General features: G+C 35.8%; 1 long non-coding RNA gene across 1 annotated transcript; it reads right to left on the bottom strand.

Annotated features, from left to right (window-relative positions):
- Positions 1-20,869: 20,869 nt before the first annotated feature.
- On the bottom strand, positions 20,870-61,337 carry LOC118239395. Its single transcript, XR_004771360.1, has 3 exons — positions 61,297-61,337; positions 43,494-43,621; positions 20,870-20,960 (listed from the first exon to the last, which is right to left on the bottom strand). It is a non-coding gene; the product is annotated as an uncharacterized LOC118239395 (long non-coding RNA).
- Between the last annotated feature and the right edge of the window lie 10,752 nt (positions 61,338-72,089).

Below are 72,089 nucleotides of genomic sequence, written 5' to 3'. Positions count from 1 at the left end.
AAATCTGACTTTTCCATGGAAACTCTGAATGCCATAAGGTCCTGGATAGATATTCTACCTACACTAATAGACAGTTCACAGATGCCAGTCCAGACTAATACACTCAGCAAAGCTTCCAGTCAGTATAGATGGAGAAAACAACATATTCCATGACAAAACCAGATCCAAACAATACCTATCCACCAATCCATCCCTACAGAAAGTTCTGGAAGGAAAACTGCAACCCAAGGAAGTTAACTACAACCAGAAAAATATAGGCAATAGATAATCCCAATTTACCAACACCCAAAGAAAAAATATGTGGAAACCCCCACACAATTTCATCACCACAAACAAATCCAAAACAAACAAGAATGAACAATCAATGATCATTAATATCCCTCAATATTAATGGTCTTAACTCACCTATAAAAAGACAAAGTTTAGCAGAAAGGATAAGAAGACAGAATCCATCCTTCTATTGCATACAAGAAACACACCTCAACATCAAAGACAGATGGTACCTAAGAATTAAGGGTTGGGAAAAGATTTTCCAATCAAATGGACCCAAGAAACAAACAGGGGCAGCAATCCTAATATCCAACAAATTGGACTTTAAAATCAATCAAAAGAGATGAAGGAGGTCACTTCCTACTCACCACAGAAGAAATCCATCAGGATGAAGTCTCAATTCTGAACATTTATGCCCCAAATACAAAGGTATCCACATTCGTAAAAGAAACAATACTAAAACTCAAATCACACATTAAACCTCACACATTAATAGTGGGAGACTTCAACACCCCACTCTTACCACTAGACATGAACACTAGACAGAAAATTAACAAAAAACAAAGGAACTAACAGAAGTTATGGCCCAATTGTTTTTAACAGTCATCTATAGAACATTCCATTCAAACACAAAAGAATATAGCTTCTTCTCAGCACCACATGGAACATTCTCTAAAATTTATCACATACTTGGCAACTTAGCAAACTTCAACAGGTAGAAAAGAATTAAAATAACCCCTTGTATCTTATCAGACCACCATGCTTTAAAGTTATAATTCAGCAAAAACACAAATTGCAGAAAACCTACAAACTCATGGAAATTAAATAATGCCTAATTGCACAATTCCTAGGCCAAGGAAGAAACAAAAAAAAAGAAATTTAAGATTTCCTAGAATTCAATGAGAATGTGGACACAACATACCCAAAATAATGGCGCACTTTGAAAGCACTGCTAATAGGAAAGTTCATAGCGCTAGGTGCCCACATGAAGAAACAGAATAGTCACACTAGAGAATAAACAGCACAACTGAAAGCTCTAGAACACAAAGAAGCAAACTCACCCTGGAGGAGTAGATGCCAGGAAATAATCAAAGTGAGGGCTAAAATCAATATACTGGAAACTAGGAGAAAAATACAAAGAATAATCAATATAACAAAGAGTTGGTTCTTTGAGAAAATGAGCAAGATAGACAAACCTTTATCCAAACTTACCAAAAGGGAGAGAGAGAACATGCAAATTAATAAAATCAGGAATGAAAAGGTTGATATAACAACAGAAACAAAGGAAATTCAGAGAGTCATCAGGTCATACTTTGAAAACCTGTATTCCTCAAAATTTGAAAACCTAAAGGAAATGGACAATTTTCTGGATAGATTTCACTTACAAAAATTAAATCAAGAACAGATAAGCAGTTTAATTCAGCCTATAACCCCTAATGAAATAGACGCAGTCTTCAAAAGTCTCCTGACCAAAAAAAGCCCAGGGCCAGATGCTTTCAGTACAGAATTCTACCAGTAATTCAAGGAAATGCTAATACCAATTCTCCTCAAGGTATTCCACACAATAGAAGCATAAGGGTCATTGCAAAACTCTTTTTATGAGGCTTCAATAACCTTGTTTCCCAAGCCACACAAAGACACAACTAAGAAAGAGAACTATAGACCAATATCCCTCATGAACATTGATTCTAAAATATTCAATAAATATTCAATAATTCATAATTCAATAATTTATAATTCAATAATTCATAATTCAATAAATATTCAATAAAACACTGGCAAATCAAATCCAAGAAAACATCAGAAAAATCATCCACTATAATCAAGTAGGCTTCATCCCAGGGATGCAATGATGATTCAACATACAAAATCCATCAATTTAATCCTCCATATAAACAGACTGAGAAAAAAAAAACATGATCATCTCACTAGATGATGAAAAATCCTTTGACAAAATCCAACACCCCTTCATGATAAAGGTCTTAGAGAAATCAGGGATAACAGAAACATACCTCAATATGATAAAAACAATATACAGCAAGCTGACAGCCATCATCAAATTAAATGGAGAGAAACTCAATGCAGTCCCTCTAAAATCAGGGACAAGACAAGGCTGTCCACTATCTCCATAATTCTTCAATATTGTCTGTGAAGTTCTAAGTAGAGCAATAAGACAACAAAAGGAGATCAAGGGAATAGAAATCAGAAAGGAAGAAGTCAAACTCTCACTATTTGCAGATGACATGATAGTCTACATAAGTGACCCAAAAAACCCTAACAGGGAACTCCTACAGCTGATAAACACCTTCATCAAAGTGGCAGAATACAAGATTAACTTAAAAAATCAGTAGCCTTACTACATACAGATGATATATTCGCAGAGAAAGAAATCAGAGAAACATCACCCTCTAAAATTGCCACAAACAACATAAAATACCTTGGGATAACACTAACCAAAAGAGTGAAAGACCTGTATCATCAGTATTTTGTATCTTTAAAGAACGAAATTAAAGAAGATATCAGAAAATGGAAGGATCTCCAGTGTTCTTGGATAGGTAGGATCAACATAGTAAATATGGCAATCTTGCCAAAAGAAATCTACAGATTCAATGCACTCCCAATCAAATTCCCAGAACAATTCTTCACACACCTCAAAGGAACAATTCTCAACTTTATAAGGAAAACCAATGACCCAGGATAGCAAAAACAACCCTGTACAATAAAGGAACTTCCGAAGGCATCACCAGAAGTTCAAGCTCTATTACAGTGTCCTGTAAACAGCTGGGTATTGGCACAAAAAAAGAACAGTAGACCAATGGAATCAAGTTGAATATCCTGATATTAACCCACACACCAGGAACTCCTTATTTTTGACAAAGAAGCTAAATTTATACAATGGAATAAAGAAATCATCTTCAAAAAATGGTACTGGCATAACTGGACACTGGCATGTAGAAGACTGCAGATAGATCCATGTCTTTCGACATGCACAAAATTTATACCAAATGGATCAAAGACATCAACAGTAACCCAGCCACACTGAACTTATTAGAAGAGAAAGTAGGAAATACCCTTGAATGAAATAGTACAGGAGACCGCTTCCTGAACATAACACCAGAAGCACAGACACTGATATCCACAAATAATGAATGGGATCTCCGGAAACTGAGAAGATTCTGTAAGGCAAAGGACACAGTCAACAAGACGAAATGACAGCCCATGGATTGGGAAAAGATATTCACCAACCCCATATCTGACAGAGGGCTGATCTCCAAAATATACAAAGAACTCAAGAGCTAGTCTCCAAAACACTAAACCAATTAAAAAGTGGTGCACAGAACTAAATAGACAATTCTCAATAGAGAAATCTAAAGTGGCAGAAAGACACATAAGAAAGTGCTCAACATCCTTAGCCATCACAGATATACAATCAAAACAACTCTGAGATACCATCTTACAACTGGCAGAATGGCTAAAATCAAAAACACCAATGAGAGTTTATGCTGGAGAGGATGTGGAGAAAAATGGAACACTCCTCCACTGCTGGTGGGTGTGCCAAGGGGTACAGCCACTTTGGAAATTAGTATGGCGACTCCTCAAGAAAATGGGAATCACTCTACCACAAGATCCAGCAATTCCACTCTTAGGCATATACCCCAAAAAAGCACATTCATACAAGGACATCTGTTCAACGATGTTCATAGCAGCATTATTTGTAATAGCCAGAACCTGGAAGCATCCCAGATGCCCCTCAACTGAGGAATGGATAGAGAAAATGTGGTACATTTATAAAATAGAGTACTCAACAGAAAATAAAATGGAATCTTGAAAATTGCAGGGAAATGGATGGAACTAGAAGAAACCATTCTGAGCGAGGTAACCCAATCTCAAAAAGTGGCACATAGAACAAAAGATTAGCAGCCCACAATCCACATCGCCAGAGAAGCTAGGTAATAAGGAGGACTCTAAGAGAGTTATACAAAGTCGGCTGGAGAAGAGGAAAGGGAAAACATCTTCTGAGCAAATTGGGAGCATGTGGGGAGGATAGAGGGCACTAGGAGAATGAGAAGCGGAGAAGGGGAGGGTGAGGAGGACATGAGGGAGCAGAAAGAGTCAGGGGAAGAATAGAAGATAACAAGAATTGAGATACCATAATAGAGGGAGACATTTTAGGCTTAAAGAAAAATCAGGCACTAGGGAAATGTCTGGAGATCTGTAAAGATGACACCAAGTAACAATCTAAGCAACAGAGGAGAGGCTTCCTTAAATGCCCTCCCCTGATAATGAGAGTTATGACTGACTTATATGCCATCCTATAGCCTTCATCCAGCAGCTTGTGGATTTAGAAGCAGACACCCACAGCTAATCACTGAACTGAGCTGGAATCCAGTTACAGAGGAGGAGGAGTGATGAGCAAAGGGGTCCAGACCAGGCTGGTGAAACCCACAGGAACAGCTGACCTGAAGAATGGGGAGCTCTTGTTCCACAAACTGATATCTGGGAAACCAACACAGGTCTGATCCAGACCCCAGGATTGTGGGTTTCAGTGAGGAGACCTCGGAAATCCATGGGGCCTCCTGCAGTATATCAGTACTAGCATAGCTGTGGACTTTGGGAGCCCAATCCACATACAGGGATACTCCCTGAGCCAAGACACATGGGGGTGGGCCTAGGCCCTATCCCAAATAATATGACAGATTCTATAGACCCCTTATGGAAGGCCTCACCTCCTTGGGGTGATAGGTAGGGTTTTAGTTTGGTGGGTGGTAGGGGAGGAGGGGAGAGAGAAGGGCCTGGGAGTGACATGTAAAACAATCTTGTTTCTAATTCAAATAAAAGATGGAAAAAAAGAGTATGAAATTATGCCAACATCACATCAATACAGAATGTAGCTTCCAAACATTACTGAACTAATTTGGCAGAATCGTTTAAAATGTCTACAGTTCTAAAACATAACCCAGAGAGCCTTATTAGAAAACCTCAAGCATCTGCAACATAAAGTCAAATTCTTTCTTCAAAAGATATGAAAGACTGGAACTTAGAACCATTCAATCACTATGGAATACCAAGCCAGTTATAAACTTTAAGGAAAGTGGGAAGAACTGCTGTTGAGAAGACTGACTGGACTTGAATTTTGAAGACACATGACCTGATTCCAAATCCTTTGTTCACACTGGTGCAGAAAGCCAAATCTATTACTTCATAAAAGTATTTTAGAAGAGTTTTATGAGAATGAAAGGAAATAAAATATTTAAAACTTCACAGTGCCCAAGATAGACACAAGGAATGTATCTTTGCTATCATCCATTCAGATGCTGTCTATCCAGAACTTTAGACTTATTTGACCTTACTTTTTCAAAACAGACATGAGTATGACACTTTGTTCAGTTAAGTATCTACCTGAAATGTTTGATGGGAGAAGACAGAGATAAAAATATGAAGCAAGATAAAAAAGTCATAACAGACTTTGAAGATCCCCCCTGGAAGGCATAGTCTCTCTGGGAAGCAGAAAGGGGTTGGCATAAGAGGTCTGTGGGGGGCAGCGGAGGAGGGAAGGGAGAGGGAACTGGGATTGACATGCAAAAGAAGCTTGTTTCTAACCGGGTGTTGGTGGTGCACGCCTTTCATCCCAGCACTTGGGAGGCAGAGGCAGGCATATCTCTGTGAGTTCGAGGCCAGCCTGATCTCCAGAGCGAGTGCCAGGATAGGCTCCAAAGCTACATAGAAAAAACCTGTCTCGAAAAAAAACAAAAAAAGAAGCTTGTTTCTACTTTAAAGAAAAAAAAAAAACAGTCATAAAGCCTGCTTTGGTGGCACACATCTCAGAAAACCAAAAAAAAAAAGTCATAAAACATAGGACAGATGGAAAAGAATAATGATATTCAATAATGATACTATCCTTTCTCAGTTTTCTCGATGAACCCCCAAGAATGTAAGCTACATATTTCTTTCCAATATTGGTATTAAGTAACATTCTCCTTCTTGATATATGTTGACATTTGGTTTTAAATGTCAGATTCTTGTAGGTGCAGATTCTTGTAGTAACAATTCCATATACCATCATAAACAAAATGATTGAGTAATTGTGGTGATATATATTCATAATTTATTAAAGCTTGCCTGAAGATTCATAAAACAAAAGCAGCCCCAAGCTATCGAGATCAGGCAGTGTGGTTACACACCTTGAATCCCAGGACTCAGGATTAAGAGTTAGACATATCTCTGTTAGTTCAAGGCCACAATGAATGCATGAAATTGATCCAGTCCTAAAAGAAACAGCTCACACAAAGGTGACCTCAGCAATTGGGATCATAAGCCCTTAATCCCAGTACTAGAGAGGTAGAGATAGGAGGATATGTCTGGGCAGAGAAAGGAACATAAGGAGAAGACAGGAATTCAGAACATTTTGCCTGCCAGGAATCATGGGGACAGGATTGCCTGCCATTTCAGCTGGGTAAAGGTAAGATCTACTGGCTTGGCTACTTTGCTTCTCTGATCTTCAGCTTGAAGCTTGAACCCCAATATCAGTCTCTGGATTTTTATTTTTCGTGCTACAGTAATAATTAAAAAAATCACCATGGGTAAGCCAAGAATCAAAAGAGCAATGAGGTCAAAACCTTTAAGAATAGCACTTGGACACTGGTGTCTTTTGGAGTAGTAACTTATAACAGGCATAAAGAAGCTAAGCTGCTAAAAATAATCAACATCCTCAGAAATGATTCTTCTTGCTTAAGGGATGAGAATAAAATTTAAATTGATTAAGCCTTAAGCACCATTTATCACTTAGTACAATCAAAACTCTGTCATGCTCTTTTCTAAGGGAAATATCTATAATCAGGATCTACCTGAATATAATGAGTTTTGCTCAACAATTGTAGAACACATAAAAAGGAACAACCTATGAAGCTTGCCAGTTCAGACGGGTAGCAAATTGATCATAGCCAGAAACATGACCCAGTCTTCACATTTGGCATTCATGAGGAAGTGTCTTCATCTTTTCATGTCCAAATAGGTGGGAGTCAACTAGATGTAGTTAAATCAGACATCTGATTAGACAAATATACCATGTCTTCTATAATTCCAAATATATAAAACTAAGATGGCTAGATCTTCAAAGATCTTTCCTTATATACCTAGTAAAATCTACCCAGATTTTCTCAGACTTCCATGGATCAGTTTCTTCTTCCACCTCTAGTGTTTTTATCACACTGAATCACATATCTAGCAATATATATATATATATTATATATATATATATATATATATATATCTTAAATACATGTACATGGATAAGGAAATAGAGGAAGTCCATACTATCAGTTGATTTGCACACTTATTTCAGTAAGAAACTTTCTTGCAGAATGGATTCACTATCCCCCTTCTGCATGGATATTGTATTAATCATATTTGTAAGAAGAATAGTTCAAAAAATACCAGAAAACATTTCCCATCGTATTTTACCTACACTTGGTTGTCAGGCCATCTACACTTTGAGCTGTCCTTGGAAAAGAAAGACTATCTTAAAGTGCTTGCATATGCAATTGAGAGTAATTCTTTTCTTCTCTCCTTACAATTCTTTCTTGAGGACAATCTACATAATCCTGGAGAGACATAACAAATAGATAATATGGGAAAAGAACATTTAAGTATGTTCATTTCAGCATTTTGAGTTTGCAAAATCAGTTAATAATTATTTAACATATAAGTGGGCCACTGGACTTGAAAACTTGAAGAGATTTGGTGCATGAGACCAAGTAAGGGAAAACTTATTTAAATTAGAAAGCAATTTTATTATGCATGATCAATATGGATCCTAATGCTTTAATCTGTGGGTTATGACCCCCTACATATTTGAAAACTGTATATATTGGTTGTAAGTTTTTTTAAAATAGAATCTAAGTGGTGGTTTAGAAAGTAAAAACAAAGTGGTGAACCCACACATATACACATGTAAGCGTACACACATACACACAACACAAATTGATAAAAAAGTAGTTCCTCAATGATTATTTATATCTTATCTAGGCCATGAACCTACTCTCAACTTTACCTGTTTGATGATGGAAAATGATTCTTATGAGTATATAGGACCAGAAGGATACGTTAAGAGTGTGCTTGGAAGAGTCATATATAGAGTATGTTGTCAAAAATTCAAGTACCTTTTGGAGATGCCAATTTCATAATTCTTAGGAAAAAAGAAATGGAGTTGATACTGGACATCTTGCTTGCTAATATTTGTAATACATACATATATAATATATGATGATATATATGATGATATATATGATATATATATAAAATTATATATATATATATATATATATATATATATATATATAAAACAGAACACCGTGTGATGAGAAAGATGGGCCATTTTGACTCTATTACATGGCTAACAGAAACGAAAAACAGATAATACATGGAAAAAAGTAATAACTAATGCATATTGAAGGAAAGCACATAAAACTATATTTAAAATACTGACAATTCCACAACAAATGCATATGCTATATGACAACTTGGAAGTTATCTCCCTGCCTGTTAAGTTCTTGTTGGCCCCCTGTTTTTCCCATTTTACTTAGAGTTGTACAGATACTGCAATTATTAGCTCATTTGCTTTTATTCTTACATTTTTTAAGAACTTCTCTATAGCATACACTATACATGATACTCAGAATTCAGAGCTGAGAACTTACTGGCTCATGTTGTTTTTCTCTTCATCCTATTATCAAACAGTATAAGAAATGTCAATTACGTTGGTCTACTCCAAAATAACTGAGTGCAATGATGCTAGACTGGTGGCATGAAAGACACTAGGGGTCATGTTTCAATATGGATACCTGATACTTCAATCACACTGATTCCATTATGATACATTATTTGTAGGATGTGTTAAATTATATTTGAACATTAAAAAATCAGATGAACAAACAAATGTCACCCAAACTACATGTACTATCTGGCATATAGCCTCATTTAGGACACATTGACCACCTGTGGGACTTACTATTAAGAAATCCACACAGCCAGAGGAGCTAGGAAAGTAGGAGGACCCCAAGAGAAGATTGCATAGTCCCTCGAAGAAGGGGAGGGGGACAAGAACCTCTGAACAAAGTGGGAAGGAAGTGGGAAGGGAAGAAGGGGAGGGGGGAGGAGAACAAGAGGACTGAGAGAGGGGAGGAATAGAGGAGGGCAAGAAAGGAGATGCCTTAATAGAGGGAGACAGTACAGGTTTCGAGAGAGGTCTGGCACAGGGGAAATGTTAGGGGATCCACAGGGATCACCCCAACTAAGAATCCAAGCAGTGGTGGAGAAAATGACACTGATGCCATTCCCCTAAAATGAGATTGGTGTCTACCTTGGTTACCATTCCTAGAGGCTTCATCCAGTAGCTTTTCAAAGCAGAAACAGGCACCCACAGCTAAGCACTGAACCATACTCCTGGAATCCAGTTGTGGAGAGGGAGGAGGGATGAGCAAAGGAGCCAAGACAGGGCTGGAAAGACCTGCAGAAACAGTGGACATGACCTAGTGAGAGCATGGAGTCCCTAGTCATAAAGCTGGGGAAACAACATTGGACCGAACCAAGTCCTCTGAATGTGGGTGCCAGCTAGGAGGCCAAGAAAGTCTATGGGACCTCTATCAGTGGAACCAGTCTTCAACCCTAGAGCACAAATGGACTTTGGGAGTCCATTCTCTATGGAGGGATACTTTTGCAGCCCAGATACAGCAAGGAGGGCCTTGGCCCTCCCCCAAGTGATATGACAGACATTGAAGGTCCCTCGTGGAGGGCCTCACTGTGCTTGGGGAGGAGTTGGGGGATGGATTGGAGGGGTTAGTGGGCAACATGGGAGGATGGGAGGGAGAGGGAATGGGGGGATGGATATGTAAATATGAGTGGTAATTAAAGAATTTAAATTAAAAAGAAAAAGAAAAACAACAGATAAAATAAAATTACATCTTAATTGTACACCACCAGAAAGATTGCAGTCCATCTATGCACACGTCAGTTCCACTAGTAGAAAGATGGGCAGAGGAAGTAGGGAATGCAGAAAATCCAACTGAAAGCGATGTCTTCAGGAAGCCAGAGCATCAGCAAGTTGGAAATTCACAAAGGGAATGTCTAATAACAAAATCTAAGAGGCATGTAAGTGTATATTTTTAAGGCACCAGAATCTGAGGTAACAATTAAGAGTTACACAATCATCTGAGAGTCACAGAACAAACAACAAAATGCAAGCAGCTAGGATAGCTAAGATGGCAGAAGGGCTGAAAATGTTTCCAAGGAAAAAAGACTTTGAATTTTGTCTATTTGGTTAATTGCCTAGGGTTAAAGAAAATATTCTATCCTGTAGCACCTTTCTTATGAGCAGAGCAAAACTGGGCTTTTCAAAGCTTCCTAAGATCTGGTCACCCAAAGAAGGTAATTTAGGTAACAACATTCACTTAAGAGCTATGCCTACATTGCAAGCTCTTGAAGAATAGTGCAAGATTTAATGCAATAGTTCATATATTCCCCCACAATAATTTAATGAAGGAAATAGTAATTATTTCTATCTTAAAGATGAAGGAAAGTTAAGTGTAAAGGGAAAACATTGTAGAGCTTAGATTTATTCCTAGAAATTTTTTACTTTACAAAGTACTCAATTATCTTCCAATTTCTAGGACATTGCTTCCTTATATTTGTAATTGTAAATTTCTAATCTAGAGATCCTGTCCTCAATGATAAAGGTAATGCTGAGAACAAGAAATAATCTTTTTGTTAGACATCATCTTCCAGTAATGGCTAGATGATTTTGACCTTAATATTGTATGATGAATCCTTCATACAAATAGAAGATTTGTTTGTTTGCTTGTTTGCTTGGATTTTATTTTCTCAAACATCACTTCAACAAGAAGTCTGATACTGGAAGTATATCCTTCCCAATATTAAGTTTCTCCCCGAATACACACACACACACACACACACACACACACTCGCACGCACGCACGCACGCACGCACGCACGCACGCACGCACATACACACGCACACGCACATACACACGTGCACACACATGCATGCATGCACATAAAAAATATACTATGTATATGTAATATATTATATATGTGTATACATAACAATTACTAATTTTCAAAGTTTTCAAACTTAGACAAAATTATTTTCCAAAACTTTTTTCATTTAGGTATCTCAGACAACATTGCAAGGTATCTCTTAGTTAATGAGGTAAATCATTACATTTTATATAAAGAAAGTCAGAAGTTCAGACAAGAGAAGTTAAATAAATTAAGCAAATGCCAAATGAAGGTCATTTCAGTTTGATACAGAAATGGATGTGATATCAGGCTTCTTTTGATATATTTTTACTGTTACTTTAGTGAAACTGCTCATTCACAAAATGTGAAGCCCAATGATACAAGAGCATGGGTGCTCTATGTTTTTAACAATTAAAGCACAGATTTACATTTTTGTGAATAATTTTTAGAGCAGTAGAAATTATATCTTTAGTGTCTTTAATTAGTATGTTTAGAACTAGAAATATGGGAATATTATCTGTGTTGTTCTCTGAAACTCTTTTTTACCATTTAAACTTCAGCAAGATGATCTGAGTGTCAAAAGTAAATTTGTCTGTTCTTGTTTAAATTTTGTCTTTGTTAAAATATGCTATGATACATTTATACAAAAGTATGAAAATATTTATTTTAATAGGAAAATCTAGTTGTATAGTAGCATTTTGTTTTATAATTTCTTGTATGTGTGGGCATCCACACATGTTATGCAGGTGCACATTCACCTGTTTGTGTGAGATCCAGATGCTAGGAAATCTCAGGTCTCATTCTGCAGGGATCATCCACATGTTTTTTGAATCAGTTTCTCTCTACCCTGGGACTTGCCAGCAAGCCTCAGAAATTTGCCTATCTCTGCCTCCCCAGAGTTGGAACTACAAATATGACCCATCACAGTGGCATTTTAAAAATAATATTTTCATTTGTTTTTTTTGAAAAATTTGTACCTGCATTCATTGTATCTTGATTATATCCAACTTACCCCATAAGACCCCCATAACACTTCTGATCACATAGGCTTTTAAACATGGCATCCTTAAGGGAACACACACGGGTCCTTTGGTTTGAAAGGCAGGCACTTCACGAACAGAGGTATGGTCTCAGCTTTACTCATAACATCTTAACTCAGAATATATTACTTTTAAAGGTGAAATCAACATTTTATATAAAAATTTCATAACAAATAAAATTTAATACATTCATTATCACACACATTTTAATCCACCAATATTCAAAATGCAGTAAATATGGCACTCCTTTACTGATGGTTAGAATTCAACACATCTTGCTAGATAGTACAACCAGGTCTGAAAATAAAAGTACGTTCCTGTTTAAAATAAGAATTATAATTTACTCTCATGAAGTGGGTATTGTAGTGACATAATTGATTATTGGTCATATTATATCCTTAAGTTCAGAAAGACAGCCATACACATTTCCTCAACTTCCCACTAAAGCACCAAGTATGGAAAACAAATTGAAGAGGATCTGGAGGGAGTTAGGGAAGAGGAGATAATATGATCAAGATCAAAATATATTGAACAAAATTCTCAAAACAATACACTCAAATCCCATAACAACAAAATGGGGGAGAAAATCATGAATTATGGTTGTCTAGACAGGTTTGGTTTTCCCAAAATCTCATATTTAAACCTTCCTCCATATGTGATGGTTGTTAGCCAGTGAGGCCTCATGAAGTATTTAACTCATGAAGTTGATGTCTTATTAATAGGATTAGCGTCCTGTTCAAAGGGGCCTTAAAGGACACCTTTACTTCTGCCACCACATAATAATAAACCATGAAGACTTTCAGATGGCACAAGGATATAATATAATTCTAGCTACACAGCAGGCTGAGGGTAGAGAATCAAAGTTCAAAGCCATTTGGAGGTAAAGAGTGTTTGAAGGACAGCCTGAGAAACTTAATGAGATCCAGTTTCAAAATAAAAGGTATAAATAAGGTTGAAGACACAGACCACTAGTAAAAGTGCTTGCCCTAGGTTCAATTAGAGACCCAAAGGCAAGGAACTGCTTTCAATTTGTAAGGAAGTAGAACTTCACCAAATGCTGAATTTATTGTTCCCTTGGTTTGGAAATATATTTCTGGTATTTGACAGTCAGCCACCTGTAGTACTTTAATATAATTGCCAGAGTGGACTAAGACAAATGGTAAGTGGTTGAAGGAATGGTAAGAAAAATCAAGGAAAGCTACAAAATAGCAAACTTTGTTGTATAACAACATTTAATGACAAAATCTGACTATGTACAATTTTCTATAAATTTTAATGTAGAAATATGAGGAAACTGATATATTCTTGTGTATGTGCCTGAAAATTAGGGTTTTAAAATATGAAGGGCAGACCTTCTTACTATATACAAAGTGAGCATTTATTTTATATGATATGTTTTTCTTTAATCTGTTATCATTTTTACTCCTTCTGCTTTATACTTTCTTCAGTTCTTTTTTCACAGTAATTTAAAGAAAGAAGAAAATTATAATATTAATTTGAATTTTTCCTTTTGAATGTGGAGTTTATAGCTAAAAATTTTCTCCTAAATGTGGATTTGCTTGCCCTTCCCATTTGTGTCAATACTTTTGTGATCAATGAAGAGAAGAAAAACCCAAATAAATATATGTAAAATCCTTTGAGATTATGTAATTACCTCTAGTGATGACCATGTTTTGTCCATATAGAATGTAATTTTTACTCTATGGGATTATGTATTTTCCTTCTAAACAACTGTGTTTAGTATTCATTATGAGACATGTCAAAAAAAGGCCAGTTTATTTTTTCATTTTCTCTCATCTGAGGCTGTCTTTACTTTGTCTTCATGCTTCATAAACAACTTTGTTTGATAAAAGATTCTTACATAAAAGTTTTCTTTGAGCACATTGAATATGCTAATATGCTAACCCACTCCTTTTTTTTCCATCTATTGTTTCTGTTAAGAAAAATCAGCTATTATTTAAATGTTGTTATGGTGTATTGGATCAGCTTTCTTCCTGATTGCTTTAATCATTTTCTTTATATTTTTCTTTTCAGAAGTTTAACTATGATATGTGTAGCTTTTGTATCTATTCTACTTGGATTTCTTTGAATTTTGTTAATATGCAAAGTATTCTCCTTTGTGACATTTATAAAGATTTGGCTGTTATTTCTTCAAGTATTGTTTTTCAAACACTTTTCTTTTTGACACAGCATTACATCTCTGCATCAATCTACATTTCCTCATGAAACAGACAGTGACAGAATGTCTTCATCTCAGGGTATAACACTAGGGTAGAAACTCTTAAGCAAGAGCTGATGCTGCACTTTTGAAGCTGAATATCTTTTTAAAGAAATAACATAGATGACACTAAAGTAATAGTGAAGTAGTCTAGAAAGAACATAACAAACATAGTGCCAGAAACATACATAAACATACCGTGTCTTTGTACAATATCAGAATTTTCTGAAAAGCAATAAATTCCCAAAATTTAGTGGTTTCAATGACAGAAATTTATCATCCAGTCCCACCCTCCTTAGACGAGGAAAAGGTAATTTCTTTGACTCCATTTTTAATTATTGGTATTGCCTCTCATATCACACAGTGCACAGAAAATATATTTATATGCATTTATATGGCTTACAGAATGAACACAAGTTACCAGGGCTTTAGCAGAGTACAGGAAGCTTAAGAAACAGACTGAGTAATATCTGTATGGGCAAGGAATTGGACAAGTGTCAGGAGAAAACTGATGCTGGAACTTCTAGAGTCCTCAATTCCAAAGCTAAATTCTGAACTAAGGTCTGAGAGTAGAAAGTAGTGGGTTCAAGTCCAAGTCTCAACAGATAATCAAACAGACAGGCAGGCATTTGAGTAAGCCATATTAACAGCAGAATACCAAACAAGCCAAAGTTCTGGGACAGGCAGGGAATTCTATGTTTTTCAGTCTTTGATACACACATAACGTATCAGGAGATAGGTTGATGTGAGATCCTGACATTAGTGTCAAGTTTCCATAATTTTATGTGGTCCAGGTAAGGCAGTTCTACCATTTTCTTGTTTTGAACTATCTGATCAGTTTTGGGGTCTGGCTTCTTTGATATTATTTTAGAAATCTTGTGTGTCCTCACAGCTTCTATTAATCCCAAAAATTAACAGCATAGCTCGATTTCTGATATATTAATCACATTTGAAAATATATGCACAGAATTACTTTGATCATGTTCACATTAATGGATTAGTGATACAGCTTTGTGGTGATGGCTTGCTTGTGCAAATAAAGCCCATATCTGAAAGTCAGAGAATGGAGCTTGACACTAGCTAACCGTAGATGTCTGGAGGTCTATACAGACAAACAGGAAGTGAGATAGTTGGGCAGAAACAGGATATAAGCAGGGAGAAACAGGAACTCAATCTCCTGTCTGCCGAAATGCTAAGGAGGTAAGGTGTGGTGGTGGCTTGCTCCTTCACTCTGTTGTCTCAGCATTTTTCTCTATATATGACTCTGCATTTTTATTATATAGACCAATTAAGAACTCCATTTACCCAGCTTAGCTGAGATCACTCACAGAACTAACAATAACAATGAATATTGGTTTGCTTAATTGTATCCTGCAAATTTTAGAGTTCATGCTTTTCATTCCTTTTGTTTTCTCTCTGTTCAGTTTGCATAATGCCTTTTAGTCTAACTTCAAATTGAATGATTTTTCAGTGAGTTGAAATCTACAACTGAACTTTTCCATACATGTATGTGTGTATATATATATATATATATATATATATATATATATATATAATCTATCTACCTATCTATCTATCTATATAGATAGATAGATATAGATATAGATATGTGCGTGTGTGTGGGGGGGGTGCAATGAACTTGTAACATGGACCACACCCCCTTAGGCATGGCCTCAGAAGATGGAAGCAGAAAGAGGGGAGCTTGAGGTGTGGCTTTCCTTTGTGCTTCCTTTCTGGTAGGTCAGTGGATTCAGTAGGAAGGGCAGAGAAATGTTCCCTCAATTCTCTGTATTTTTCTGTGTAATTGTTCTCAAATAAACACTCATTTATCATTTATTTTTGGACTAGTGAAATAATTACATTCTCACCTTCATATATATGTATGTGCATATATACATATATATGCATGTGAAAGCAATGCATACACACACATACACATTCTAATGCGATAGAGAATGTCCTTCAGTATGCTGTGAATATGTTTCTCTTATTAGTTGATGAATAAGCGGTTTATGCCAGTGGACAGGCAGGATGTAGCCAGGCAGGAAGTATAGGTAGAGCTACCAGACTAGGAGAATTCTGGGAAATGGAACATAGAGAGTGAGGCTCAAGGGAGATACCATGTAACTACCAGGAAGATAGGTCACCAGGGAATTGTCTGGTAAGCCAAGAATGGATATATACAGATTCATAGAAATGGGTTAATAATTAAGAGATATGTAGATAATAACAAGCCTGAGCCATAGGCCAAATAGTTTATAATGGATCTCTAACTAGATTAATGACTCATTCTAATGAACACTTGCAAACAAAAATATACTGACAAAACGTTTTACTGTGTGACTCACTTCCATGACACAATTATTCTTTTAAATTTTATTTATTTTTATTTGGGGAAGGTTTGCAAAGGCAGAGAGAGGATATGAATGAATTGGGAAATAAATGGGGTTGAGGTGCATGATGTGAAAGACACAGAGAATAAATACAAAGAAAGTGAAGAAAAAAAGAAAGATGAAGAAAATAAAATACCAGCATGGGACTGATCCAGACACCAGGAACATGGGTTTCTGTGAGGAAGCCTCAGAAATCTATAGGACCTCCTGGAGAAGCCCAGTATTTCTCCCTAGCATAGCTGTGGACTTTGGGAGCCCATTCCACATAGAGGAATACTCCTTGAGCTAAGACACACGGGGGGTGGGCCTAGACCCTATCCCAAAGGATATGAAAGACTCTGATGACACCCTATGGAAGGCCTCACCATCCAGGGGGAGCAGAAAAGATATGTGACAGATAAGGTTTTAGTTGTGGGGTGGTAGCAGAGGACGGGTGGGAGAAGAGAACTGGGATTGTCATGTAAAACAATCCTGTTTCTAATTCAAATAAAAAAGTTGGAAAAAAAAGAAAGACAATAGAGAAACCATGCATATTAATAGAGGAGAATTTCTCAGTGCAAAAGTACATAATATTTAAAATTAAAGGTAGGAATAAAAATAGGCATGGAAAAAATCTATGAATATAATGCTAAAAATGATAATTACAAAAGAAATATAAAGAACATGTTAAATTTCTAAGGCTGGAATGAGTATGGTTGGATGTGGTCCCAATCATATACAAAGGGTAAGAGTAAGGTTTACATTATGTTTTTATGAGCGATGCTGAGCATTAGAAATCCAAAAGAAGTGCTCCAAATAATTCAGAAAAAAATATGTATATGTGGGAAAGGTTAATAATGGGTACAGAATACACTGAATCTATTGTCAACCTTGAACAAAATTAAGATAAACATATAGTTGATTAAGATTAGAAGGAGGAAATATAAATGACAAAATAAAAAAGACTGATGTATATGGATATATACTGAGCAATAGTGGTAGTTTATTAAATAAAAGGCAAAATAATAAAGGTGGCTAAATGATAGAAAAGTGATTTTATTTATTTTTTATAAAAGTGATTTTAAATGTGGATAATTAATGTTAAATAAGCAAATAAAAATGGAGAACTGCAGACGTAAGTAGATTCATGCTGATATGGTAATATTTAAAGAGAAGTATGTAAAGATATTGACAGATAATTTATCCTAAAGAAAATTTTCAAGATACACATTATATTTTGTACTACTACATATAATTAATTTATGGAAATAAATAATAGAACAAGTCTTTGCTGATAAACTGCAATTAACATTTAAACCTAAAACTAAATCAGTATAAACAAAACCTTGAATAAAGAAAGAGCTTTGGATTTATAAATGATTATGGATACAAATGCAGCATATTTTAAAATCCATTTCAAACAGAAGAACCCAATAGGAATGAACTACCACAGCCACTGACTTGAAAATGTTCCTTGTGCTTCCAGAGTACCATTAATATGATGGCTGCTCCCGATTTTTAGCCAACAGTGATGTGGCTTGGCAACCATGGAATCTCCTTTGTCAGAAAGTATCATCACATCAAGGAAGGGGATGTAAAAGCATACTGCATGCAAACTCTGTCTCTCTCTCTCTCTGTCTCTCTCTCTCTGTGTCTCTCTCTCTCTGTGTGTCTCTCTCTCTCTCTGTCTCTCTCTCTGTCTGTCTGTCTGTCTGTCTCATATATATATATATATATATATATATATATATATATATATATATATATATATATATTCCTGACCACAGTATGCCCTTCCTAGTCTTCTCCCATTTCCTCTCTCCATGTCAGGTTGGTTGTTGGTTGGAGTGGCAAATGGAGGGGAGAGACTACTGAAAGAAATGACTAAAAAGGAGGGTTGTATTTTTGGGTCAGGTGGACACCTGATGTAAGGGAAACTCCCGTGTATCCACAAAGATGACACCAGCTAAGACTCATAGCATGCAAACTCTTAAACAGCATGGAAGGCACTCATCTAGAACTACCAAGGGAGAACTTTCACAAGATACCAAGAGGAGAAAATGTACTCTGCCAAAAATATGAAACAAGAGAGACTTGGATATACTTTATTTTAGTTTAGTTATTCTCTAACTACACACTGATAAAAAATAGTTGAAATTTAGTTCTCAATTAAGTGAATGTTGACAAATTTACAAATAGATTAGTAAATACTTTTATCATATAAGATGTTTTGTTATACCTGTCTCATCTGATTTTCCATTCACTAATTCATGAAACATCTAAAGTATATATGGTCTGAAATGTGTCTGATAAAATTTTAATCAATATTTTTTTTACTATTAAGCACATTGGGTGACTCTAGCAATTATTTGAGAATGACAAATATTTAACTAAGACAAGTTACCTCAAGTTACAGTAATATAAATAGAACTCTATCACTTTCTCAGCTTCATTTTTCTCTCAAGGATTTTATTTGAGTATGGATTTTTTTGCTATATTATCATGATCATTTCCATATTAACAAAATGGTATGGTATCATCTTTAGCCTAAAGTTCCCCTTATTTTCAGTTCTTGCATAAATTTCAAGGCATATAAGAAATGGTTAAATGATAGAATGTTTCAAGATTTTATCTTTTCCAATCTTTCCCAGGCATGTAATTATAAAGTTTTTTCTTATCAACCTGTCTCTGTCAAGTCTTTCCCAATCATTTAAGTTTCACAGAAAGAACAACTCTCATTTTTAATTTCATGTATAATTAGATTATGCAAAAATCAATAGAATAAAATTATTAAAATAAAATTGACATGGATACATTTAAAAACACACATAATGGCTAAGCATGCAACTCAAAAGGTGGAAGCAAAAGTGTACCTCAAGGGCTATTACCTGTGAGTTTTTATTGTCTCTCAGAGCATTAATTAGGATTTTTTCCAGAAAAAAACAATACCATTATTAATCTATAAAGATATCAATAGGAGAAACATGGTCTCAAACCTCAGCTCTGAGCAATTGTGAGGAACTAAAAGCATTAACATCAAATTTTAGAAAAATTTTCTTTACATAGCGAAGATGAAGTTGATTCCTTGCTCCTTGGTGGGCCCTAGGGATATCACATTAGCCTGTCATTTTCCCTTTCAGGCCTCAAAAATTCTCCATTTAGGGTGTGAAACTCTCCATTTAGGTAGTGAAGCTTTTAGTCATATTGCCCTAAATAAACTCAATGCTTCCTTTTCATTTTATGAATTGAAGTTTTGAATTTTAAAACTCAAAAGATGTTTTTACTATTACGAGTAGAATGATTATGAAAACCTTGACAGCTATTTCAATTTACTAGTGATTCTGAAATTATACTTTGAGTCTAGAAATCTGAGAAGTACCATCCCTAGGTAAGGAGCTATTAGCAATTTATAGCTTATGAGAGAGGCAGTCAGTTTTTTCTAAGTGTGTGGTCCCTGGTATGAAGGAACACACATGCACACAAAAGTATATTGATAGTACAAATTGTAATTAATGAGTCTTTTTTGTTGTTGTTGTTAAATACAGGACACAGCATAGGGTATGTAAAGAAGTGGGGTGGATCTGGGAGAAATCTGGGGGGTGAATATATTTAAAATGAATTATACAAAATTCTCAAAGAACTAATTGAAGATGAGAAACATAAAAGAAATATGTTTTTCCCGTGGCTGATAGTTTGGGGTTAGAGCAGACTGATGAAGTAAGAGTCAAATATTTAGAGTTCAATTGAACCTATAACAATTTTGTAGTTTCCAGTTCAGTGAATTTTTGGAATTACAGTTTATTCTTCATAAGACAGAATACCATATAAATACCAGAAATGTATTCATATGTAAGAAATCATGCACATATTAGAAGCTAAAAAACACATTTGTTATGTCATTTTTTCTATTAATCAGAAATCCAGGAAGGACTTACTTTACTGCATGGTTCTTGATCAGAGTCTTAGTAGGAGGTGTCAAATCAAGCTGTTGGTTTGAGCTCTGCTTATCTGAAGAATTTACTGGCCCTAAAAGATCAATTTAGGAGTCAATATAAATAACTTTGGTTTCTTACAAAGTTCTTGATTGATAGAGAGGGTAGGGAAGAATCAGTTAGACGTAAGAAATGAGAAAGAGAAGAGGAACAGGCTTTGAGAGACTGTGGGCAGAGAACTGTAAAAATATGGGGAAAAGGGAGAGAGGGCAGAGGACTGAATAGCTAGAGAAAGGAAAAGGTCTAAGTCTGTTTGCAAACACTAGAAACCACACTACTCCTCTTTCTCCAAAATTCTCTTTACTGGAACACAAACATTAAATTCAATCTTTACATAATGTGAATTCACCTTTTCCTCTCTAATTTGTACACATAATTCAAAATTATTTGATATGTTACACCAATATTAATTTCCCTCATTGTTCTAACAGGATTTTCATCTAGTATGTTTGTGAAAAACAGATGTACCGTTAATGTCACCACTATATGAATAGAAAAAATTCTATCCAAATTGAATTGTTTTATGGTATTTCCTTTCTGGGACTTCTGGATTGCTGTCAACTTCCTGACAATTCATTTATTTCTAGAGACATTGTAGAGAGGTAATTGTGAAGTAGCATGCAATTTTTGGCTCTTATTATAATTATCCCACAGTCTGTTTGGCTACATTATTATATGGATGGTTAGAGAAAGATAAAAACTCCTACTGAAGTTTACAACTCTAGATTTGAATATTGAACATGTCCATTCTGAAAACTCCCATTGAAAATGTCTCAGTTAACACATTCCTCTTATTTCTCCATATTTGCCACATTAGCCAAACTATAACTGGTTTATCACTGCTTTTCCTGATTTCATTGTTTTTAACATTTTAAAGCTTTGTTTTTATTTTATGTAAATGGGTGCTTTTATCTTCTTTATGCACAACATGCTTGCATTGCTCGTGGAAGTGAGAAGAGGTTGTTGGATACTCTGGAACTGGATTAATAAAAACAACTTGGACAGACACATCAATCAGCTGAAAAGAACTGAGGGCCCAGATGTAAGCCCATGATATCAGAGTTATAGAATTTTTTATAAAGATGACAAAAATGTGCATTAGAAATGTGGCAGCATCGTCAGGAAATGAAACTGGGAACAGTGGATTTAGCACTCAGAAAAGTGATAATAGGTCCTTTTCTCTAAGCAGGTACAAAAAATACTGCAAATGGATGAAATACAACAGCATAAAAAGTGATACTCTAAAAACATTTTAGATTTTTCATGTGTAGGTTTATTTTAATACATTACCATCTCATTATACCTACCTCACTCTCCTCTCTTTCTGAAGGACACACATCCATGAACACATTTGTACAAATCTCTCTTATAGCTTCTTCCTTGTGCATGTTTGTAGTTTCATCCCAATACTCCAAATCTCACAAAGACCCAAGTGTTTCTTGTGTTTTCATTCATTAATCATAAGACCATATCTATTTACTTTTGATTCCCTATGCAGTGAATTTTCTTAAAATTTCACAGTCTCAACATTTTCCTAGATAAATAAGTTGGAAGTGACAACTCTGGATGTGACTTCCAGCAGCATGTTTTTCTCTGGTAGCCTTTCTTTAATGGAAGACTCATAGCTCCTAACAGCACACAGAAAAAAAAAACAACACTGAACCCATAACTCTGGTATCAGAAACTCTAATATACTTCATCTGAAAACTGTTTTAGTGGCATGGCTTATTTTTTTATTTATACTTGTTTTTCTTTTGGATAATAGCCAATCAATATTGAATTAAATTTGCTATGTTTTATTTCATGATATTTTATCCATAACTACTATATGCCTAGACTGTAGGAGCCTGTAAATATATTTTTACTATGAGATGGATCATGCCTTTCTAATGGTTTCAATTACCAAATTTTAGACTGTGTTTTGTTAGTTTGGTTTCTCTGGCTTTTCTTCACATACAAATAAAAGAATGGCCATGTTTTTGAAGAATCTTTCAAAGAACTTATGTTCAATTATTTGATTTCAGTATTAGCAAGTCCATACTAGCTCAATCAGTCTTCTTCTATGGACTTGTTGATATTGAAATCTAATTTTTCTGAGCTCTCTATTAGATTATTGAGATAAAAATCACAATATGGTTAGTGCTAGTTTTAATTGATTTCTACTCTGTCCTTTTGATGTTACAAAAAGCCAGAGAGGTTTAAGTTGTTACCAACCCTATGTGTAGATAAGGAATCATATTAAATTGGCATTTTGTTCAACCTGAGAATTATCTATGATAGATTGCCATCTGGGGTTGTAGAGAATGATGTAAGTAATAAAAATTCTAGGCTAAGAGTCACACCATTTGTCTTTAACCCAAAGTCTGCATAGTCATGAAAGACTCCTCTGTGCAAGACGCAGCATGTGTCATAGATAGTACTCACAGACAGGCTACAAGTTAAATAAAAGTCGTATAGACAATAAGAAGGCAAGGGAGCTCATTACTTTTTTAATACTGCAGCTTTTCATCTCAATTATTTCTACAAGGAAGGAAACAGAAGACTTTGAAACTACATCAGGAAAGTGATAGCTCAGTATGGTGAATTTTTAATCTTCTGCAAGGTTGATTAACTGATTCTAACTCCAAAGACTGGAATAAGTTGGAATATTGCATGTCCTGAGACTAGTTAAATTTTATCTTGAGCTATCTTTATGTCCCTTATTAGCCATTACATTCCCATTTCTGTGTCTTCTCTAACTTGTTGCTGACTATGAAGTAAAAACTCTTGAAATCTGTTAACTTAGCAGACCACTAGCTTCCATCAACCCAAAAATCTATGAATGCCCTAAGATAGTATCTAAGTCCTATAACTGAAATTAGACTCCCCCACTTTGTTGTACCCAGCTCATCTTTCTTTAAACCACTATATCTAAAATGTATCTCAGTAGAGGAAGTTGTTCTTCCTTTTCTATATAAACCATGTGAAATTTCTGTATGATTGGAACATGGTATTGGGTGAAAATTAAATCTGTGTTCTTGGGACAATCACACAAATATATGACTTCAGAATGAAACACCTCTTTTATTCTTTTGAGTGAGAGCTATTTCTCTTGTTGAGAGATTAAAGGCATACACCAACATATCCAGCTTTTTAAACATATTTTTTCTCATCACCTAGCAGGCATTAGCACACAGACAGAAAACACACACACACAAACCGAGAGAGAGAGAGAGAGAGAGAGAGAGAGAGAGAGAGAGAGAGAGAGAGAGAGACTCCAGAGCAAGGTCCAGGATAGCCAGGGATACACAGAAAAACCTTGTCTCAAAATAAACAAACAAAATGTGCCACCACATCTGGTTTAATATAGTACAGGATATTAAGCCTAGGGCTTTGGCCGTTCTAAGCAAGCAAAATGCCAACTACAATATATCTCCTAGCCCCTTAAGTATTACAATGGTATAATGTTAAGAATGTAGTATGAACATTCAGAAGGTGTATTTTCAATGATGCAGGGTTGCTCTGTCTAATAACGTTCTCGTTGACATACAATTTTTTATCCATTCTTCTTTTACTATCTTATTTTCTTTGCCTGTTTATCCAATTTATTTTATCATTATAGTTTGGTAGGTCTCAAGACAGATTATTTCTCTTTTTATCTATGCATTTTTGCATTTAACTTTGTAAATATATTCTCATCCTCTTGAAAATCAAAATTGTAGTACTCAGTTCTGATGGTCAGAATTTTCTAACTTTGTCTTATTTTATAGCATCAACTAAAACTTTATCCTTATCAGCTGAAATTGTAGTAGCAAGCAGCCACCTCTAGTTAAGTACTAACAGCATATGTTCATTATGATACTTTTCCTCCATCATTGGTTTTCCTCATGACATAAACCAACTTTATTCATTTTGTATCTATAAAGTGCTTCCATGAGTCTCAGCCCACATTGCATGCTCATTAAATACTAATTAAATGACTATTCTCTCAAAGCAAATGTTATTGAATGGAAAAGAATTCTAACTAAAATTGATTAACATAATACGATATATATCATAAACATGTATAACAACTTCTAAGGATTACAGTAGGGAAAATAACATGAATTCATAGGAATCTGAAATCCAGACAACTTTTCTCTGTACATTCTAGATGTGTCTGTGCATGTGTATTATAATACTTTTCTGATATTTTTTACTGCCGTGCTTAATCCTCAGCAAAAATATGTCTGATCACAATCTCTTAGAGCAAAACTATAATCTTAAAAATCTATATGACTTGTAATCCTGATTTCTCCATAAAGACTGGCCCCATTTGGGGGCCCTAACTACAGTTCTCAATAAGAATAATTTTAATTGTGTGATGAGAAATTGCTGTTCTTGTATGAATCATTATTGCTTTTATCTGTGGTACATGTGCAATTTTGTCCTTTTAAGCTACAGAATCAAGATATTTTTCATAATGGTGTTTCAGGGACTCTGTAAGTATCATGGTTGGCTGGGAAATTATTTTCATGAGGTTAAGAATAAAACTCTAGTCAGCACCAGTTTTTCAGGCACAGGGTCAAAGCTCCCAGTGTCTTGCCTCATGGTTTTTCTTCCACGTATGAACACAGTAAAACTGTGGGGAAAATTCTCTGGATGACAAGTATCACAAATAAGCTTCAGAGATAATATGGTCACAATGGGAACCTGTAAACCAGGTTTACTACTACTACTACATTCTACACTTATAACATCATCACAAGGGCTAATATTTCAATACATAGACCCTTGTCATACAGTCAAACTTACCCAAACCAGAACATTATGTAATTTCAGGACTGTGTGTGATTGTTTCTATGAATTAAATAATTTGTTTGTCTGTAGCTAAGGATACTAGGTAGCTAAGGAAATTTTTATCTTTTATTTTATTAGTTCAATTTAGGAACAAGCTTGTTTCACATGTCAATCCCTTCTCCCTCTACCTCCCCTCCACCCCATCCCTCTCCCCACCCCCCACTTACCCCCCACCTGATCCATCCTCCATTCTCCAGGCAGGGTAGGGCCCTCGACAAGGGCTCCCCTAAGTCCACCACATCATCCTTGGCCCTCCCCGATGTGTCTAGGCCAAGAGTGCATCCCTTCACTTGGGATGGGCTCTCAATGTCCATTCTTACACAAGGGAAAAATACTAATCACTACCAGGGGCTCCCTAGAGTGCAGAAGCCTCCTCATTGACATTCATGTTCAGGGGTCTGGATCAGTCCCGATACAGTTGCTTAATTCCTGTTTGTTTGACTTTCAAAATCTTACCTTCACCACTACCGGAATAAAAATGTAATTTTCTTTATACTAATTTTTATTTAAGTATTATACATATACATACTGAAATGACACAACATATATGTTTTATTAGTTCTTTGAGTGTTTCAAGTTTCATAAAATAAAGTCTTTACCATAACCTCTCCTCCAACTCATTTAAGATCAACATCCTTCACTATTGATCTAACTTTCTGTCCTGTCTTTTTGTTTCTTTTCCTTTTTGTTTTTAAATTAATGCTTTAAGATCAGTTTGTGCCCTAGCACCAGGTTTTTTTCCTATGTCCACAGTAGCTCTCTCTACTAAGACATCTTTTTCATTGTTCTTCCACTGCATCCCTCCCTTTCTATACCATCTTGCTCACTTCTCCCCTCCTCTCACTTACCCTCCCTCCCACCCCCCAATTTGCCTTGTAGACTCCAAAGAATCCACAAGGAGGACCCCCAACTAAGACTCCTAGCAACAGAAGAGAGAATACCTGTAATCAGATTGATAAATACCCCAACTCTCATCATAGAGCCCTCCTCAAGTAATTGATGGAATCAGATGCAGAGATCTGCAACCAAGAACCAGGCTGTGCTCTGGGAATCCAGTCAAAGAGAAGGATGAGGGAACATATAAGCAAAAGAGGTCAAGACCATGCTGGAGAAATATACAGAGACAGCTGAACCAATCTTTTGGAAATTCAGGAACTCTACACCTACAACTGTGGAGACTCCAAGGGACTGAACTAAGCCCTCTGTATGTGGGAGATAGCTGTGCTGGCCCCCCTACAGTACTGTATGTTGCTGAGACAGAAATCATTTGCCACCCCCCATTGTGCTAGGCACTTACTGCCTCTATAACACCCTCCAAGAAAGGCTCAGTTTAGGGACAGAAAGAAGTTAGAGCAATGATAGTTCAATGAAAGAAAGTATTTTGTTTAATGAGTAAGAAAAGAAGAAAGCAATGGAAATTTATTAAGACTGCCATTAATCAAGTTCAATTTTATCAACAAAACCCACATAAGGAAGCACAAAGTGAAACTAAGAAGAAATCAAAGACTGCAAGATCAAAGAACTGCAAGAACTTAACAAATTCTTCAAACATGTACTACCCCCTGCCCCCCCACAACAACAACAAATTAAAATTACAAAACTAGTGTACTAAATGGCTTGGTATTAGAGAGAAAATGTGAAAATGAAATTTTTGTATTGATTCAAAACATTAAGAACTTGAAAACGATATTAGGCATAATCGGGATGAGGCCAAGTTGGAAGAAGTAGTGAACAAGGTATGCAGTCAAGTGGAAAAGGGAAAAAACTCAAATTTCTTTGATAAAGATAGAAAAGTTAGTTGAATGAACTGCTTGAGGTCAAGCTTAAAATAGATAAAGAAGTGATTTTGAAGGAGATATTGAGGTATGGGATAGGAATATGAAACCATTGATAGTGTTTCTGTTGATGAAAATCTGTAGACAGGAGAAGATCTGGATGAAGTAGAAGAATTCGTCATACTCAATTAGAGAATGACCCCAAACAAGTTGAGAGAAAAATGTTAAATCAGCTCTGATGGGGGAAGTCCTTCTGTGTATGTGTTTGTCTTATTGGTTGATAAATAAAAGTACTGTTGGCCAATAGTAAAGCAAGATAGGTGGGTCTAGGAGTCAAGGAGAATTCTGGGAAATGTAGTAAAGACACGAAGTCATCATGTGATCACTAGGAGGAGAGGACACATAAGGCCAGCATCCTGGAAAAGATAAGTCTTTATAAAATATATAGATTAATTGTTATGGTTGATAATTAAGGCTGAGCAAGCATATAAGATTGGCCAGCAGCATTGTAACTAACATTAATCTCTCTGTGTTATTTGGGGCCCTAACATGATGGTGCAACTCAGTGCTGGTGGAAAGAGTTGTTACAAAATGGCACCCCAAGTGGTTTTACGACTTCCACATAAAACTTCAGAAAAACTTAAAAGGGATTTTTGAAAAAAAAAAAAAAAAGCACGGCTTCTTTTTAGCAGCATTTTCTTGGGTGGCTTCTGTTTGGCCAGAGATAAGCAGATACTTGCTAGGCTCCCTTAAGAGAATCTTCCTGATTCACCATAAACGGAAAAACCACATGGCTCTTTTAATAGGCCTTGCTAACAATTGAATAGTGTGTACAAGCAGTTGGCAGTGGCAGTGACCACATTTCCAAGCCAGCAGCATGCTCCTTGATGGCAGCATAGACCAAGCCAGTGAGCACAGCTCTCAGTGCTGGCGATAAATGTACCCCTGCTATATTATAATGACAGTGGCTAAAACAGCCATGGCTTTAGTTTCATCAACGTTGTTTAACAGATAAATGACTGTGTGGCAAGAAAAAGGTAACGATTTATAGTAAAGATAGATTCAGGTGAAGAAAAACCTCTAAAGATTTACTGTGTGTTTGAAAATATACATAGGCTTGTGAGAGAAAAAGAAACAGGATAAAGTGTTTAAAAAATGAAATAAAAGAAGAAATAGAGTAGCTGAGTAGCACACTCCTTTAATCCCAGCACTTAGGAGGCAGAGGCAAGATCTCTATGACTTCAAGGCCAGCCTGGTGTACAGAGTGAGTTCAAGGTCAGCCAAAGTTACACAGAGAAACCCTGTCTCATAAAAGGAAAAATCAAAAGCAAAAGAAACAGAGTTGTAAAAATAAAAAATTTAAATAACTAAGCCACATATAAATGGAAAATACACAGTCTGGATACTATATACTATATTTTTGTCTTTAAATTGTTTAATTGCCAGAGAACTACAGCTGCTAAAAGACATTTGATTCTAAGTGCTGCTAAATTAACCCAACTTATATATTTTTAAAAATTCTTTGACTTCTAAATTTAAATATGAGGACAGGTTACTTGGGAAAAGAGATTTTGCTTATGTTTTGACAGAAAATGTAAAGCTATGGATTCTTTTCAAACTAATATGGTTTCGTGAAGCAGACCCCCTGAAACAGTGTCCTAAGTGATCCAACATCTAAAACAGCTGAGATGATACAGGCTTACAGACTACAAAAACAAGGACCTAGCCATGTTTCTGTGTTTTATCATGGTCCCCATGGTATGGATTTCGCCCCCAAACAGCAGGAAGCAGTATAGAATGAACGATGCCCAAATTCCCAAATATTGTTTATAAACATTTGTTTCATTTAAATGGGATTAGTTATAAATGGTAATGTTCACAGTCAATCTCTTTTTAAAGGAAAAAAGGGAATAGGATATAGAAATGAATACTTTTCATTGGTATGGATTTTCATTCATTGATACAAATTTAAGGTCAATATTGTGATATGTATATTTCTCCTCTCATTTAGATATTTTGCTTATACAGATCTTTAAAAGGTAATGCATAGTTAAATACAGATTATATAGTCACATATAATAGTCAGAACTTACAATTAGGTTAGTTATGTTTTCTAGATATACAGAGATGTATTTGAGATGGATAGATATTCTCCAAAACCCTTCAAAGACCTACAGAATAATGGCATTTAAATAGTTTAGGGTTTTTCATGGCAGTGAGACACAACTGCTCCTGGTACACCAATTGTGTCTGAGAGGAAGTTGGGCATGGAAAAAACTCATTATGGAGTTTGGTTACAACATGGCAAGATTAGCCATTTGGGCAAGAAACTGCTCTTGCTTTGACTGTTTGATTAACCGGACTGCAAGACCTACAGGAAAGTAACTGTCTTGCAAAACAAGACAGTCCTGAAGGGTTCCTGCTTCATGGAGAAGTTTGCCTGACACACTGTGGCCTATGGGCGGCACAGGGATACCCCAACATTATAGAGGAACTTCAGGTGACTGTCCAGGCAGGGAAATTTATCTATCAGTGATAGAGTTTGCACATTATCCTTCTGTGGTCTTTGATGGAGTTGAAGACAGATAGTTATGGTTACAGTTTTCCTTAGTTATTATAAAAGATAAGCTACATATAAGACATTAGACTCACAAAGATAGGATACATGATAGAATATTTACTTTAAATCTTGCTAAATGTTAATGGGCTAAATATTGTACCTATAGTTCTTACTTGGCAAATGTTTTGTTATACATTTTACTATGTTAATGTTATAACCCTTCTTTTTATTTAAAAAAGGGGAGATGATGGGAGATGCCATTGTGTGTATATGTTTGTCTTATTGGTTGATAAATAAAGCACTGTTGGCCAATAGGAAAGCAAGATAGGTGGGGCTAACAGTCCAGAAATATTCTGGGAAATGTAGTAAAGACACGACATTGCCATGTGATCAACACGAAGAGAGGACGGATAAGGCATGCATCCTCAATAATTCTTTATAAAATATATAGATTAATAGTTATGTTTGATAATTAAGACTGAGCTAGCAGATAAGAAATCCTAGTCATTGGCCAGCAGCATTATAACTAATATTAATCTCTCTGTGTTATTTGGGGTCCTAACATGATGGCGGAATTCAGGTGGCTAGAGGAAATTTTTATCATTACACAGCTCAATGAACTGAAATTTACTATATAAGTATTTTCTCCACTTAGAATCAACAGGATGTTTATTTCCCATGATTCGAGAGTAGTGCTCTCCTCCAAAAAGGAGCAGACTCCATATATTTTCTCTTTTGACTTTGACTACATATCATAATAAGTTAAGAATAGCATATAATTCTTTGTAAATTTTAATTACAGAAAATTATTGATTGTTGTAACTGCCCAATCATGTAAGGAGGATAACTGTTTTTAAAACTTATTTTTTTTGGGGGGGGGTGGATCAGACTATTACCAGGAACAACAAACTCATATTTAAAGGTTTTTTTTTTACATTTAAAGATTTTAATGTGTCATTTATTTTCTTTGTTTATATGTTTGTAAGACTGCCTAAAAGGTGAAATGGGAAATCTACTTGGTAAAGGGAAGTGCATGTGCATCTTCAATATTGTACATCTTCAGACACTTGGAGACTTAAAATGGAATTTTCAAAATTGGACAAGGTCAGCTACAGTGCCCACTGTTAGGAGGTTTACATTTTCTCACTCTTTTGCAATAAAGTAGTAAAGACTACTTTAAATAAAGCAACAAAGACTGTCATCCATCCTAATAAAAATATAGACAAAGCCACTATAGTAATATGTACTTACTCAGAAATAGTATATATGACTGAGGGTATATCTGGGAAGATACTTCTAGTCTACTGCATGTTTTTAGTGCTATTGTTTTTAGTTTACATTTCTAATTATACTTTTCCATACTGTCTTAAAATTTCACATTCATTAATAGTCAAGTTTTTAAATATATTTTCAATTTTCTACAAGTGTGGAACAACTCATGTATATGGAAAACATAGTAGCAAATATTTTTTATCATCTTTACATAGATGAGAAGGGTTTTTGAATCCATTTTTAGGAGCCAAATTTAGTGGAGAAAAAATATATAATTACCTAAGAATAATTCAGAAATACAAAAAGGGAAATGACAAATCAAATAAAACAAGTAAAACCCCTGTGAAATATATAACCCTTAGGCTACCTGGGTTTGAGTAGGAAGACTACACAGTATTTAAGAGAGTGGGTTAACAGCTCTACAATACAAGTACTACTTACAATTATGGTTATCCACACCAAACCTGCACAAATAAATAAGATAGAAATGTAAGCTAGGAATTAGTTGTGAAGAATAGGATCAGCAGAGGGAGGAGATTAAGAGAAGGCAGTAGGGTGGTACTATCATCACAATGCATGGCATAAAAAACTGAAATTGGCAAAAATGTATAATAAAATATTCAGAAGATCCAAAAATAAATGGGCATATATTACTTAACTAATTGACATTACATCAATTTTCCTGATAGTTTTGGCTACATTTCTCATAACAGTTACAAAATACCTGACAAGAGCATCTTAGGTAAGACGTATGGCTTACAATTTGATAATATAGTTAGTCAAGGCAGAGCATTGCAGAAAAAGTGTAGAGTACCTTGACACATTTCATCTGCAGTCAGGAATCATAGAGAGAAATGCATGCTGGCACTCAGCAGGCTTCCTCCTTTTTGTTCAGTTCAGAGGCCCTGCCAAAGGAATGAAGTCTTCTACCCATAGAGTGGATCATAGACTTCACATAAACCTCTCTGGATATACACTCTCAGACACACTCAGACTTATGTCTTATATGTGCTTCAAAATCATTCAATGGACCACAAAGATCAATCACAGGACCATTTAGTTAAACATTAAGTATAACATGGACTCGCTCTTAAAAATCATTATTTTCCTCCCCTTTTCTAATGAATAATATATAAACAACAGATGAGAATTTCAGTCAGGAAAATGCTACATATTACTTGAATAATATTTTTTTGAATGACAAACATTGTAAATTTCAACTTTTAAAAGTGTTGTGCCAGAGAATATGGATTAAAATAATCCAAAAAGTTTAAAAGGAATATGCATATAAAACATTTAGCATTATTCCTGTGAAATAACATGAATCCAATAAAATAATTATGATGAAAATAAGTAACATTATTTTAACAATAATGGTAAAGTGTAACAGGAATAAATAAATGACCCAGAGACTGATATTGGGGTTCAATGTGAAGATCAGAGAAGCAAAGCAACCAAGCTACCAGATAGCTCTTACCTCTAAAATGGATGGGGCATTCTTATTTTCAATGTGGCTGGAGAATGAATGCCTGATACTGAGACCTTGGCCCTGTCTTATATATCTCCCTAATGCTGGGATTAAAGTCATGTGATCCCAGATGCTGAGATCATCTTTGTGTGAGCTGTTTCTCTTTAGGACTAGACCCATCTTGTGGATATGGGTGGCCTTGTACTCACAGAAATCCCTCTACAACTTAATCCTGAGTCCTAGGATTAAAGGTATATACCACTACCTCCTAGCTTCTGGCTGCTGGGATTAAAGGTGTGTGCCTAGCTTGTACGGCTTCTGACTGACTTTGCTTTCAGAAACCCCAGGCAAGCTTTAATAAGTCATAAATAAAATATCACTATAATAAAGGGAAGAAAAATAGTGGTACTTCCCTTGTTTTGGAAGGATAGTTTTTATAATTTAAATATCCCACTTCCTAGTTGGACTGGGCCCTGGCACAATTCCTATTAAGTGAACAGGTCATTTAGACCCTGAATGAAGAACTAACTTAATGAAGAACTAACTTTGTGTAATCCTGTTGAGACATAATTATACTTTTGAATCACTTTCATTTGAAACTTGTGGCAACAATATATATATATATATATATATATATATATATATATATATATATGAAAATGAAATACCAAGTTACAAGATATCTATTATATTATATTATTACCCAAGTCATTACGAATCACTGCCTTTTCATTATGATGCTATCCATATTTTCTTATTGTATTTTTGTAAGGTGCATTTTTAAGATATATATTTGCTATTTTTAAGTGTGACTGTGCTTCTTTTGTGTGTCCACATGAATATGATGAAAATCCCCATGAATTGGAGTTACAAGCAGTTGTGAACTGTCCTGCAAGGATGCTAGGAACTGAATGTGCTTTGTCTGTAAGAACACTGCATGCTAACCACTGAGTCATTTCTCCAGACCGAGGAATAAAGTTTATGCATACAGAAATGTGAATTTAATCTGTTAGAAAGTGTAATGGATATTCTTGGTTGCCAACTTGACTACATATGGAGTTAACTATAATTCAGAAATGGAGAATATACTTGTGATCTGAATATTGAGGCAAGAAGACAACATGACTTTGATCTGAATCATGAGGCTGGATGACACAAGCTTTCAATGTAGACCTTGAGGCTGGAAAACATCCCTTTAATCTGGGCTATATCAGGCCAATGAAAAAAAGAAAGGTGTGTGTTTGTTCTTTGCCTGCTCTCTTCTCAGAATATCCATTTCCTTCACTGGCATTGGAGTCCACTTCTTTCAGTTTCTAGCATATACAGAAGACCATCTGAGATTAATCCAGCCTCATGAGATAGAGCAACTCTAGATTGTTGAACATTACATCCATAGCTAGCCATTACTGCATTGCAGTCTATAAGCCATTCCAATAAATTTTATATATATATATATATATATATATATATATATATATATAGAGAGAGAGAGAGAGAGAGAGAGAGAGAGAGATTGTGAATTTATCCATGGCTAATGTTGACTTGAAAACATAAAACTGGATGAAATTAGTTTCATCTCATTCTGAAACAATGTTATACAAATCCAAGCATAGGAACCCAAAGACTTTAACAAGACAGTTCATTGAGAACTTGCTCTTGTTTCTGGCTCCAGAGCACTGTATTATGAATATTTACATCACCATATGGGACTGAGGTTCATTTGGCAGATAAAATGTCTTAGATGCACTAAGTCCTGGGATATTTTCACTATAAGAGCAAAAGACAAAACAAAATCTTATGCGAGAACCTGGAAAAAGTTACTGAAACTCCTTCTTTCTTAATTTTAATAAATTAAAACAATGCTTACATTTTTCAGCTATTTTAAATATGTAATGAAGTACTAAGCAAAAATTAAGGTAATCAATGACATTAATAAGATGGCTATCATTGTGTTAAGTGTATTTTTGTATTTACAACACTAACTGATTAATCAAATATAATAGACCAAATTTATGTACCAAATTTATGTATATATTATAAAAGCCATAACAATGAAAACCAAGAAAAGATTTCATACACACAAATTAAATTGTTGATATCTGACTAACGAAACAATATACTTCCAATGTTAAAGTAAGTGGATAAACAATTTCTCATGTTCACATAGTGCAGGTCAAAGTCAGATGCAAATGTTAAAAATTTTATCTATGTGATCCATAACTACACAAAGAATAAAAACACAGAAGACTTTCAGTGTTTGGGTCTCAGATATACCATTAGGTGATGCTTGTAATATAGGTAAGTTAGTGGAATTTTTGCATGATAATTTAAGTCAAATAAAGAATAAGCTACTAAAATCTTTAAATTATAGGCTTTTATAATGTAATGTAAAATTAAATGTCACACGAACTTTTTCTTCAGAAAGAAAGTACATTTGCAAATTGCTTCTGGGTAGCAAACTGTAGTAGAAAAGTCTCTAGCGTTGATAAAAGGTAAAAACCCCAAATTCTGCAACCAGGGAATTAAGGACCATTCAACAAGGTGAAGAAGACACCAAAAGTTTCAAATAAGAGTGTCACTGGGAAAAAGGAGCAGCAAGTTCACCATAAACTTCTCTAAATATTCAGCTTTAAAGACTTACTGAAAGAAGTCTCAAGAAAGATCTTTCTTGCCTCTTTTTATGAGATCAAGCCTGATGGGTTTAAATAAATCTGAGTAACATTTTCACTGATACATTGTAAAGCCAAATCAAAAGCATTCATCATTAGAGAATAAAGTAACTGCAGGACCATTTAGACTGTACAATTACAGGGCTTGAACTGGTATCAAGCAGTGCTGAAGAAAGTGGGCCATTTGCTGTCACTCACTAATAAGATCCCTATCTGCGTTGCTTCTTGGTTTTTCTTATTGGTCACTGATGACAAAGTTGTTCTGTTTATCAGGTCATATGTGATGATGAAAGCCCAAATACAGAGTTTCCTCTTTTCTATTCCAAATGCCCAGGTTAATCTGTATGTAAAGCCATTTCTGAAATCACTGAGGTTGTTTCAGAAAGATCATAGCAATGATGCATAACTGTAATGATATATTATTCATGATTTAGTAAAGCTAGACTGAGAATTCAGAAAAGCAAAGTCTGCCTCAAACTATGGAGATCAGGCAGTGATGGCACACACCTTTAATCCCTGCAGCCAGAAGCTAGGAGGTAGTGGTACACACTTATAATCCTAGGACTCAAGATTAAGAGACAGACAAATCTCTGTGAGTCCACATCTACAGAGGAATAAATCAGTCTAAATGAGAATCATAGTTTACACCTTTAATGCCAGAACTAGAGGTGTATAAAAGACAGGAGCAAGACTCAGTAAGAGGCATTCACTCTCCAGCTGCATTGAGGAGAGGTTACATTCTGAGGCTTGGAGAGAGCTCATGGAGACAGGACCAGTCCATGCAGCCTGAGGTAGAGGTAGGAAGCTAGTGGACAGCTGCTTTGCTTTTCTGATATTCAGCTTGAAGTCTGAGCCCCAATATCAGTCTCTGGGTCTTTAATTTATCTGTGATACACATAACCATGTATTATATACATATATATATATATATATATATATATATAATGATATTAGTACAGTGTATATAGGTATATATATATATATATAATACATGATATTAGTACAGCATATATAAGTTATATATATATATATATATATAATACATGATATTAGTACAGTATATATAGGTTATATAGAATATTAGTACAGTATTATTCACCTCTGTGTTTGTACTCAAAAGAAGTAAAATCAACATGGAAACAGAAACCTGTGTACATATGTCTATTTTATCAGTATACATTACAGCTTAGGTATAAAATCAAGCTATATATCCATCAATGTGTGACTAGAAAAAGAAAATGTGATGTATATACAAATATATGTCACATATATATGAATATATACATGCATATGCACATATATACATATATACATACATTTTCAGCCATATACACAAATGAAATCCTTTAACTTGAAGAAAATTGCTAGAAATGGAAGACATTATTTCAAGTGGAGAAAGCATGGTAACAGAAGAAACATACCTCATTCGTTTCTCACAAATAGATGCTAAAATAACTGTTGACCTGTAAGCACAGTAGGAATTTTGAACAGGCTTGTGAGAGACGATTTGAAAATTGGTAAACAAATGTGCATAGAATAGAGTTCTTTTGTTCTGTAGTTCACTTAGGAAGACTATTGTTTAAAATAATCTGTTAATATGATTTTTCTTTAGATTTTAGTACTTTGGTTTTCATACATTTTTCAAATGATGGTTTCAAAAATTGCAAATGAATTCAGTTGTGCTTGAAATACTCAGAGAGTATTAGAAGAAAAAGAACAAGAGCAAGGAATAAAAGCTTACTACTATAGTTAGTCCCATAAATTGATCAGCATCAGTCCCAGTTTTGGTCTACCACTACCTGTTACACTCTGATTCTTATTTTCATCTCTGTCTGCACCTTTTCCAAGTCAATGGCTCATGTGGCATTTCCAGAGAACACTGAGGAACACTGAGAGATAAGAAACTCAGCAAGGTCCTGGAACTGATTCATGCTAAAGTTAGAATTAGAAGTCCCTTCTTTAAGTTTTCAGTCTCACCTGGTATGTTGATATTTTAAAATTAAAACAACAGCTTAATTGATGCTATATGGGAAACCTTCAAAGTTATAAAGAAGAAGCAATTCCTACAGGAGGACTTTAAGTAGAAAGAACACTGAGGAATAATTTTTGTGCATGAAATTATATTTGCATGTATAAAAGGCATCTCGATTTTTTCATTTCAACATCATTTGTTTTCTTGAGAAAAGTGTTTGGGTAAATTGCTGATCTACTTCTAGCACCTCTATCAATAGGTCAGTGTAATTGTTCCATACCTGGAAACATAAGATCATGAGTACCAAGACAGCATCAGAAAAGGATTGCAGACTACCCCTACCTATCTCTTACTCTTTGCTTTTATATCTGCATTCAGTTTTGTTAGCATGCCCATTTTGAAGTGGTGATCTAGTTCAAGAGAGTTTACAATATAAAACTGGGCAAAGTGCCACTGTGAACTATTGTTTCTAGAAAAAGCCTTTAATTGCTAATGACCCAAATGCTAATACTATATTCCTCATGCCTCAAAGTTTGGTTCCACCCAGATGTCCCAAATTTGGTGTGAACATTTGGGTATTTGTCTTTTTCTCTAATGTATAGTAGAAAGAATAAAAAATTATTAACCTAGAACTTGATGTTTTTGCATTAATATGTTATGCTCTTCTTTCTAACACATACACACACATGTATATATGTATGTATGTATGCATGTATGCATGTATGCATGTATCTATGTATGTATGCATGCATGTAAAATAAAGATTAATTGGTTTAAAAGATATCAGTCAGGCCCAGGCTTATGAGAGGAGGCCAGCCACATCCCTGCTCCATGCCTTTTGGCTTGGCTTGGACAGGTAGAAATCAACCACAAGCATGCCTGGTGCCTTTCATGGTGGCATGGAGGTTGGACACCATTATGGTGAATGAGTGCAGTGTAGCGAAATGGGAGAGAGAGAGAGAGAGAGAGAGAGAGAGAGAGAGAGAGAGAGAGAGAGAGAGAGAGAATGGTCCATTGCCCAGGGAAAGAGGCTGATCTGAAGAGGCAAAAATGGTTAGGAACAGGCTGATTTGAATATGTGAATGTCTGGCTTGCCACCCAGGACCAAGGAACGTCTATGTCTGAACTGTTGTGAAGGGCCATAACTTGGAGGGAGGCTCTGATGAAGCTGTGGGAGACTGTCTTGGTATCTATGGCTCCTGCTGTCACTGAGGACTCACTCTGCAGAGGCCTGCAGTCTGGGCTGACACCTGAGCCCATGTTGGTATTTGAGGGTCAGGCTGTTGCTGGGGCCATGCAGAATTGGATATCTTGTGCTGCCACCCAGTACCTTGGTGTCATCTGGATTTATGCTGGCTAAGGACCATGTCTGGGTCCATGGCCCTTATACAACCTAGGTATGTGTTGACACCATCAATTTTGTTATCATCAAAGGCTGAACCAATGCCTGGAAAGTGGCCATGGTGTCATTCAGGCCTGCACTGTCACCCAGTGACATATCTGGGTCTCTGACACTGCTGCAACCATGGTATGTGTTGATGTCTATGGTCACTGTTACCTCTAAAGTCAGTGAGGATAGGGCTGCACAGAGTTGGCTATTCCCCTCACTAGATGCAGCCCTAGGGAGACCTACCTTTGCACCTCAGCTGGGTAGCACAGTCAAGATGTCTCCATTGGCAGGACTGTGGGTAAGCTGGCCTGAGAGTTGGAAAGCTTACTCCACTGTGTAAACTGAGGCAGAGCAATTCTCTGGTGCCTACCAACTGGTCCCAAATAAACACAAAAAACTTATATTAATTATAGAATTTTGGCCTATGGAGCAGGCCTACTACTAAATAGCTCTTACAACTTACATTGCCCCATTTCTATTAATCTATATTTTGCCACGTGGCTGGTGGCTTTACATGCCCTCTGGAGTCTTGTTTTCCCAGCCTGCTGCTTGTATCTCCCCTGAGTCTTTATTTTCAGTTTGGCTTTCCCATCTAGCCTTATTCTGCCTTTCTATAGGCCAAATTAGCTTTATTGTCAATCACTGAGAGTAATACATATTCACAGCATACAGAAGGATTATTCCACAGCACCACAGTCTGTCATATAGCAGTGAGGGCAAGGAAGAGATTGCACCTGTCCCTCACCCCTTGTCACCTACTACAGGCTGGTTCCTTATGATAAGAGTGAGAGAGCTGATCCTGCCCCTCAAGGGCTACAACACTTGGGAGATTAGGCCCTGCACCTCTCCTGGCCAGCACAGTAGGGCTGACCCTATTGATGAGTGTGCAGGTCAGAAAGTCCTGAGGGCATGAGAAGAAAGCTGACCTTGCCACCCCTCCTCTGCCTTGTGGTGGCATTGGTAAGGGAAAGATGCTCTCATTCCTCAACTCTTGCTAGTTGCATCAGGTGAGAAACTTGGCCTAAGGGTCATGGGAGTGAGAGTACTAGCTCTGTCTCTCACCAGCTTCAGCACACAGGAGAGCAGGCTGCAACCCCATTGGAGCAGCAAATTAGAGCTGACCCTGTGGGTGGAGACTCAGGTGAGCTGGTTCTGAAGGTGTGAAGGCAAGATACCCGACCACATTCTTCCCCATAAGATGTCCCCCTACAGAAATTGGAGGGCCTTGCACCTCACCTGGGCAAAACAGTAGAGCTGGCCCTGGCAGTATTAGTGTGGGTGAACCAGACCCAAGAGCCTGAGAGCAGGAGAACTGGCCCGTTACATTGGGTAAACTAGCTTGGGCAGTACTGGGGAGCACACCTGGGCAGTGACAATGAGGGAAAGCTGGCAGGCTATTGAACTCAGCTAGCACCAAGGCCTAAAACCAGGGCTGAATTAGGCCACTTCAGCATCCACCTCATCTATACACTATTGGAGTATGTGAAGGGAATGAACCTACAGATCCAAAAGTGCCGGCTACCCATGACACAGGACAACATCAGGGTATCTAAGAAGAGTCCCAATGAGAACCCATTATTAATAGTGTATCAGAAGCCAGGGGCCTTGAACAAGACCAATGACTCATAGCAATAAATACTAACATGTAAAGATGTATTGAATAGCAGTAAACACTTAAAGTAAAGATGTATTGAATAAAAGGTAAATTGTGTTACTCAATAGGCCACACTACAGCTTCCATGATGAATTGCTGTTGTTTCTTCTTCTTCTTCTTCTTCTTCTTCTTCTTCTTCTTCTTCTTCTTCTTCTTCTTCTTCTTCTTCTTCTTCTTCTTCTTCTTCTTCTTCTGTACTTCTTTGTTTATTGTGTTTGATTTTTCATTTTTCTTTAAAATTTTTGTCTTGGGGAGAGGTTGCAAAAGCATAGGAAGGATGTGAGGGGATGGGGAGATGAATGGGATTGGAAAACACAATGTGAAATCCACAAAGAATCAATAAAAGCTGAAAAGTGTCATGACTGTTCATTAGATTTCCATACATATATTTTAACATATAATCTTCTACCCACTGAATCATAATGAAAATGGATTAGATATAGAAATTACAGATTTTTAAATATTTCCTACTGTTTCCAAGGATTACCCACTTAGAATTCCTGTTAGGTTTCCTTTGTAGTAATTTTCTAGGTTTATTACTTGTTTATGGTCTCTAAGAGGATTATTAAGCACTGGTAAATGGAAATAATAGACTCCAATTAAACTTTAGTATATGCATCAAATCAACATTTGCTGTCAACTAAGTAACACTTTTATCTTATTTGTAAACTCCATTACACATTTGAGATAGCTCATTAACAAATTATTCAAATACCCTGCTTTTGGCATCTTTATACCAGTCATAACCATGCAAAGTGAATTTATAAGTATAACATAAATTATGCATTATCTCATTTAATTATTTTCATAATTTTACAAGAAAACTGCTGATTTGGAAGTGTGTCTTGACTGGGTGTTTGTGGTGCACACCTTTAATCTCAGCACTCAGGAGGCAGAGGCAGGCAGATCTCTGTGAGTTTGAAGTCAGCCTGGTCTACAGAACAAGCTCCAGGACAGGCTCCAAAGCAATACAGAGAAACCCTGTCTGGAAAAATAAAAATAAAAATAAAAAATAGAGATGTGTCTTAGCCAAATACAAATGGAATTTTAGTATGTGGTTTCTAATTCTCTGGAATTTCCCTATAACATATCATGGTATTTATCTTAGTTAGGGTTTCTGTTGCTGGGAAGAGACTTCGTGACAATGGCAACTCTTATAAGAAAAACATTCAATTATGGTGGCTCATTTAGAGTTTCAGAGTTTCAGTCCATTATCACCATTGTGGGGAGCATAGAGGCATGCAGGCAGATGTGGTGCTGGAGTAGTAACCGAGAATCCTACATTTTTTCCAGCAACAGGAAGTGGACCAAGACACTAGGCAGTATCCTAAGCCTGCCCCCACAGTGACACACTTCCCCCAACAAGACCATACCCATTCCAACAAAGCCAATGGCAATAGTGCCATTTCCTATGAGATTGTGGGAGCAGTTAGACTCAAACTACCATATTATCTATCTGTAACCACACTATTACCACTGAAACAAATACTATCTATCTGTGTGACTCTGTGAATTAGTACTAGGGCAAAATCATCAAAATAGTCATCAGAGTTAGGAGATAATGATTCAATAGTCCACAGAGAAAACAAGATTGTTCTTAAAATCTCAGATTAGGCTCTAAGAATGAAGGACTCTTTTATAGATTACAGAATGTTAGGTGACTACACGGGCCTCTGTAGTACATCTAATTAGTATATTCATATACACAGAAAACAATTCACATTGTAGAAGTATTATTTGGGTCATGTAGGTAATTAACAACAGAGGTGAAGCTTGAAACCTGATTTGCATCACTATGTTTTAATATTTTTACTTTTTAAAAAATCTCTCACTACTAGAAGTAATAATAGATTTTTTTTAAAAAAGAACAGTTATTGGAATAATTCCAAAAACTAGAGAGAAAGGGGATATTTACCATGAAAGAAAAAAAGGGACAACAGTCTTCTTTTATTCCCCATGAAATTTCCTTTAAGATATGAAAGATATTCAAGGTATTAATATCCCAGTTTCCAAAACTGAGTTCACTATGGTTACTCATCATATATGTAATTAGTATCTATTAAAGTACACATTTATTGCCTTAAGAACTTTTACCTTGTGAGACATCATTGTAGCACACATGATGTATTCAGGGTCAAAATTATTGGTTAAGAGTATCATCCCTAAAAATAGCATTTCTCCTTTGGGAATATATAAATCACTTTACAGTGACTTGCTTTGCCTTGCAGCTTATTACAATGGATTGAGGCAAAAAGTAGCTATGAATACCTGTTCAGAGCCTTCATGATTTAAAATGGTACTATGGAAAATAAAGAAGGTGAGTGTGTGTGTGTGTGTGTGTGTGTGTGTGTGTGTGTGTGTGTGTGTGTATATACCTTAACAAGAAAATATGCTATGACCTCACAGAAAATTTTCTTGAGAAACATTTCTCTATTCTAAGTGATTTAGGTTCATGTCTTTGCAACCTACATTAACTGCATCATGGTCCCACATATAAATTTTTGATCACCCCATGGGCTCTTGTGAAATCACAACACATCTTTAAACTAATGCTGTTTTCAAATTCATCAGCACAAAATATTCAGAGGCCAATTAAAATATGTTCAGGTTTATTATTAACTACAAATATTTAACAACAAAACAAAGAATTTGTCCAGCAATTCTCATACCAATAGTAGTTTGACATACAAATTTGATATGGTCATCTCAAGTACCTTCTTAATAAAAAATTTCTAAAATCCAGGACTAAAACTGATTCATAAAGTTATTTCCTACTCAATGAAAAATAATCCTGGAAAAGTGTATTGGCTTTACAATTTTAATAACTTCTGAAATAGCCCTTTGTTTTTTTCAAAGAAATTATAGATTGGTTCTCAATTTAATTTACTTAGGGTCACAACCTTTTCTTATTTATAAGAGAAAATATTGAATACTAGCATAATGAATGAGAGCAATTCAATTTTGATATCAGAAAGTAAACAGTACTTACAATTTAGATGATGAATTTATTGAATAAATTTCTTCTATTATTTTGATTTATGTCAATGGATTTGATTTGAGAAATCTCTTTTCTGGAAGGTCTTTACTGGTCAAATGTAAAAATGTGCTCTGAAATACCTACAAAAATACACATGTAGACATTTTATTCTACAGTTTAGCATTGGTGCATATGCATCTTTCACCATTTTGCCCTCCACAGATATTGTTGCAAAATATCTGCTTAAGGCTCAGGGTGGTAATTTGAGTGAGAATCAGATAGGATAACTGAACAATTTGTCTCAAATTTTTATGTACTATCTTTACTTATTTTTGTGCCTGTGTTGAAGGCAGGGAGACAAGACTTCAAGTCACCTCTTGGCATAGCAGCTGTTTTTTATGTTGCCAAGGAAGCCCTCACTTGAACTTTCTTCTAACTTGCCAAAAATTGAGCAGAAAGATGTTGCTTTCCAGAAATTCCATCTGCGTATGTTATTTATTATTGTCTCCACTTAGATAAATGAGGGCTTAGAGTCCAGATTCGTAGTTTTAAAAGGAGCTATTCCATTTTCTTCACTACTACTAAGAGGGTGAATCAAGTGTAACTTTTTGAGACTTTTTTTACTCTGATATGTGAATTGTAGATATTGTGTAGTTATTTTGTATGTCAGCATTTTATACAAGAATATCTTCACACATGTATATAATATATATTGATTGTAATTACCCAATACTCTCACCTTTAGTTTTCATATTCCTCCCCTTTCAATAGTCCCTACACAGTTTTGCTTCCATTCCCATGTTATAGCAACATACATGAATTTATATATCTACATAAAATTGGCTACAGTCATTTAACATGATCATGTTTAGTCTCATATATTTTCCTGTCCAGGAAATTCATTCATTTTTGTGGCTGAAAAAAACAATTCTCTTGTATAGGTCTACTACATTGTATCTGTTAACTCTTCTTTTGATGAATATGTTGGTTGGTTTTGCAATCTAGGTATTATGAATATTGCTGCAATAAATATTTTGGTGGTCCTTATTTAACTATCAATAGTGAACACATCAACCATTTTGTACTTTGCTTGTCCTATGGACTGCTCATCTCATAAATTATGACATGTTTTCTGAAAATGACTTTAACAGTCAATGTTGTATTCCTTGCAATTATATTGAGATTTGTCTTTACTTTTTTCATGCTATATGTAATAAATTTTGTGGACATTGACACAGTCAGATAAGGATACAGAAATAAGTACATTTTCCAAAGACAATTTCAGTTGTTCATCAAACTCTCTTCATATTTTCTTCTGAGAAACCAAAAATTTCAATTTCTCATGGACATTTATGGGATACAGTAACTTTGTTCTGGCTAAATTAGGCAATGATTGAAGAAGTATGTGTCCTTCTAAGACAGGCCTCTAAAGTACTGCATCTATATTTTAAATGTATTACTTTTTGAAATTTTTTCATATAATGTATTTTGATCATGTTTTTCCATACAATTTCTCAGAAAATCTCATCACCTCCCTAAAAGTTCAATATTATGTTCATTTCACCTTTCTCTCTTTAAATGGAGAAATATAAACAAAGGGAAACATGCAAAAATGGAAATTGAAATATGCAAGCAAATACAAGTAAGATAAATGCAAAAATTAAGCACAACAAGATAAAATGTTTACAAAAATACTGTTGAATTTGTTTTGTGTGGGCCAACGACTTTTGGGTATGTATGTGGTCTACCCTGGAGTATGGTTATAATATCCAGTATCACACCATTGGAGAAAGACTGACTTTTTCCTTTGCCAGTGAGTATCAACTGAATATAGCTTCTTGGTTAGGGGTAGGAGACAATGTCCACTTCACCCTCTTAGTTTTAACTCTGTCTAGCTTTAACTTGTGGGACTCTGTCTACCTTTAATCTGTGCAGGCCTTGTGCATGCCACCACAGTCTGAGTTTATATTTGTCCCATTATTATTCTGTTTAGAAGTCACTGTTTCCTTATAGTCATCTGTCACCTCTGGCTGTTACAATCTTTATGACTCCTCTTTTGCATAAGCTGCAGAACCTTTAATGGAAGAACTTAATTAAGAAATTTCATGTAGGAATGAGTACTCCAAAATACCTTAGTCTCTGCACATTGTCTAGTTATGGATCTCAGTATTAGTTTCTGTGTACTGTAAAAAAGGAGTTTCTCTGATGATACCCAAGTAAGGCACTAATCTATGGGAGTAGTGAAATGTCATTAGGAGTCATTTCATCACTATGTTCTTTTAGGAGAATATCAGTTTGTGATTTCCTCCATAGACTCATGGCTTATCTAGTTTCAAGTTCTTGGCCAATTTAGATTGTCAGGTATGAGTTCCATATAATGGATTGGGCTTTGATTCCACTAGAATGTGGTTGGTTACTCAAACAATGTCTGGCCACTATTGCAGCCAAATATCTTGCAGGTATATTACTGTTGTAGATTGCTACATTTATAGCTGAGTTGATGATTACCCCTCACTTCTGATAGTGTATAATATTTTCTAGCACCATGAACACTACTCAGTAGGTATGAAGCATCTACTTGGGCATCTTCTTGACTTCACTGTGTTCAATGAGATATGTAAGTGTTGCCTTCAGTGATATGTCTTTAACATCATTTGGGGAGAGTAACCAATAGCCTAAGCAACAACCTGTGATAATTGGGAGATTTACTATGGCACTTTTTGTCAATGATTCAATAATATATACCCCATTATGGCACTGGATATTTTACTTGGTGGAATAAGATGTCTAGTTAAGTCATTATTTCCCCTATTATTGATGAATACATTTAGATATTTGTAACGATAAATCTTTACTTCTTCTGCCTGAGCCCCGCCACCACTTGGGATCTCAGAATAACACACAGTCTTATATTCGTTTACAATGCTACTGGCCAATTGACAAGGATCTATTATATGCTAGCTCAGTATTAATTATCATAAATCTATATATTTCATAAGACTTATCGAGAACACCTTCTGCTGGCGTCCTCTTCCTGGGCTCACATGGCAGCTCCAGAGCAGAAAGCAGGAGAAAAAGCAAGAGCAAGAGAACGACTTCCTTCTTGTCCTTGCTTATATATATGAGTCTTCCTGCTATGACACTTCCTGCCTGTATCACAAGACTTCCTTTTACTACATTTCCCAGAATCTGCCTCGACTCCTGGCCCCACCTATTTTGCTTTCCTATTGGCCCACAGTGCTTTATTCAACAACCAATAAGATAAGCATACACAGAAGGACCTCTCCCATCAAATAATCTTTTCATATATTATGTATTTTAGGAAACTTGTACATTGGCTTCCATATGGTTTTTTAAATGACCCTTAGTGTTAGCTGTCCCTCCAATATTCCTCTTTAAACTTCTCTTACATTGCACTCCCTAATTGTTTCTCCTAGCCTGTTTTCCCACTTGTTTCTTCATAACAGTATTCCTTAACTTTCCTTCCTTGAGAAATCCTCTCTTTCCTTCCTAGTACTTTAGTACATAGGTAAAGATGGTTGTTATTTTGACTGTGGCATGCTAACTTTCACATACAAGAGAAAACATATGTTTGTCTTTTGAGGTTTGGATTACCTCAATAATCTATTTACACAAATTTCATTTTTCTTAATATCTAAATAAAATTCCACTGAGCAAGTGTATCACATGTTCTTTATTCACCCATCCATTGAAAGGCATCCATCCTGTTTCTAATTTTTGGCTATTGAAAGTAGGGCAGGAATGAACATGGATGAGCAAGTGTCTCTGCAGTAGGATGTAGAGTTCCTTGGGTATATATGCCCAATTGCAGTATGAGCTGGATTTTGGGGTATAACTATTCGTAGCTTCTTGGTTTCCATAGTGGTTTTACAAGTTTGCATTCCCACCAGCAATGAAAATGTGTTCCCTTTTTTCTGCCTTTTCCAGTATATGGTGTCCTTTGTTTTATTTATTTTGGGTATTCTGACTGGGTTTAGATGAAATAGCAAAGTAATTTTAATTTGTATTTCCCTTCTGGCTAAGGATACTGAGTATTTTTCAATGTGTTTTTGAACCATTTGTGTTCATCTTTTTACTTTTCTGTTTATTTCAGTGACCTGTTTTTATTTTTTTAATTTATTAGGTTTCCTGATTTTTGGTTTTTTTTTAGATTCATATACTTTAGATGCTAATCAGATGTATAATTTATAAAATGTTTTTATTTAACTATTGTATGGGCTGCCTTTGACTGAATGATGTTGTGTCATGTTGTACAGGTGTAAAAGAAAGACTGCCAATAGGTGCAACTGAGTCATAACCATTCAAGCTGATTGTGCATGAGTTAAAGTAACTTTCCCCTTAGACCAACCTGGAGTCAGCCACAGTGGCTAGAGACTGCTGACATAGAGACACATGGAGAAAGGACAACATATCTCTAGAGGCCTAGAGGACCAATGGGGTGTTGGGAGGGCAATATAAAGTCAAGTCTGATTTCTGCAATAAAACGCAATAAACAAGTCTGTAGCACACTATGCTATTCATTTACTCCAGTTTGTGTAATTGACTTCTCACCTTTTCACCCCCTCCTTCAAGAGGTGTCTGAGCAGGGTTACTTACAATATACAGGAGCATTTTAATTTTATGAAGTCTCATGTATTAATTATTGATCTAAGTGCCTTTATTATTGATTCTTGTTCAAAAGTTATTTTCTTATGCCAATGAGCTCAAGACTATTTTCCATTTTTATTATATTTAGAGTATCTTGTCTTATGGTGAGGTCCTTGATCCCTTTAGAGTTTAATTTTGATTGAGTGGGAAAATAAATGTGGATCTGTTTGTGTGTTTTACAAGCAGCCATCCAGTTTTGCCACCACCATTTGTTAAAGATGCTATCTTTTCCTCAGATTGAATTTTTAGCTTCCTTGTCAAAAATCTATTTCAATAGGTATATGGAATTTTGTCTAGGTATTTAATTTGTTTCCTCTTATTAGCATGTCTGTTTTTATATCAATACCACACAATTTTTTAAATTATTGTAGCTCTGTAGTACAACCTGAAATATGAGATGTCAGTATTTTCAGCAGTTCTTTTATTGTTCAGGAAGCATTTACATGTTCTGTGTTGTGTTTTTTCATATGAAGATTAAAATATTTTTTGTTTGTTTCTTTATTTGTTAACAATTTATGTGAAGATTGTGGTATAATTTTTATGGAGATTGTATTGAATCTATAGATTGTTTTTGATAAGATGACCATTCATAAAAAGTATTCATAACAACCATATCTTTCCTTTTATATTATGATTGTTAGTTTTGCTGATAAAAGCAGTCTGGGCTGGAATCTTTGGTCTCTTAGAGTTTCTAAAACATCTGTTCTGGCCCTTCTGGCTTTTACAATACACCAAACTGACATGTTTGGTGGTATTCTAGTTGGGCTGCCTTTATAAGTCACTTTGTCTTTTTCCTTATCAGTTGTTAATATCCTTTCTTTGTTCCATCCATTTACTATTTTGATTATAATTTGCTATGGAGGATTTCTTCTGTGGTCTTCCATACTTAGTGTTCTGTATATATTTTGTACCACCCTTCTTTAGGCTGTGATAATTTTCTTCTGTGATTTTAAAATATATTTTCTATTCATTTCACTTGGATTTCTTCTCCTTCCCTCATTCTAATTATTCATAGATATTGTCTTTTCATAGTGACTGAACTTTCCTGGCAATGGTGGATTTAATAGTTTCTTTGCCAGTGCTAATTTTTGCTTTCTACCTTGTATTCAACACCTGATAGTCTCTCTTCCATTGATTGTAATCTGATGGTGACTCTTAGCTTTGAGATTTTTGTGTAATGTGCTAATTTTTATTTCCAGTTTTTTTCAGTTTGGATTTCCGTTTGTTATTTTATTTCTTCATTAAATTTTGTGTAATTGTCTTGAATTCTTCACATTATTTCACTCTACTGTTTGTTTTTCCTTTCACAGACTTTTATTCCTATCTTTAAAAAAACTCATTCAACATATTCATAACTGCCATTTTGTAGTCCCTGACTTGTGCTTCAGCTGTATTTTATTTCTTAGGACCTATAATAAAAGTGTTAATGACTTCTAATGTAAGAATATTGCCTTGATTTTTCTCATTTTTGTTTTTGTGCTGGGGTCTAGACATCTGGAATTATGGTATTTGATGTATTGATTATATATCTTGCTGTTGATACCTGGTCTTATTTTTGTTTGCTGGTTTTCCATTATTTGGTTTTAATTGCCCTTTGGTAATACTGGGCAAATAAGATGACTATGAGATCCCTAGTAGAGTGTATTTTTCATGTGAGTGGCAGAAACCACTAGAGATAGGTTAGGAAGAAAGACTAACAGGGGCTAATGGAACGAGTTTAGGTGGGACTGCACCAAGTATAGGAGTTCACAGAGAATTTAATCATCTATATTTCTACATAGCTTTGTACTTCTGGAGAAATGTGGAGATTTACATGAATTCTTCTGAAAACAATATCTCTGGTTTGAAGGATCTGTATTTTCAAGTGTCTTTCTAAAGTAATCACCATGTCTCTTATCCTACTGATCCAGAGTGTGACACCACAAGCACTTTAGAATAAATACCCAAAGCTGAATTAGTAAAAACTAAAATAAACTTTCTCTACTTCAAGTTTTCCTTCTATTATATTGTAGTTCCTCATGTTAAAGCACAAAAGCTTATAAGAAAAAATAACCTCATATTTATAAATTCTCTCTCAGGAAACAACAGATCTTTTGAAAAATGTATTTTTACACTTTTGATTACTTTTATGGGTTTAGATATGCAGACTTTAGAATCAATGCTTGACAGAGAAATCTTTATAGTTAAAGAATTTGGGTTCTTCATGTATTCTCTACATAAGAAGAAAAATAAAGGAGAAAATAGTCAAGATTACATGATGTTGCAAAATTAGAAATTTTATGGCATGGTAGTAGCTATAAGAATACCTCACAGATAAGTGGCTGTTGGTTGTTTATATATTAAAATTGAAATTTTGTGAAATTTGAAAAAGAAAATTCTTTCTCTATGCATCTGTGATTCTTTAACATGAAATAAAGTTTACTAAGACTGGGAGGAGTCTGTATAGGAAGGAAGCAGAAGATAGCCCTGTTTCCTATTTGACTTGATATTGAGAAGAAACAGAGGACTTATAGAAAGGAGCAAGATAGAGATGTTTAAGGGAATCATAATGTGTGTTCTCTCCATGAGTTGATAAAGTCCATGTGGAAAATATTAGAATTACACAGTGTATGATACAGACATTCCATATTCCATTACTACAAAAATCATTGAAAAGTCATAATTTATGTAATGTTAATGAATGAGTTAATTTCAAGAACAGAAATTAAAGTTTACATGTGCAATGCACTGCAAAGAAGTAAATTTTTTTTCTGTATGGATAGCAAGGGAAAACAGTTAGGTATCAGGATTTTGCCTTATGAGATATTTGAAGAAAGGCTATGTATCTTACATTTAAGTGAGCAAAGAGCAGCAGAGTTCTGATTTTTCCCTTTTGTTGGGATAAGAAAGCATGTTGCATGGGAATCAAACACCTAGAAAGCAACAGACATCGAAGCAGTTCAGGGAGAAACTTTCAGGCAGCATTCAAAAGGAAAGATATCCTTCCGGGGAATCACATAAAACTGCCTCTGGGACAGATGCATTGGGCTTTAATTTGAATGCAAAAGCAGCTGCAAAGACATTTGAAGAACCAAAAGAGTCTCATCTCCAGCATCTACACAGATTGTATATTTAACAATTAAGAATGGAAACAGGGCACTAGTAGTATCTACACTGACACAGAAACTGAAATCTCCTTGAAATGCCAACATTGTCTGAGATTAAGGCAGCCCAAACTGTGATATGGACAAAAACCTACCTATTCAAGAAGAGTACTGAGATGTTGATCAGCAATTCTCATTTTATAAGGCATAACCAGAGCCATTCTTAAAAAGTAATTTGTGTATTTCATGGTAGTTTTGGATTATGCTCTTTAACTTTTCCAATTTATTTTAAAACAAAACAAACAACAATAAAATAAATCATTTCTGGGCCTGGGGATATGGATCAGTGGTAAATGTATTTGCTGTGTGAGCATGTGAATCTGCGATTGGATTCCCACACCCATACAGAAGTCGGGTGTAGCACTAGTTTATAGTTCCAAAATGGGTGAAGATAGGTAGATTCAATGTAGTCCCTATAATCTATGTGTTACAGGCTTAGTGAGACACCTTGTTCCAAAAAATTAAGGTGTGTTACAATGAAAGAAGATACTCAGTGTTGATCACTCATTGGTCTCCACAGATACACATGGGGTGAACTTGTTTTCTCTCTCTCTCTCATCCTCTCTCTCTCTCTCTCTCTCTCTCTCTCTCTCTCTCTCTCACCACTTTTCTGGTATGTTTTTATAGTCCTGGGAACATGAAAATACAATTATGAATGTCTAAATAAGCAATCAACTGAGAGTAATGAATGCCAATGTCTAAAGTCCTACTTCGTCTTATACAAAAATAATACGAAGTCCCTCCTGGTATCAGGCAATCTAACCCTTTTGGAATTGACAGAATTAAGAATAAAAAGTTAATGGGCAGTGGTAGTCCATGCCTTTAATCCCAGCACTTGAGAAGCAGAGGCAGGCTTCTGAACTCTGTGAGTTCAAGGCCAGCCTTGAGTTCCAGGATATCCAGAGCTACACAGTAAATAAATAATAATGAAAAATGAATGAATAATAAAATGTTACAACAGAAATGCTTCCTTTTGACTTCATCTTTCTTAGCTTCAAATTAAATATTTATATCTAGCAATACAATATTAAAATTAATAGATGCGCAGCAGCTCAATACAGATGAACAAAAATGATCCTATGTACTTAGTCACAGAGTAAGAGTGACTTGAAAATAATGCTTTGGAGGGTGTCCCATAAGTCATTTGGAGATGCATAGCCATCTACTAGTGAAAAACACAGGTAGTTCAGTCATAGCCAGCAATCCGCTCTTTTAGTGATATGTCCCATTTCTGAGGAGACATGCTACAAAAGCAACCTAAGGAAGGATTTATTTTTGTTTCCAGCATGAAGAAACACTCCATGCTGGTGTAAAAGTCATAGCAGAAGGAACATGAACTGGGTATTCAAAGTGTTTTAACATGAATCAGGAAGAGATAAATTCTGGGGCTTATCTCTCATTCTTTTTATTTAGCCCAAGGCAGAAGCCCATGTTATCAGGGCACTCAGATTTAGGGACAGGGCTTCATACTTCAATTTACAAACTCTCACAGAGACATGCCTAGAGGTTTCTTTCCCAGATGACACTAGATCCAGCCACAGAGAAAGTCACTTTGAGATTTTAGAGCAAGAAATCCACCAGTTTTCATTAGCTGTGAGACTGAAAATGTTAAGTGTTTTGACAGAAAGAACGGGTGCCTCCTGATGGCATCTTTGTCAAATATCTGGCATCCAATCAAATAACCAGTTTTCTGCAGTTCTCATACTTCCCAATGCCCCAAACACTCTGTACCCTAGAGAATGTTCTATTACTCACAAGAGTTGTCTGTGACTGGGCAGCTATGTGACCGGCAGTGTGTCTATCGTTTTATTTTCACCTTTATTTTGTTATCAAAACATTACTTGTTTGTTTGAAGTGAAATACTTTCCTTTAACCATTGACATTTAAACTAAATCTTTACACAGTAAGACACTGATTATCTCTTTCCTGTTATCTTGCACCAGTTTCCTATAGGGTTTGCAGAAGTCATTCATCTAATTGGCTACATCATATGAATTAGACTACGATATCTCACTGACAAGAGCTTCTCTGATGTAATGGAAGGATTAATGAAAATTTCAGGCTCATGTCTATTCTATACATGGAGTTTTCACTACACCACAAGACACACTAGGATCATGTAATCTGAATTTCCATCCTCACTGTCCCTAAATATTTAGGGAATAATTGGAAAGGTTTTTCTGAGGCCCAAGTCAGATCCTCAAATGTACTTTAATATATAGAATAGATATTTTAGCACTTTTATTCTCCTATTCTTGCAAACATTATATATGTATGTGTGTTAATATATTCGTAAATACAAAAGTAAAACCTGCTAAATCACCATATATATATATATATATATATATATATATATATATATATGGGGGCTGCTGAACATTTGGTATAGGAAAACCAATGTGTATGCTTCTCTCTGTGGAGGGCTATCTTACTTTTATCAATCCTTTATTGCCTGTAGCTTTTTGTCTAGGATTGAGGATTCCTGGGCTTTCCTTTAGCATGTCCATGGCTTTTGTCCTTGTTCAGCTAATGTTTGCGAAGTCATTTGGTGACTATTCCTAGTAGACACAATAACAGTAAACTCTCCATTCTTATGGCTTTTACAAACTCTCTGCCCCATATTTTGCAATGATCCTTGAGCCTTAGTTGTGGGAATTGTTTTGTAGATGTACCCCTTAAGACTGGACCCCACAACTCTACATTTTGATTAGCTGTTTTTATTGTACTGGTATCTATCTGAGGATTCAGAAAGCAAAGTCAGCCACAAGCTGTAGAGGTCAGGCCATGGTGGCACACACCTTTAATCCCAGGACTCAGGAGACAAAGGAAGATGAATGTCTTTGAGTTCAAGGCCACCAAGGATTACAGAATGTTGAATCAGTATAAAGGAGTAGCAGATCACACACTTTAAATCCCAGAGCTAGAAGGGTATAAAAGTTAGGAACAAGATTCAGTATGAGGCATTCATTCTCCAGCCACAATGAGGAGAGGCAGCAGTTTGAGACTTGGTGAAGAGCTCTTGCTTGGATCAGCTCTTTCAGCCTGAGCTAGAAATGAGAGCTAGTGAACTGGTTCTTTGATTCCCTGATTGTCAGCTTGAACCCCAGTATCTGTCTCTGGGTCATTTATTACTTCATGTTACATATTGGCACCTAACATTAGTACATATTCATGAAAAGGTCAATTTGAGGCAGCTTTGAGCCTAAGCCTGAGCTGCAGGTGGGACTCCCATCGGAGTCCCTCCTGCCTGAGTCCTTGCTAACCAGCTAGGTTTTCTTTTTTCTCCTCAAATCTTCGAGCAAGCATGGGATTCTTTGTTTGGAGATTTTCTTAACAGTCTTCAGCTTCCACCCAAATTCAGGATGCTTTCAGACTTTCCCTAAAGCCTCTTTCCTTGGGGGCTGAAACTCTCAGCTCATTGCAAAAGCTAGTTCTAGAATCAGAGCAGCTATGCCCCATAGTTCACTCACTTTGTTGGCAGATTTCGGGAATAAATTGGGAATTCCTAAATGAATTGATTAGTTAAAAAGAGGATTGGATCTGAGATACAATTAACCTTGAAACTCATGACCAATGTGATGATACATGGATAGGAGAGGTGATTTCAAAAGGTTTAAAGCAAATTAGAAATGTCAAATGTTTTAATTGTGGAAGAAAAGGTCACCTGAAAAGGGATTGTAAACAGAGCATTTCTAGAAACAACTCTTTTTATAAAAAATAATCCAAACAGAATGGCTCTCCCTTCTGGATTATGCAAAAGATGTGGTAAAGGCAGACATTGGACATAGGAATGTAGGTTGAACAGAGATTATCAAGGTAATCTTTAACTGCTGGCAACTCCCTGCAGGTTCCTATGCAAAACCCTATGCCCAATTTAGTTTAGTCCTTTCCTGTCACCCTGGAAACCACTTCCAAGAGCAATTAAAAGTCTAATAGGAAAAAATCACAAAGTGAGTATATTGGCAAACTTCTATAAATGAACAAAGACAAAAATTAAAAGCACAAATAAATGATGTTATCATTGAAGATTTGGTAGACACAGATGTGAACATAACAATCATATCACAAGAATCTTGGCAACCAAATTGGCTTCTGCAGTAGGTAAATGTTCAACTACTTGGGATTGGAAATTTATCTCAGGTAAAACAGAATTCTAGATGGCTGGAATATATAGGGCCAGAAGTACAGAGGAATTTTAAAGCCTTATATTGCTAATATTACAATGAATTTGTGAGGACTTGTTTTGTAATAACAGTGGAATACTCAGATAAACATTCCTCCAAATAAAAAACCAAACATATATTAACACATGGTTCTGGAAAACTCATAAGAAAGCATTATAAAGAATAATCATCAACCATAATAAACAACAGGACACAGACACTGGTAATCTTCCAAACACACCAATGGCTGACTGCATTCTGAATCTTCAGGAAACCTTTAATAAATAATATATAACTACAAACATGCTTCAATTTTATGTACTACTAAAGTGTTATTCCACAGATTGAATAAAAATATTGTGCCCAGTAACTTTCACCACTTAACATTAGTCAAACCATCTGGACCTCCAGGAAAATATTTTGGTTTTCCATAGTTTGTTGTTTTATACTTTTTACTCTTTGTTCTTTTGGAGGGCCCAACATGCTACTCCCAAATATATTACATGTAGGCTTATTATTTCTTATAAAGGCCCAACCTTAGATTGTCTTGTTTCTAGCCATCTTTTCTTAACTTAAATTATTCCATCTATCTTTTGCCACTAGGCTTTTATCTTTATCTATTTCTCTCTGTGTTTTCTTTCCTTTTTATTATGTGTCTGGCTGGGTGGCTGGGTGGCTGGATGGCTGTCTCTTGATGTCCTCTTCCTTCATCTCTCCTTGATTTTTCTCCTCCCAGATTTCTCCTTCTATTTATTCTATCAGCCTGACAGCCTCACCTATACTTTCTCCTGACTTGTTATAGGCTTTTCAGCTCTTTATTAGACCATCAGTTGTTTTAGACAGGTAACACACCTTTACCAAGTTAAAAAATCAGCATAAAAGAGTGTAAGCCAGTTTCATAGGCAGCCATTCCAGTCTTGCCCTTCTACCCTCCAGTTGAGAGGTGAGTGCCACGAGCTATCCTATCCCAATCCCGACCCCCAGAACCTTCCCGCCACCAAAACCCAAAGAGGGACCTGGAGGCACACACACAAAAAAATCAGTTTCATCAGCAGCCATTTCAGTTCTTGCCCCTCCACCCTCCAGTTGAGCGGAAGAAGAGATGGGAAGATGACTGCATAAGAACATATCCAACAACACAAAGACTTATATAATACCACCAGTGACTAGGAACTCTACACCAGCAAGACCTGAAAATCCCAACACAGAAGAACCAGAAGAGAATGACCTTAAAAAAAACTTCATGAAAAAGACAGAGGCTCTTAAAGAGGAAATGAGAAAATTCCTTAAAGAAATGGAAGAAAAAAACACAACAAAAATGCAAGAAACCAACAAATCTTTTAAGGAAAGCAAAGAAAATACAATCAAACAGTTGAAGGAAACCATTTGGACAGTTCAGGACCTGAAAACTGAAATAGAGACAATAAAGAAAACACAAACTGAGGGAATGCTGGACATAGAAAAGCTCAGTAAACAATCAGGAACCACAGATGCAAACATAACCATGAGAATACAAGAGATGGAAGACAGAATCTCAGACACTGAAGATAAACTAGAGGAAATAGATTTATCAACCAAAAAAAAAACTTAAGTCCAACAAATCCTTAACACAAAATATCCAGGAAATATGAGACACTGTGAAATGACCAAACCTAAGGATAATAGGTATAGAAGAAGGTGAAGAAGCCCAGCTCAAAGGTGCAGAAAAAATATTCAATGAAATAATAGAAGAAATTTTCTCAACCTGAAGGACACACCCATGAAAGTACAAGAAGCCTATAGAATACCATATAGAGTTGATGAAAAACAATGTCCCCTCATCACATAATAATCAAAACAACAAACATACAGAATAAATAAAGATTAAGAGCAGAAAAGGAAAAAGACAAAGTAATATATAAAGGCAGACCAATCAGAATTACTTCTGAATTCTCCATGGAAATTCTGAAAGCCAGAACGTCCTGGATAGATGTTCTACAAACACTAAGAGAACACAGATTCCAGCCCAGACTACTATAACCATCAAAAGTATCAATCACTATACATGGGGAAAATGAGATATTTCAAGACAAAACCAGATTTACACAATACATATCCACAAATCCAGCCCTACAGAAACTTCTGGAAGGAAAACTCCAACCCAAAGAAGTTAACTACTCTCACAAAAACATAGGCAATAGATAATTACGCTTTACCAAAAACCATAAATAGGGGAAAACTCACACACAACAACACCACCAAAAAATGAATACAAAACAAACAAGAATCAACAATCAATGGTCATTAATATCCCTCAACATCAATGGTCTTATCTCACCTACAAAAACACACAGTCTAACAGAATGGATACGAAGACAGAATCCATCCTTCTGCTGCATACAAGAAACACAACTTACCTGTAAATACAGACTTTACCTCAGAATTAAGGGTTGGGAAAAGATTTTCCAATCAAATGTACCTAGGAAGCAAGCAGGTGTAGGTATCCTAATATCTAACAAATTAGACTTCAAACTAAAATTAATCAAAAGAGATGAAAAAGGTCATTTCATATTCATCACAGGAAAATCCATCAGAATAAAGTCTCAATTCTGAATATCTAAGTCCCAAATATAAAGGCACCCACATTCATAAAAGAAGCATTACTAAAACTCAAATCACATATTAAACCCCACTTATAGTGGAAGACTTCAACACACCACTCTCACAACTGTACAGAATACAAAGGAAATAACAGAAGTTATGACTCATTTGGGTTTAACAGACATCTATAGAACATTCCATCCAAACACAAATGAATATAACTTCTTCTCAGCACCACATGGAACCTTCTCTAAAATTCACCACATACTGGACAATAAAGCAAACCTCAACAGATACAAAAATATTGGAATAATCCCATGTATCTTTTCAGACCACCATTGCTTAAAATTAGAATTTAACAACAACAAAAATTGCAGAAAACGCGCAAACTCATGGAAGTTGAACAATGCTCAGTTACATCACTCCTGGATCAAGGAAGAAATAAAGAAAGAAATCAAAGACTTCCTAGAATTCAATGAGAATGAAGGCACAACATACCCAAAACTTTGGTACACTCTGAAAGTAGTCCTCAGAGGAAATTTCATACCACTAAGTGCCCACATGAAGAAATTGGAAAATAGCCACACTAGAGAATTAGCAGAACACCTGAAAGCTATAGAACAAAAAGAAGTAAACTCACCCAGCAGAAGTAGATGCCAGGAAATAATCAAATTGAGAGCTGAAATCAATAAAGTAGGAAGAAAGAAAATAATACACAGAATCAATGAAACAAAGAGTTGGTTCTTTGAGAAAAACAACAAGATAGACAAATCTTTATCCAACCTAAGCAAAAGGCAGAGGAGAACATGCAAATTAATAAAATCAGAAATGAAAAGGAGGATATAACAAGAGATACTGAGGAAATCCAAAGAATCATCAGGTCAGACTATGCAAATCTGTACTCCACAAAATTGGAAAATTTAAAGGATATGGACAAATTTCTTGATAGATATCACCAACCAAAATTAAATCAAGAACAGATAAACAATTTAAATAGACCTATAACCCCTAAGGAAATAGAAGCAATCACCAAAAGTCTCCCAACCAAAAAACACAGGGCCAGATGGTTTCAGCACAGAATTCTACCAGAAATTCAAACAAGTGCAAATACCAATACTCTTCAAATATTTCCACACAATAGAAGCAGAAAGATCATTGCTAAACTCTTTTTATGAGGCTATAGTTACCTTGGTGCCCAAACCACACAAAGACACAAATAAGATACAGAACTACAGAACAATATCCCTCATGAACCTAGATGCAAAAATACTCAATAAAATACTGGCAAACTGAATCCAAGAAAACATCAGAAAAATCATACACCAATGATCAAGTAGGCTTCATAACAGGTATGCAGGGATGGTTCAACATACAAAAATCCATCAATGCAATCCACCATATAAATAACCTGCTAAAGAAAAACCACATGATCATCTCACTAGATGCTGAAAAGGCCTTTGACAATATTCAACACCCCTTCATGATAAATGTCTTAGAGAGATTGAGGATAACAGGAAAATACCTAAACATAATAAAAACCATATACAGCAAACTTACAGCCAAGTTAAAACTAAATGGAGAGAAACTCAAGGCAATTCCTTTAAAAATCAGGAACAAGACAAGGTTGTCCATTGTCCACTTGTCTCCATATCTCTTCAATATTGTCCTTGAAGTTCTAGCTAGAACACTAAGACAACAAAAGGAGATCAAGGTGATACAAATTGGAAAGGGATAAGTCAAACTTCCACTATTTGCAGATGATATGACAGTCTACATAAATGTCCCAAAGAATTCTACCAGGGAAATCCTACATATTATGAACACCTTCAGCAAAGTGTCATGATACAAGATTAACTCCAAAAAATCAGTAGCCCTACTATATATGGATGATAAATGTGCTGAAAAAGAAATCAGAGAAACATCACACTTTACAATAGTCACAAACAACATAAAAATATCTTGGGGTAATTCTAACTAAACAGGTGAAAGACTTGTGGGACAAGAACATTGAGTCATTCAAAAAAGAAATTAAAGAAGATACCAAAAAAATGGAAAGATCTTTCATGCTCTTGGATAGGTAGCATCAACATAGAAAAATGACAATCTTGCCAAAAACAATCTACAGATTTAATGGAATCCCTATCAAAATACTGACACAATTCTTCTCAGAACTTGAAAGGACAATTTTCAACTTTATATAGAAAAACAAAAGACCCAGGATAACCAAAGCAACCCTGTAAATAAAGGACCTTCTGGAGGCATCACCATTCCCGACTTGAATCTATATTATAGAAGTATAGTAATGAAAACAGCTTGGTATTTGCACAAAAACAGACAGGTAGTCAAATGGAATGGAATTGAAGACCCTGATATTAACCCACACACCTATGAACACCTGATATTTTGACAAGCTAAAACTATACAATGTAAAAAGAAAGCATCTCCAACAAATTGTGCTCGTATAACTGGATGCTGGCATGTAGAAGGTTGCAGATAGATCCATATCTATCACCATGGGCAAAACTTAAGTCCAAATGGATCAAAGGCCTCAACATAAATTCAGGCACAAAAGCCTCCTAGAAGAGAAAGTGGGTAGTACCCTTGAATGAATTGGTACAGTAGAGAATTTCTTGAACATAACACCAGTAGCACAGACAATGAGATCGACATTTAATAAATGGGACCTCTTGAAAGTGAGAAGCATCTGTAAGGCAAAGGATACAATCAGCAAGACAAAATGGCAGCTCAGAGATTGGGAAAAGATATTCACCAACCTCAATTCTAACAGAGGGCTGATCTCCAAAATTTGCAAAGAACTCAAGAATCTAGTCCCCCAAACAACAAATAATTCAATTAAAAAGTGGGGTAAATTCCTAAATAGAGAATTCTCGATAAAAGAATCTAAAATGGCTGAAAGACACATAAAAAAGTGCTTAACATCCTTAGCCATCAGGAAAAAGCAAATCAAAACAACACTGAGATATCATCTCACTCCTGTCAGAATGGCTAAAATCAAAAACATTAATGACAGTTTATGCTGGAGAGGATGTGGAGAAAAGGGAACACTCCTCCACTGCTGGTGAGAGTGATAACTTATACAGCCACTTTGGAAATCAGTATGACAATTCCTCAGTAAAACAGAAATCAGTCTTTCACAAGATCCAGCAAATCCACCCCTAGGCATATACCTATAGTGGGAAATTACCAATACGGAGTTAGGTAGAAATATAAGGGTATTTAATAGGGAAAAGCCTGACTTACAGAGCAGCCTAGCCAGCCGGCGTGGTAGTGGTCTGTACAGCAAGCAGCAAAGTGAAAGTGAAAGAGCAAACGCAGTCACACTACATGACTCTGACCACGCCCTCACAAGCGTGGTCAGGCACACCTGTAGCCAGCCCCTAAGTAGGCATGGTTACAGCTTCCCCTACATATTCCCAATAAATGAACATTCATACAATAAGGACATCTGTTCAACTATTTTCATAGTATCTTTATTTGCAACAGCCAGAATCTGGAAGCAACCTAGATGCCCCTCAACTGAAGAATGGATAGAGAAATTGTGGTACATTTACACAATGAGTACTACTCAGCAAAAAATGGAATCTTGAAATTTGCAGGCAAATGGATGGCAGTAGAAGAAACCAACCTGAGTGAGGTAACCCAGTCACAAAAGGACAAACATGGTATGTACTCACTCATATATGGATTTTAGACATGAAGCAGGGGATTGACAGCCTACAATCCTACCACTAGAGAGTCTGGGATACAGGGAGAACCTTAAGAGGGATATGCATGGTACTGAGGAGTAGGGAAATGATACAGGATCTCCTGAGCAAAGTGCAAGCTTGCAGGGAGGAGACAGGGAGATGGGAATAAGAGAGGTGGAGAAGAGGAGGGCAGAGAAGTACATGAGGGAGCAGGAAGGTTGAGTAAGGGAAAGGACTGAGGAGAGCAAGTCAAGAGATATCATAATATAGGGAGCCATTTTAGGTTTAAAGAGAAATCTGGCACTAGGGAGATTACCAGAGATCTACAAGGATGACACCAACTAACAATCTAAGCAACAGTGGAAAGACTATCTCAAATACCCTTCCTTGATAATGAGATTGATGACTACCTTACATGCCATCATAGAGCCATCATCCAGCATCTGAAGGAAGCAGAGGCAGACACCCACAGCTAAACACTGAACAGAGCTCCTTGAACCCAGTTGCAGAGAGGGACAAGTGATGAGCAATGGGGTCATGAGCACGCTGGTGAATCCCACATAAAAAACAACTAACCTGAAAAAATGGGAGCCCAGGGACCCCAGAATGATGGCTTAGAGGCCAGCATGAGACTGATTCAGAACCCTTGAACGTGGATTTCAGTGAGGAGGCCTCGACAATCTATGGGACTTCAGGTAGTAGACTGGTATTTATCCCTGGCACATAAATGTACCTTGGGAGCCCATTCTACATGGAGGGATTCTCTCTCATTCTGGACATATGGGGGAGGGCTTAGGCCCTGCATGGAATGATATGACAGACTTTAGTGATCCTCCATGGAGGGCTACACCTTCCCTGGGGAGCAGAGGGGAATGGGGTGAGGGCTTGGGGGATTGTTTGGGGCAGGGGGGAGGAGGAGAGGGAGAGGGAGCTGGGATTGACATGTGAAGCAAGCTACTGACTAATTTAAAAAAATTTAAAAAGTGCTGTCAAAAAACAAAGAGTGCAATGTATCTTTGAATTATTAAAAGATATGTTCCGTTAAACCCATTGGGTCATAACTTCTGTCAGATCCTTTGTTTCTTTGTTAAGTTTCTGTCTGGTGGTCCTGTCTAGTGGTGAAAGGTGGGTGTTGAAGTCTCCTACTATAAGTGTGTGTGTGTGGTTTTATGAGTGGTTTGTGCTTTAGCAATGTTTCTTTTACAAACATGGCTGCCTTCGTATTTGGGGCATAGATGTTCAGATTTGAGGCTTCATCTTGATGGACTTTTCCTGTGATGAGTATGAAATGCCCTTTTTCATCTCTTTTGATTGATTTTAGTGTGAAGTCTAATTTGTTAGATATTAGGATTGCTACAACAGCTTGTTTCTTGGGTCCATTTGATTGGAAAATCGTTTTCCAACCTTTTACTCTGAGGTAACACCTGTCTTTGAAGTGGAGATGTGTTTCTTGTATACAGCAGAAGAATGGATTCTGTCTTCATATCCATTCTGTTAGCCTATATCTTTTTATGGGTAAATTAAAACCACTGGCATTTAGGGATATTAATGACCATTGATTGTTTGTTCTTGTTTGTTTTGGATTTATTGTTGGTGGTGTCATTCTGTCTGGATTTTGCCATCCTGATTCTATTCGTGTTTGGTAAAATTGTATTATCTATTTCCTATGTTATTGTGAGTGTAGTTATGTTCGTTGAGTTGGAGTTTTCCTTCCAGAACCTTCTGTATTGCTGGATTTGTGGATATGTATTGTTTAAATCTGTTTTTGTCATGGAATATCTTGTTTTCTCCATCTATAGTGATTAAAAGTTTTGCTGAGTACAGTAGTCTGGGTTGGCATCCATGCTCCCTTCTGGCTTTCAGAGTTTCCTTTGAGAAGTCGGGTGTGATTCTGATACATCTGCCTTTATGTGTTACTTGGCCTTTTCCTTTGCTGTTCTTAATATTTTCTCTTTATTCTGTAGATTTGGTGTTTTGGTTATTATGTGTCGGGGGTAGGGACTTCTTTTTGTGGTCCAGTCTGTTTGCTGTTCTGTAAATCATACATACCAATACAAGCAAGATTACCATCAGGATTTGGTTTACATTCACACCATGCCATTCACTTGTTATATATTCCTATACAATTTAAACATATTGTCAGAATAAACTGCATGTTCAAACAGATATATTTTAAAATGAAGCCTGAAAATTAGAGGATCATTCATTTTGAAAATTTACCTCAAATATACAAAAGAAAACTCTGTTCAGTTAAAAGGGAACACTTAGAATGCTAGAATGAAGAATTTCTTTACAGCAATTAAAGGTGTTTTTCATCCAACGTAGTGAAGTTAAATTACAGATTAATTCTGTTCTCAATTTCTACCCCAGTGAATTATCTAAAGATGCAGATTTCTTTGGTCAAAGAAATAAAGGAAAAATTACAGAATGCAAGAAGGGCAACCTGATTTTAGCAGCTGAAGAAGAGATATACAAGTAGAAAGTCACACAGCAGTCCAAGGAAAGTAGCCAGAGGAGAAGGTGGAAAAAAGAAAACTCTTTCCTGAAATTCCCTGGAAATACTAAAAAAATTGTCAACTATCAATTGTCTTCAACGACAACTGGCAATACAACTGACAATAATTACAATTATTTATTAACAATTCTTTTTAAACTTTGCATGGAAATATCCTCAGCTAAATACAAAGCAATTTTTAAAATAAATTTTACTTGCCACAGAAAGTATAGACCAAAATTCAGTCAGTTTCTTTGTCATGTATAAAATAAATGTTTTTGGAGTTGGGAAGGGATCAATGTTTGCTGCACTTTCCTCTTTATTTTAATCATACATTTTATGGAATATATTGTGATAATTGGATTCATTAATATAACATGAATGGTACAGTCAAGTCAGCTAGTATTTCTTACTCCTTGACATTTAAAAATATATTTGTATAGTACATAATTATACATGTTTTAGTGGTATGATATATCTGAGTTCATTTGTACATGAATTTATAAAAAGGGTATGTGGTAATCTGTTCAAAGGTAGTTATTTATTTCACGACTCTGAAAAAAAATTGCTGTTCTTTTCATTGTGATATGTCACCAGAATTATCTATAACATTCAAATACACATGGGTACAAATCACACCAGTTGCAAGAAAAGATGAGTAAATGCCAGTGTAGCTGACCAAAACTAGGGGAGCTCATGGACTCTGGACTGACTGCTGAGGAACATTCATGGGACTGAACTAGTACCTCTGAATGTGGGTTGTGGTGATGTAGCTTGATCGTTGGGCAAAGTCCTAGCAGTGGCAACAGGAATTATCCCAGGGGGATTACTTGACTTTTTGGAGCCCATTCCCTATGGTGGAATACCTTGCTCAGTCTTGATGACGTGGGGTGATGGGACTTGATCCTGCCGCAACTTAGTATGCCAGACTTTGTTAACTTCCCAAGGGAGGCCTTACCCACCCTGAGGACTGGATGGGGCATAGGATGTGGGTAGGTGGAGGTGGAAGAAGGAGATGGAGGGATAACTGAGGTTGGTATGTAAAATGAAAACAACTTAAATAAAATATAATAATAAATAAAATAAAAGATAAAGTATCACATAATAATAGTTATAATAGGCAGGAGAAGCTACTGTTTGAGAATAAATATATCAAATTCCCTGAAGAAATACAACATAATAAATATATTTGCATATAAAAGTAATATACAACAATAAAAACAAGAATAGGTAGATTTTCAGGGAAAATCAATATAATAATATTTAGATACTTACATACCTTTTTTTTCAAAAATATATAAAACTACAAGATTTGTAATTAAAGAATGGTAGTACTTGAGTAAGACTTTACCAAATACTTATACAGAAAACACTGTGCCCACCAGAAGAATATAATTCTCAACCAGTCCTGTAGGAAGGAATGGCAGAGATATATTTTATAGTTCACACAAAATGTTGCAAAAACTAGTGAAAAATCAAAATTATAAAAAGCATGGTCTCTAATCACAGTGAAAAAATAGAGACTAGGAATATATAAACATTTTGAAAACATTAAAAAGCAGATGGAAATAAATCAAGAAAAATAAATTAAACAATAACTTAAAAAATAAGAAACTTATTTAAGTACAATAAAAATAAATATCTACCACATAAAATATATCTCACATAGCGAATAAAATGATAATTGTGTGCAGCATAATATTCCACACCAAAACACTTGAAAATATGCTCAAATCAAAGTCACAACACCGTAAGAAAATAAAAAGTATGGAAGACAGCCACCAATAGGATAAAGATAAATCATAAAACAAAAAGCAAACCAAAAGAAAAAAAAACCTTAATCTTTTGTAAGGATCATAAAAATTGTCTAAATATTAAAAAACTAACTATATGAGAGGGAGACAAGAAAAAAGAGTAAAATCCAAGATTAAAATAAATTAAATTTTAGTTAGTCTTTCTACTTCTTAGAAATAACATATTTTTAGTATTTTTGAAATATTTCATCATTAATGAGTTAGAACAGTGTTTTTCAGTGTGTGCATGTGTGTGTGTGTGTGTGTGTGTGCGTGCGTGCGTGCGTGTGTGTGTGTGTGTGTGTGTGTGTGTGTGTGTGTGTGTTTGTGTGTGTGTGTGGTGGGGGTCAGACACCCTTCTGTAGGAGTAGCATACCAGATATCCTACATATGAAATATTTACATTATTATTCATAGCAGTAGCAAAATTACAGTTATGAAGTAGCAACAAAAATAATTTTATGATTGGTGGTCACCACAACATGAACTGTATTAAAGGATCTCAGCATTAGTAAGATTGAGAACCACCGAATTAGATCATTTTTTAAGGAGTTAGAAATGTTCTTAGAAACATACAAATCACAAACACTGACTAAAGAAAAAAATAAACTTTTAATACGCATAAAACTTTGTGGAATGTTCCTTTATACTGTTAAATATATGTCACTGTGATTGGTTTGATAAAGAAGCTAACTAGGGAATAGCTGGACAGGTAGAAATTGGGAGGGAGAGAGAAATGAAGAATGCTGGAGGAAGAAGGGCATAGTCTGGGGAAATTACAACAGATGCAGAAGAAGCAGGATGTATAGAAAATGAAGTAACAAGCCATGAACCACATGACAGAGAGTAGATAAGATATATGGGTTAACATAAATCTAAGAGTTATCTAGTAACAAGCCTGAGCTATTGACCGAACATTTGTAATTAGTATTTAACCTCTGTTTGGTTACTTGTGAGCAGCTTAGAAAAACAATTGAATCATGAAACAAAAACAACCAAAATAAAAAAGTCCAGGTCTACATGTATTTACCAGTGACAGATTTCCCAGTATTTAAATATTAATTTAAAGAATTTAAATAACACACAGTGTTTTTAGAGTATTGCAAAATTAGGAGAGTGTATTTTCTGGGGATATTTTGGCTCCATTAACAACATTAAAGATATGCCATTTAAAATAAACATCACTATGGCTAATAAATATAGTCAGAAAATTATAAAATAAAGTCTACCAAATAACCAGGATGAAGTGTTTTAAACCAGAAACAAAATCGTGTTTGATATTAAAAATCAACAAATATCTGAATAATAAAATTAAGGAAGTGACAATGAATTTTATCATCGTAGATATAGTATTTGACAAAACTGAAACATCTGTTCTTACCAAAACACAAATTACAAATAAAAGGAAATGTCTTATATCTGAATCATAATCTGTTGTCTTCATACAATAAAATATTTTAGTGAATAATTTATGAACAACAGAAAAATTGTTTCTCCCCTTGCTGGAGACTGGAATTCTAAAAACAAGGTGTTGTCAATTCAGAGTCTGTTTATAGGGTCGTCTCTACACCCAACATGATGCCTTCCTACTATATTTCATAGGAAAAACAAATGTTGTGTCCTTTTATTGTCAGAAGAAGGGAAAGAAGCAGTTTCACTTCAGTCATATTCCAGCTCTTACAAAATTTCTGCACCCTCATTCTTCATCGTTCCCAAGTCTTGGGGAGCTAGTGTGATATAACTGTCCCATTTGTGGCCAAGCACTCCACATTCTACACTTTTGCTAGGTGTTTCTGTATGAACTGTGACCTATTCCACTAAGCAAAACCCCAAAGCACTCTGAGAACAACAGTAATTTACAGACAGATTAGAATTTAGAAGACTTTTTGTGGTTTTTCAAGGCAGGGTTTCTCTGTGTAGCTTTGGAGCCTATCCTGGCACTCGCTCTGGAGACCAGGCTGGCCTCAAACTCATAGAGATCCACGTGCCTCTGATTCCCGAGTGCTAAGATTAAAGGCATGCATCAACAAAGCCCAGCATAGAATTTAGAAGACATTTTGATCTAATGTCTATTTAACAAAATAATAGTAGGTGTACCCCTTGGACTTGTGTGCTTCCCCAATATTAGTTCTTGCCAGATTTATAGTACTAGTTATGCATTTCTTCCAGTGGAGCGAACCTCAAATCCAATCAGTAAGCCATTGGTTACCCCCCAACACTTTTGTGCCTATAGCCTTATCTTACTAAACGGACCATTACTGATACTCACATGGTTCATAATTTGGTAAGAGAGTGATGACTTTTCTGTCCCAGAAGCCTCCATAACACATTTCAATATGATGAGAGCTAGCCAGTAGGGATGAAGCCTCTGTGCCAGTACCAACTTCATTTCCCCATGGTCTATGACCAGTGTGTATGGAATCTTCAGTAATGGGGTGTTGCCATCAAGTAGAAGTAGGGGCAATAGCCTGTATTGGTTTTGAGACCTCTTAGGCATCTCTGTGGTGTCCTACATCTTCACTGGGCTTTATATATGACACCTATATATTCTGAAATGAGTATATTTGTTTATATGAAGCTTATAAAAATAGTATGTTTCCATATTTTTTCAAACATCCTTTCAGCTAGTTATCCTTACCTCAGTGTCCTCTGACCTACTCTCCCATCCTTCTTCCCACTGAAATATACCTGTCCATTTTACCTCTTTTCCCAATATCACCTGTGTATATTAAGCTGTCCCTGTGTCCCAGATACCTCCACATATTTGCATTTTACTAATATAATTTATTCTTTAATAATATGACATGCAAAAATTCTTTTAAAACTGCTTCAAGCACATTTGATCTTCAGCAAGTACCATTATAAGTTAACAGTCTGCACTTTTAATGTCCTTTCAAAAATAATAGTTCTATGACCTTGTGGGATTTAAAATACTTAAATGAATTCAAAATATGCAGCCAACTGAATTGCTTCTTACAAATTATTTGTCATTTCTATAGCATATTGTAAATGGTGATACAGATCTGTCAAGCATTCACTTAAGGTCATTTTTCTCTTTTCCATTGTACTTACAATAAAACATTTGAAGTAGTTTTAAAGGTTTAAACTATTACAACTAAATAATCAACACTTTAAATCTGATCTCAAGCTGTTACATGAAAAATGAATCACTAAAGTTGCCTATTTTACATTAGCAGGTAAAAATGTCTCTTGTAATAAAGTTTATGTTCCTGGTGGCAGTCAATTTTTATTTTATTTTACTTAGAATGATCAATTTAACATCCAGCTGATACATATTCCATGTATTTTAAAAGATGCTTATCACATAGATACTGATTTGAATGCATTAAAATTTTTAAAGTTGACTTTTCTTTTATTTTTTGTTTTAAAACCAAGCTGAACTATATTGTACTCATTTTTATGATTGCAATTTACAAAATTAAAATTTTATCAATTGAGAAATAAATTAGTACTCTAAAGATCATTCCATTCTTGTATTCCAGATTATACTGAAAAAATGGAAAATAGCTTCCTTCACCCTCTGGCTCTCTAACCTCTCCTGAGTCCTACTCCTGCCCAAGGTCCCCATCACCCCAGGATCTCTCTGGGCCTGCAGCTACAGAGAGTGGACCTGCTCAGACAGGAAGGACCACCATGAGTCTGGAAATGCCTCACTCTCCCATCCCCCTCTGCTGCCCCAAACTTTCCTGAGTGAGGAGACTACCAGGAAAGGAAAGAACATCCATATCTACAGACATTGAAGTCTTGGCCCCCACACACACCAGGTGACAAGAGGAGATAGAGAGACCCCACCTGCACCCATTGGAAGAAGAGATGGGAAGAAGGCAGAATAAGAACACACTCAACAGAAAGAACAATATGACAGCAACAGAATCTGGGGACTCCAAACCAGCAAGATCTGAAAAGCACAACACAGAGGAAGAAGAAGAGACAGACCTAAAAATCTACTTCATGAAAATGTTTGAGACCCTTAAAGAGGAAACAAGGAAAACTTTTAAAGAAATAGAAGAAAAAAAACAAAAAATTCAAGAAATAAGTAATGCTATTGAGAATCTAGAGAAAAAACAACCAAACAAGTGAAGGAAGCACTAGAAACAGTTCAAGGCATGAAAGCTGAAATAGACACAGTAAAGAACACACAGAATGAGGGCATGCTGGAAATACAAAGGCTCCATAAATGATCAGGATCTAAGGATGTGAGTATAACCAATAGAATAAAAGAGACAGAAGAGAGAATCTCAGTTGTTGAAGACTCACTAGAGGATATACAGTCATCGACCAAGGAAAATCTCAAGTCCAAAAAAATCTCTAACACAAAATATCTAGGAAATATGGGACACCATGAAAAGGCCGGATCTAAGAATAATAGGTATAAAAGAAGGTGAAGAAATACAGGTCAAAGGTACAGAAAACATATTCAACAGAAATATAGACGAAAACATCCCCAACCTACAGAAGGATATGCCTATGAATGTACAAGAAACTCACAGAACACCAAATAGACTTGACCACAAAAAGAACTCCCCTCGCAACATAATAATCAAAACACCGAATGTATAGAATATAGAGAAAATATTAAGAGCAGCAAAGGAAAAGGGGCAAATAACACATAAAGGCAGACCTATCAGAATCACCTGATTTCTAAAAAGAAACTTTGAAAACCAAAAGGTACTGGACAGATGTACTACAAACAATAAGGGAACATGGCTGCCAAGCCAGACTACTGTACCCAGCAAAGCTTTCAATCACTATAGATGGAGAAAACAAAATATTCCATGATAAAAACAGATTTAAACAATACATATCCACAAATCGAGCACTACAGAATGTCCTAGAGGGAAAACTCTAACCCAACGAAGATTAATAAAAACATAGGTAATAGACAATCCAAATTTACCAAACAGGAAAAGAAACAGGAGGGTGAAATCCACACACAATGTCACCACCACCAACAAATCCAAAACAAACAAAAACCAACAATCAATGGACATTAATATCCCTCAATGTCAAAGGTCTTAACCTGAATATAAAACAATACAGGTTAACAGAATGGATACAAAGACAGAACCCAACATTCTGCTGTATACAAGAAACACACCTCAACCTCACAGACAGGTGTTACCTGAGAGTAAAGGGTTGGGAAAAGATTTTCCAATAAAATGGACCCAAGAAACAAGCTGGTGTAGCAATCCTAATATCTAACAAATTAGACTTTAAAATAAATCAATCAAAAGAGATGAAGAAGGGCATTTCATACTCATCACAGGAAAAGTTCACCAAGATGAAGTCTCAATCCTGAACATCTATGCCCCAAATATGAAGGCAGCCACATTTGTAAAAGAAACATTGCTAAAACTCAAACCACACATAAAACCACACACACTTATAGTAGGAGACTTCAACACCCCCCTTTCACCACTAGACAGGACCACCAGACAGAAACTTAACAAAGAAACAAAGGATCTGACAGAAGTTATGACCCAACGGGGTTTAACAGATATCTATAGAACATTCCATCCAAACACAAAAGGATATACATTCTTCTCAGCGCCACATGGAACCTTCTCTAAAATTGACCACATAGTTGGCAACAGAGCAAACCTCTACAGATACAAAGGAATTGAAATAACCCCCTGCATCTTATCAGATCACCATACTTTAATGCTAGAAATCAACAGCAATACAAACAGCAGAAAACTTACAAACACGTGGAAATTGAATAACACCCAATTGCACCATTCTTGGGTTGAGGAAGAAATAAAATAGAAATTGAATACTTCCTAGAATTTAACGAGTATGTAGACACAAAATACCCAAACTTAAGGGACACTCTGAAAGTAGTGCTAAGAGGAAAGTTCATACCACTAAGTGCACATATGAAGAAACTGGAGAAAAGTCACATTAGAGAATTGACAGAACAACTGAACGCTTTAGAGCAAAAAGAAGCAAACTCACCACAGAGGATTAGATGCCAGGAAATACTCAAACTGAGGGCTGAAATCAATAAAGTAGAAACTAGGAAAACATTACAAAGAATTA

The sequence above is a fragment of the Cricetulus griseus genome, chromosome X (assembly GCF_003668045.3).
Source record: "Cricetulus griseus strain 17A/GY chromosome X, alternate assembly CriGri-PICRH-1.0, whole genome shotgun sequence".
NCBI classification, from domain to species: Eukaryota; Metazoa; Chordata; class Mammalia; order Rodentia; family Cricetidae; genus Cricetulus; species Cricetulus griseus.
Note: the sequence above shows the minus strand (reverse complement) of the source record. Positions and strands in the feature narration are given on the sequence as shown.